Source organism: Cibotium barometz, chromosome 57, assembly GCF_041138505.1.
Source record: "Cibotium barometz isolate CiBa-2024 chromosome 57, ASM4113850v1, whole genome shotgun sequence".
NCBI lineage: Eukaryota > Viridiplantae > Streptophyta > Polypodiopsida > Cyatheales > Cibotiaceae > Cibotium > Cibotium barometz.
This window is the reverse complement of record NC_141102.1, coordinates 12,359,766-12,431,854: the sequence shown is the minus strand read 5'-3', so window position 1 is coordinate 12,431,854 and position 72,089 is coordinate 12,359,766. Positions and strand designations below refer to the sequence as shown.

The 72,089-nt window shown below is 40.2% G+C and overlaps 1 protein-coding gene across 1 annotated transcript; it reads left to right on the top strand.

Moving 5' to 3' along the window:
* The first annotated feature begins 45,154 nt into the window (after positions 1–45,154).
* Positions 45,155–54,437, top strand: LOC147606435 (uncharacterized). Its single transcript, XM_086791816.1, has 5 exons — positions 45,155–45,374; positions 45,711–45,900; positions 45,998–46,204; positions 46,310–46,504; positions 54,098–54,437. Exons 1-5 carry the CDS (start codon positions 45,292–45,294, stop codon positions 54,254–54,256), a joined length of 834 nt encoding a protein of 277 aa, XP_086647942.1. The 5' UTR covers positions 45,155–45,291; the 3' UTR covers positions 54,257–54,437.
* Positions 54,438–72,089: the final 17,652 nt, after the last annotated feature.

Sequence of the window (72,089 nt, the reverse complement as noted above, 5' to 3'; positions counted from 1 at the left end):
GTCTCTTTTAATATAGATTTCAATAAGGAAAGAGAGTGTAATTAGAGAAGGTGATGAGAATGAATGTGATGGATATGAATGAATGTGATGTGAATAAATGAGATATGATGTCATCATGTGAATTGAGATGTCAATGAATGTGATGTGATGAGATGTGGAGATGGGTAGATGCGAGTGGATGAGATCTAATGAGGATGAATGAGAAAAAATGTGATGAGATGAAAATGATGTGATTGGATGAGAATGAGAATATATATGAAATTGATGTGATTTAAATAATGTGGAACAATGTGGAAAGATGAGAGTTCGTTATAGAAACTGTATTTATGACGTGTTTTTAAATGACTGTTTTATGTCAAGAATGCTGAGGAAGTATTTTGATCGTCTTGTGAATGAGGTCGTGGAGACCTAAATCTGATAAAGTTGCAACAGCCTGCTGAACGAAAAGTCAATGGAGGATGTCTTGCGTAGCAAGGCTGACCAACCTCGGTTTGATTTAAATGGTGAGCTTTCGGTACGCTGGATGAGGGACCAAGGAAGTGGCCTATGAGTGAAGCGCTAGGTGACCTACGAAGGATCCTAGAGGGTGCTGACCATACAGTGCTCGGGCTCTAGGTCGCTGAAGATACCCACACGTGTGTCGAGGTAGATATTGGAACAAGGAGTAAGAGTTGTTTTCTAAATTCGGGCATGGATCTGGTTGATTGACCTTGCTGGTCCTCAACGGATGAGTCCATGGCTCTTTTATATAGATCTGTTGTGGTTGATCTTGAACGGAGATTCCATTTTGATTTTTATAAGTGAAAATATTGCCGGTTACCTATGAGCTAGGAACTATCGAAAAGGCCCCTGAGTGGATAGGTGGTGAGCGTTTTGGTTGCCAATGATGCCATAGGTACACCGATGAAGGAAAAATTGGAAATCAGGATTCAATCGGCGGGGAGTTTATGATTAGTGATACTATAGTTTCATTAAAAGATTGTTTTAAAGACAGCTGAATCTGTGAAGTGGTGTGACTAGTTCTAAGTTTGCATGAATATCCGGCTAGGGGGCCTGGGAACTCTTTTCCCTGGTACTCGGGACAGAACCTAACCAAATTCTTAATTGGATCCCATCACTACAGTGGTTGGGTGGTTGGCTAACCCACAGGACTGGATGGGGTTAGCCAACCACCCACAAGACTGGATGGGGTTAGGCTGGACTGATGGATCCCTAAAATGAGACTCAATTCTGTTATGTGTTATGGTACGATAGATGAAGTAAATCCCGGATAAAAATTGTTCTATGGAAAAGAATCAACGGTTGTGCCTCTCAATGAGGAAAAAAGCGTTGGTCTCTATGATCCAAGTGCAATCTTTTCCTTGATCTAACTATGGGACTTATGGGCTCCGTCAGATCAGTTCAGTTAGTTATGGCTTTTGACTACGTTAGAGTAAAAATATCCTGGAGAATCGTCCGTGCTTTTCGGGTGAGGAAAGTTTTTTCAGGTTCGGTTTTGGAAGAACCTAGGGCTTATTCTCTTGTCCGGATATCTGTGGGGGAGCGAGGCCCTGAGTGAGGGACCCTGCCTCGCACAAGAAGTGCTACTTCCAGTGCTAGTACCTCTGAATTCATTACACGGTGGGGACAGGGATCTTTCAGCTGGTATCAGAGCAAATTGGCTAAAGTGGATCAACTGAGAAGCCAAAAATGTCAAAAATTTATGAAGTAACAGTAAAAAGTTGGAAATGTGATGAAATTCATACAAATTGATATTCATACTGAAGTTCATAAATTAGTAATTGGGTCTTCAGATGGAAGTACCACAATTGCATGGAATCCCTGACTTGCTTGAGGCCTAGACATGATGGTATTTACCTTATAATTCCAAGGACCGTGACTACCCGTATATACCGAGGGTATAATTGCAACTCTTTACTGGCAATATATACGAGTAAATCTAAGACTTGAAATTATAAGCAAAAATGCTATCCAGATGATGAATTTGAATGTGTTTGATATGATTTTAAAAACTTTGGTTGAGAACTGATGAGTTGATTTGGATTCTAATTGAAAAACGATGATTCTTGAATTTTGGTTGAAAAGTGATAAGATGAGCGAAACCACAATGAGGATAAATGGGACAAGTCCCTGTGATGATGATGTTCATAACTGGAATGACGATAATGACTTTAGCAAATCACTATGAGATTAGTGGATTGTGCTGACAGATTGCTACTGTTAACACTTGACCCAGTGGATCAAGTTAAGGGATGTCAAATTAAAAATCTGTATAATTGAAAATTCCCATGGAGGACTGTTCAGATGGAAATTTTGATCTAATGGACCATTATTGTGCTAAAGATATGAATGATATGATATCTGAAAGAATTGTTATATCTGATGATGAGTTCCATATAAGGGATCTTTTTCCCAGGATTCTGTTGGGTTCACCAGACTATAAGGAACCCCAGAATCCGTTGGATCTTAAGGGAAAGAGTTGTCCTCTAAATTGCGAGATGAGGACATCTCGCGTTTTTTAAGTGGGTTAGGATGTAAGATTCCTCCCTCCAGCATTTGAGGTGTGCAGGTGTAAGAACCTCCCCTTCTGATCTTATAATTATTCCTCTCTCAGAAATAAAAGAAAGATCCTATTTTACCTTGTTTTGGCTTGGAGAGAGAAAATGTCTAGAGGGAGGTAATTCAAAATTGAGATATTTTTGGATATAAAAATCCTCCTAGTGTTTAAAATGGTTTCCCTTGAAACAGAAATTCAAAAAGAACTTTCCAATGTGCAATTGGAATTAATTGAAAATAGGTATAAAGGACCTTAGCCTAAGGGTCCAGATTTTCAGAAATTTTTGGATTATGGTCCAATTAAGGTTCCTATGGACCAATAAAATTAATCCAAATGTAGGGAGGAGATAAATTGAAGAATAAAAGAAAAACCCCCAAAAATGAGTAAATGCTCACATAAGATGAAGAGTTGATTGAGTACAAGGTTTATTAGTTAAAAATTAAGAGATATTTAGAGGAAATGATGCATTTTTGACACCTCAGTGTGGGGATCTCCCCTCATGAAGGAGTGCCTCATGTTAAAATGTCAAGCTCGTATACAGCTGGAGGATAGCACATGGGTGCTGACAGAGTGACAGTATGGTAGATAGATATCGTGTGGTGTGTTTATGACCGCGTCCAGCTGGTCATGTGGTGTGGACATTACATTAGGTTTACTTTGTAGTGTGGACATAACACTATGTTGTGTTCTCCTTTGTGTGTGAGAGAGAGATGGTGACTATGGCTTCTCTCCTTCTTTATGATTGATGGATATGGATTAGGGTTTGCTTCTCTTGTGTGTGTTTCATCCTGCTTCTGTTTTTTATCATGGTATCAGAGCCAAGAGCTCATTAGCTGTGTTGTGAGAGTGAGTGAGAGAAAAGGGAAGAAGAAGAAAAAGCTGTGAAGGGAGCCATTGGAGCTTGGAGCAAAGGAGAAGCTGTGGAGCACACATCGGCATCAGATCTGAGAGCTAAGGACCATTGGTGAGTGTAGCAAGACCCCCTCTGCGGATTGCAGGTATCAAAGAGCAAGTTCAGTGAAGATTGAAGTGCATAAAGCAAGCAGAAAATTTCTGGTTTTGAAGCTTTCATGGAAAGCTTGTGAAGGAATGTATTTTGTCAAATGTATTGGGGCAAATACAAAGGAAACACAGAGGCTCTCATGTATTATGAATGAACACATGTATTAGCAACTTTGGGGCAAATCATTGCATGGAAAATTGATGCTTTACAGTCAATTTGTGAAGAAAAAAACTCTGGTTTTTTGGACCCTACAAAAACAGAGAACGTATGCTCGGTGGAGGATCGAATACGGAAGATTGAAGCAAAATTGAGCCAAACCCTTCATACCCATGATGCATTAGGTCATTTCTAAGAAGTTTATCAACTCATTGGTGATTTCCCCTCTCTCCTAGAGCTCTAGGAGCAGGCGGCGTGTTTTCTAGCAGATTTTGGACAGTTTTCATCATCTACACTCATATTTGATCATTACAAGGTCTTTACAAGAGGTTGAAGTCACTTGGAGCTTAGCAAATACTTGTTTGGAGCTGAAATTAACATTTGGGAAGCTTACTTGAAGGATTTGGAGCTCATTCAACTCAATAACCAGTCATTAGCAAAAGTACAGAACTATGTTACAGAAACAGAGCTTCACTAATGCAAGCATTAATCTCTACCTGTTGAGAATTGGACTAATTCCTTTGGTACAAGCAAGGAGCAAGGTGTTGCTAAACTTTTGATTCAAAAAGTTTTGAATTTGGATGAGATTTGAAGGAGATAGAGCACTTTTAGTGAGAGGTGGTACCTGACAGATGCAGAAAAAAGCAAACCAGGGAGCTACAAAAATTGGTGGTTCTCATTCATCTTGAAGAATTTGATCAAACCCTTCTAGGATATGTTGGAGCAATGTGTTGGGAAGCCAATGAAAGTTGAATCATTGAATTTGGACAAGATTTGAAGGATTTAGAGCATAATCTTGACTGGTTACTGGCGAGAAATTACTGGCGAGAAAAAAACCAGAATTTTTTTTTGTGAAGGAGTATCATTTGGTTTCAACTTTGATCGAGTGTACATTGTTGGTGAATCATTGTGGGATGTTAATGCACACAATTTGAAAGCATTTGATGTGATTTGGAGAGATTTGAAGCTTTACAGGTCCGGCATACAACTTGTCAAAGGGGTACATCTACTATATTTTTGCAACAATGGGAGATGGTCCGATACAGATTGTTGGAGAGAAGCTTGATCGCACTAACTTTCAAGTGTGGAAGTTTCGAATGAAGAGTTTTTTGAAAGGCAAAGGTTTATGGAGTCTCGTCTCGGAGGAAGACCCTGAGCCATACCTACCTCCTCAACCAAATAATGCTCAGTTACTGGCTCACAAGCAATGGGTAGAGTGGTCTTCGAAAGTGTTACATTATTTTTCAATATGTGTAACAGATGCCTTGCTTATTCACATCCAAGATGCAGATACACCGAAAGAAGCATGGGGTATATTGTGCCGAATGTATGAGACAGACACTGGTGCAAGGAAGATACAACTAAAGCAACAGATTCACAGTGTAACACGAAGGAATCGGAGTATACATGAGTATGTTCAGGAAATCAAGGGTTATGCAGATTCCTTGTCATCAATCCATGCCCCAATGGATGATGATGATTTGGTTGCTCTCACATTGCGTGGTTTAGGCAAAGAATACAAATCTTTTGATACTTCCATCTCAGTAAGGTTGGGAGGAATGCCAGACTTTAATGAGCTTGTGTCATTGCTCATTGTGGAAGAATTGAAGCTTGGCCTTGGTGGTATGAGTGTTACAGGTGGTGCATCCTCGTCAAGCAATGATGAGCATGCAAGGAACCAGGCTTTTTACTCATCTAGAGGCTTTCGAGGCAGGGGGAGATTTACCCCTCGAGGCCGTGGAGGACGTGGTTGGAATGACAGGTCTACTCAATTGCAATCAACTCAGAATTTTCAAAATTCACAGTCATCATTTGGATCACGTGGAGGTCGTGGATTTCAATCCCATAGGGGGAGATTTGGAACAGGTGCTCGTGGTAGAGGACGATGGCAAGGTCCTCAACAAAATTTGAATGGGATTGAATGTCACTATTGTGGCAAACTTGGACATATGGCAAAAGATTGTTACAAAAAGCAGAATGATGTGAGGAATGGAAGACCACAACATGGAAATCATGCATCTACCAGTAACAATGATGGGAGTTCGAATCATCTTTTTGCAATGAAGCATGTTATGGGGACAATGGATTCTCAGAATGCTGGAGATGAGTCATGGTATATGGATTCAGGTGCCTCAAACCACATGACATGTCATGGTGAGTGGTTTGAGAAGATGCAACCATTGGATACAAATGGTTATGTGGTCACAAGAGATGATACTCAGCATCTTATAACACATGTTGGCAGTGTGCCTTTGAGGATGCATGATGGAAATGTGAAGAATATGTCAGAAGTGTTATATGTACCATCCATCACAAAGAATTTGGCATCAGTAGGCCAAATGGTTGAGCAGGGATTACAAGTAAGATTCAATGAGAATGGCTGTTTTGTGGAAGACTTTAAGCATGGCTGTAGATTGATTGCCAAGGGCAAGAAGGAAGGAAGGTTGTTCAAATTGGATGCAGGCATACCAGAATTGAGCTCAGCCATGTTTTCAAAGAGCAATGGGATTGTGCAGGACATTGACATGTGGCACAAGAGGATTGGACATGTCAATATACAGAGATTAAAGAACATGCAAACAAGAGGCATTGTCAGTGGATTGCCTCGATTCAAATATGATGGACATATGCATGTTTGTGAAGCCTGTCAGTTTGGAAAGCAGGCAAGGTTGAGGTTTCCTAGAGAAGGAAACATGAGTAATAGACCACTTGAGATAGTGCACAGCGATGTATGGGGCCCATCACAAAACCCATCTATCAAAGGAAGTCTATACTATGTGACATTTATAGATGACTTCAGCAGGATGACATGGATATATTTTTTGAGAGAGAAGAGTGAAGTGCTGGAAAAATTCATGGATTTCAAAGCTCTTGTAGAAAAACAATATGGCTGTTGGATTAAGTGTCTGAGAACAAATGGAGGTGGTGAATACACCTCAAAAGCTTTTGAGCATTTCTTGTGGAAGCATGAGATAAGGAGACAGTTGACATGCAGGTATACACCTCAGCAGAATGGTGTGGCTGAGAGAAAGAATCGAGTCATATGTGAAGTGGCAAGGGCAATGCTCAATGAAAAGAGCATGCCAGATTACTATTGGGCAGAAGCATGTGCTACTGCAGTGTATATCCTGAACAAAACACCTACAGCAGCCATTCATGGAAGCACGCCAGAGATGCGGCTTACAGGTTACAGGCCAGACATTGGACATCTCAAAGTCTTTGGATGTGTAGCTTATGTCCATGTGCCTGATGAAAGAAGACGGAAGTTGGATCCTAAGGCAGAGAAATGTGTATTTGTTGGATATGCACAGGATCAAAAGGCCTACAAATGCTATAACCCTCAAACTAGACAAGTAGTCATCTCACAAGATGTAGTGTTTGATGAGCTTGCTAGTTGGTACAAAGCAAAAGATGAGGGAGTCATTGACACACTTGAGGCTAATGTGCCTGTGAACTTGCCATCACAAGCAAGTTCTAGTTCTACTACTATGTCTGGGCCAGCAGCAGAAGCTGAGAGTAGCAGTGTACGTCCATGGTCAGGACGTTTGAGGCATGAGAGTGTGAGCACTGGGAGTAGTGCTATGGATAAAGGCAAGAAGAAAGTCGAAGGAATTAGGATCACAGGTTATGAGTCATCTAGTTCTGAGAGCTTGGATGAGGAGCTCGGCATACCTGTTTTACGCACACCTGGTGCTAGGCAGGACAGATATGTGCCACCACATGCTCGTGTTACAGGTGTACAGAGTGACCCGCATGCATTGCGGAGATCCCAGAGAGTCAGATATCCAGTGGAAAGATTGACATATAAAGATTTTGCTATGCACTATGCATACATGACATCTATGGTGAAGCATGTGGAACCTACATGCTATACAGAGGCTATTGGAGAGCATGTATGGGAGAAAGCCATGGATGAAGAGATGGATGCTTTGGACAAAAATGATACATGGGAATTGGCTGAGTTACCTCAAGGAAAGAATGCAATTGGTTGCAAATGGGTGTATAAGGTAAAGTGCCAGATGGCAGCCTAGAGAGACATAAGGCAAGGCTGGTCACTAAAGGATATGCACAAACTTATGGTCTTGATTATGATGAAACTTTCAGCCCAGTGGCTAAGATGGCTACAGTGAGGTCTATCATTGCACTAGCAGCACAAAAAGGTTGGTCTTTACATCAAATGGATGTAAAAAATGCTTTCTTGAATGGTGAACTACAAGAAGAGGTGTACATGGAACAGCCAGAAGGATATATACATCCAAAATATCCTACTCTTGTTTGCAGGTTAAAGAAAGCAATCTATGGTTTGAAGCAAGCACCTCGTGCTTGGAGTGACAAGATCAGCAGATATCTTGTCAGTATTGGATTTGTGGTTGGAAATGCAGACTCTTCACTTTATGTGAAGAAGACACATGATGGTATCGTGATGATAGTCATTTATGTTGATGATTTGATTATCACAGGTGATTGTGGGAAAGGCATTGATGAGGTTAAGGCCTCTTTATGCAAAGAGTTTGATATGAAAGACCTTGGTGATTTAAGGTTCTTTCTTGGCATTGAGGTGATTAGAACAAGCAAGGGTATATGGTTGGTGCAAAGGCAATATGCACTTGACATGCTGGCAAAGTATGGTATGACAGCATGCAAACCAATGTTGACACCATTAGAGCAAAACATGAAGTTTAGGACTGATTTGGGTGATGAGCTTGATGATATCACCATGTACAGGAAAATGGTTGGTAGCCTTATCTACATGACCATTACGAGGCCAGATCTCAGTTATGCAGTTGGTTTGGTAAGTCAGTTTATGCAGAGTCCTCGTAAACCTCACTTGGATGCTGTGAGACGTATTCTGAGATACGTCAAAACTACCGTGCATTATGGTCTTTTCTATGAGGCAGGAAAAGACATGCATGTCTATGGATATACAGATGCAGATTGGGCCGGTAGTGCATACGACAGGAGGTCTACCAGTGGCTATGTTTTCAGCCTTGGTAGTGGAGCTGTGAGTTGGAGCAGTAAAAAGCAACCTACAGTTGCTTTATCTACCACAGAGGCAGAGTATCGTGGAGCAGCCATAGGTGCATGTGAGGCTATGTGGTTGAAGAAGTTGCTAGATGATGTCAGGTTACCGAGTGATATGCGAGTTGTCATTCATTGTGACAACATGAGTAGTATTAAGCTTGCTAGCAACCCAGTTTATCATGCCAGGACCAAACATATTGAGGTCCACTATCACTTCATCAAAGAGAAAGTGCTAGATGGGCATGTTGATTTGACATATGTGCAGACAGATGAGCAGGTTGCAGATATCTTTACCAAAGCACTTGGTAAGGATAAGTTCGAGTATTTTCGTACTAGATTGGGAGTCCTAGAGATGGACATGTCGAGCTTGAGGGGGAGTGTTAAAATGTCAAGCTCGTATACAGCTGGAGGATAGCACATGGGTGCTGACAGAGTGACAGTATGGTAGATAGATATCGTGTGGTGTGTTTATGACCGCGTCCAGCTGGTCATGTGTGGTGTGGACATTACATTAGTTTTACTTTGTAGTGTGGACATAACACTATGTTGTGTTCTCCTTTGTGTGTGTGAGAGAGATGGTGACTATGGCTTCTCTCCTTCTTTATGATTGATGGATATGGATTAGGGTTTGCTTCTCTTGTGTGTGTTTCATCCTGCTTCTGTTTTTTATCATTTCACATGTGTGGAGGAGTTTTAAACGAAAAAATAATGAGATATTTTCATCTCTCCTCTCTCGTGTTTCAACTAGATCCAAAAAGTAAGCTAAACTGACCCAAAAATGGTCAAAAATTGACCAAACTGATTTGGAGAATACTAGAATCAGTTTGCTTGGTTAGAGGCTCACTTTTTCCTATAAATATAAGCCTCCCCCTTTGTAAAAGCTTAATGGTGTTTATGCACTGTTACTCTGCTCCTGTCCTGAGCCATTTACATTGATTTTTTTAATAATTCAATTGTTTTTGGCCTAATCCTCTCCAAAGTGAATTGGTGGCCACTCTTGCTTTAAACAAGAGTAGAACCCTCAATCCCTCAAGCCAAAGGAGAGCTTACAAGCTCTATGTAAGTTAATCTTCTTACTTGTTTAATTTTAAATCTATGGTTTTCTTGATTTTTATGTTTTGCAGTAAATTGAATTAAATTCAAATGCTATGCCTTGATGAAAAGGCCACCCCTTCTCTTCTTTACATTCCAGCCTTTTCTTAAAAGGAATTATATTTATTTCAAAAGTGTTATTCTCATTAAAATTGATTTTTATGCATAGGAAGATGCATAAAGGAATTATTTTTATTTCAAAAGTATTATTCTCATTAAAATTGATTTTTATGCATAGAAAGATGCATAAAGGAATTATTTTTATTTCAAAGGTATTATTCTCATTAAAATTAATTTTTTAGAAAGATGCATAAAGGAATTATTTTTATTTCAAAAGTGTTATTCTCATTAAAATTGATTTTTATGTGCATAAAGGAATTATTTTTATTTCAAAAGTGTTAGTCTCATTAAAAATAATTTTTAAGCATAGGAAGATGCATAAAGGAATTATTTTTATTTCAAAAGTGTTATTCTCATTAAAATTGATTTTTATGCATAGGAAGATGCATAAAGGAATTATTTTCATTTCAAAAGTGTTATTCTCATTAAATTTGATTTTTATGCATAAGAAGATGCATAAAGGAATTATTTTTATTTCAAAAGTGTTATTCTCATTAAAATTAATTTTTATGCATAGAAAGATGCATAAAGGAATTATTTTTATTTCAAAAGTGTTATTCTCATTTAAATTGATTTTTATGCATAAATAGATGCATAAAGAATTTTTACATCAAAATTAGAATTCTCTTAAATTCTACATCTTAATTCTATTAATAGAGGTGATGAGATGTGAGGTGAATAGATGTGATGAGATGTGATGTGAATCAGATAGAAGTGAATGAATGGATGGATGGATGTGATGTGAATAGAGGTGATGAGATGTGAGGTGAATAGATGTGATGAGATGTGATGTGAAGTAGATAGATGTGAATGAATGGATGGATGGATGTGATGTTAATAGAGGTGATGAGATGTGAGGTGAATAGATGTGATGAGATGTGATGTGAATCACAGATAGATGTGAATGAATGGATGAGATGTGATGTCATCATGTGAATCAGGATGTAAATGAATGATATGGGATGTGAGTGGATGATATGTGATGAAAATGGATGTGAATGTGTATGTGAAGAATGGAAGTGGATGTGTATGTGAAGAATGGATGTGAATGTGTATGTGAAAGAATGGATGTGGATGTATGTGAAAGAATGGATGTGGATGTGTATGTGAAAGAATGGATGTGTATGTGAAAGAATGTATGTGAAAGAATGGATGTGGATATGTATGTGAAAGAATGGATTTGGATGTATGTGAAAGAATGGACGTGGATGTGTATGTGAAGAATGGATGTGAATGTGTATGTGAAGAATGGAAGTGAATGTGTATGTGAAGAATGGATGTGGATGTATGTGAAAGAATGGATGTGGGGATGTGTATGTGAAAGAATGGATGTGGATATGTATGTGAAAGAATGGATGTGGATGTGTATGTGAAAGAATGTGATATGATGTAAAGACATATGATGTGACATGAATATATGTGGATGTGAAGTGATAGATATGAATGTATGGATAGATGTGGGTAGTCGTACATGTGAACGATTGGATGGATGTGGATGAATGGGATATGTGTATGAATGAGATATGATGTGGATAGATGTGATGTGATGTTATGTGGATAGAATGTATGTGATGGGATAGTGATGAGATATGATGTGGATAGATGTGATGTGATGTTATGTGGATAGAATGTATGTGATGGGATGGTGATGAGAATGAATGTGATGGATATGAATGAATGTGATGTGAATAAATGAGATGTGATGTCATCATGTGAATTGAGATGTGAATGAATGTGATGTGATGAGATGTGGAGATGGGTAGATGCGAGTGGATGAGATGTGGAGATGGGTAGATGCGAGTGGATGAGATCTGATGAGGATAAATGAGGAAAAATGTGATGAGATGAAAATGATGTGATTGGATGAGAATGAGAATACATATGAAATGTATGTGATTTAAATAATGTGGAACAATGTGGAAAGACAAGAGTTCGTTTATAGAAACTGTATTTATGACCTGTATTTAAATGACTGCTTTATGTCAAGAATGTTGACCGTCTTGTGAATGAGGTCGTGGAGACCTAATCTGATAAAGTTGCAACAGCTGACGGAGAGTCAATGGAGGACGTCTCGCACGTAGCAAGGTCGACCGAGATCTTGACCTCGGTTCGATTTAAATGGTGAGCTTCCGGTATGGTGGTTGAGGGACCAAGGAAGTGGCCTATGAGTGAAGCGCTAGGTGACCTGGCGAAGGATCCTAGAGGGTGCTGACCATACGGTGCTCAGGCTCTAGGTCGCCGAAGATACCCACACGTGCGTCGGGGAAGATGTTAGAACAAGGAGTAAGAGTTGTTTTTTGAATTCGGGCATGGATCTGATTGATTGACCTTGCTGGTCCTCAACGGATGAGTCCATGGCTCTTTTATATGGATCTGTTGGTTGATCTTGCTGATCTTCACAACAGAGATTCCATTTTGATTTTTATAAGTGAAAACATTGCCGGTTACTACTATGAGCTAGGAACTATCGAAAAGGCCCCTGAGTGGACAGGTGGTGAGTGTTGCCAATGATGCCATAGGTACACCGATGAAGGAAAAATTGGAAATTAGGATCCAACCGGATATTTTGAAAGTTTATGATCAATGATACTATAGTTTCATTAAAAGATTGTTTTAAAGATAGCTAAATCTATGAAAAAGGCAATTTCATATTGGGTGTGTAAGTGGTGTGACTAGTTCTAAGTTTGCATGAATATCTAGCTACGGGGCTTGGGAACTCTTTTCCCTAGTACCCGGGACAAAACCTAACCAAATTCTTAATTGGATCCCATCACTACAGTGGTTGGGTGGTTGGCTAACCCACGGGACTAAGGCTGGACTGATGGATTCCTAAAATGAGACTCAATTGTGTTATGGTACGATAGATGAAGTAAATCCCGGATAAAAATTGTTCTATGGAAAAGAATCAACGGCGGCTGTGCCTCTCAACAATGAGGAAAAAAGCGTTGGTCTCTATGATCCAAATGCAATCTTTTCCTTGATCTGACTATGGGACTTACGGGTTCAGTCAGATTAGTTCACTTAGCTAAGGCTTTTGACTACGTTAGAGTAAAAATATCTTGGAAGAATCGCCCGTGCTTTTCGGGCAAGGGAAGTTTTTCCGGGTTTGATTTTGGAAGAACCGAGGGATTAGTCTCTTGTCTGGATATCCGTGGGCGAGGCCCCGAGTGAGGGACCCTGTCCCGCGCAAGAAGTGCTACTTCCGTTGCTAGTACCCCTAAATTCGTTGTACGATGGGGACAGGGATCTTTCATAAGTACTTGTATAATAACCTTTAATCAAGATTAGGGCCATTAATCACATCTCATCAAGTCCAAAAATCACAAAAACCCTAAAAAATTAGACCAAACCAGCTCTCAGGTAGGAAATGTGAGCCCACGGTCTTGTGTAAAAAGACGTGAATCTAGACATGTGAGTTGTGAGTGTGGACACGTGAGCCTACAGATGTGAGTCTAGAGGTATGTATACCTAATGTTCATTGTACACACCATTTATTACTAGTATACAGACTCGTGTTGTAGACATACCTACTTATGTTCTTGGAATTCTATCACATAATCTATACCAGCTACAAATTCCAAGGAAAATTCTTGTCCCTCGTTATTATTGGGAAATTAAAGTATAATTATTACCTGATAAGTGCACACAATCATGTCATAATCTTAGTTCCTAGATCAATAAATGGTTGAAATAAAAATGCTACAAAGCTAGTAGATGTAATGATACCCTTTATAGAAAACCAACCGACGCTGCTCTATGGGGTTGAGATACATCAAAGCCATGAAATTACATGAGGAATTCGTGGATAAATGGGGAGAAGAATTGATCATTTCAAGTCTACTGCACTTATCTTGAGACAATCCAACTGGGACTTTATCTTTCATGTACACATTTATGCTTCCAATTTTATGATCCAATTGGATGTGTGTTAGCAAGCATGAGAATACAAATTGGACTACCCTATTTGTTTTGCCACAGCATACAACTCAACGATGTTGAAATGAACTATATCACCACAGGATTGGCCATGGTATATGCTCTGAAGAAATATCATCATTATCTTTTAGCTAATAAGTTTATTTTCTTTATGGATTATTAAGTTCTATTGTATCTTGTAAACAAGCCTTGGACAACGCATCACACAGTGGTTGCATTTACTCTTGGAATTTAACTTTATGGTCACTTTAGAAAAGGATCCCAACATGTTTTAGTAGCTAACCATTTGTCTCAAAGAGGTCTTGAATTACCAATGGACCATCAATGTTGATGGTCTTCTAGATGCTTGTTTATTCAAGTTAGATTTTCCACAAGATTATACCGGGTCCTCTTCTCCCTCTCCCTCTCCCTCTCCCTCTCCCTCTCTCTATGTTTCTGCACATCTACATTCAATTTTCTGTGTTAGTTTTGTCGCGACAAGTGTGCTGATTTTTGAGCATTAAAGTTACTGATCTCCTTCGAAGCTTCCAAACCCTCAAACCATCAAGCCAAAGGAAAGCTCCCAAAAATTATGTAAGTAGAGATCTTGTAATTTTCTTTATTGATTTTTATGCTTTTCTAATTTTTATGATTGTTTGAAGTGATAAATGGGCGCTATGCCTTGATCGAAAGGCTTTTCCCCTCTCTCTTCTTAGAATCAACCCTTCTTTATCCTAGTTAAGTGATAATTGTTGGAATTAAACTTTTTTGAAAAATGGTCAGCCATACAAAGGAGATTATGGCGAAATTTTTGGAAATAAGTATTATCTTTTATTATGCTAAAAGAGTAATCCCTATCATTTCTATACTCTAAAAGTGTCATTTTCATGCATAGAAGATGCATATTGATTATTATTATTTTTTAAGCATAAAAGAATAATTTTTTTATTATGAAAGTGTTACTTTCATCAAAATGGATTTTTATGCATAAAAGAATAATTTTTTTATTATGAAAGTGTTACTTTCATCAAAATGGATTTTTATGCATAAAAGAACAATTTTTTTATTATGAAAGTGTTACTTTCATCAAAATGGATTTTTATGCATAAAAGAACAATTTTTTTATTATGAAAGTGTTACTTTCATCAAAATGGATTTTTATGCATAAAAGAATAATTTTTTTATTATGAAAGTGTTACTTTCATCAAAATGGATTTTTATGCATAAAAGAATTTTTTTTAATTATGAAAGTGTTACTTTCATCAAAATGGATTTTTATGCATAAAAGAATAATTTTCTTATTATGAAAGTGTTACTTTCATCAAAATGGATTTTTATGCATAAAAGAATAATTTTTTTAATATGAAAGTGTTACTTTCATCAAAATGGACTTTTATGCATAAAAGAATAATTTTTTTATTATGAAAGTGTTACTTTCATCAAAATGCATTTTTATGCATAAAAGAATAATTTTTTTATCATGAAAGTGTTACTTTCATGAAAATGGATTTTTATGCATAAAAGAATTTTTTTTATTATAAAGTGTTACTTTTATCATTATTGATTTTTATGCATAAAAGGATGCATAAAAGAAAATTTTTATTATAAAAGTGTTACTTTTATCATTATTGATTTTTATGCATAAAATAATGCATAAAAGAATTTTTTTATTATAAAAGCGTTACTTTTATTATTATTGATTTTTATGCATAAAAGAATGCATAAAAGAAATTTTTTTTATTGTGAAAGTGTTACTTTCACTAATATCGATTTTTATGCCAAAAAAACGATGCATAAAATAATTTTTATATCAAGATAAGAGTTCTCTTAATCTTATGACTAATTCCCATGAATATGGGTAAATGATTAGTTTTAAATTTAGTAAAGTAGTAATTGAAATATTACCATTTGATAAAGATAGTTCAAGAAGAACCGTTCCAGACTCAAAACCTGAATCAGACTTTGACCACCAAGACGTAATTCCTTCGTCAGTTTCAAGAAATGACGATGTGACCAGTTCCTGAATCTATACTCAAATCACCCATCGAATCTGAAACTAAGTTGAGACCTTTGATTTTGATCTAAGGACTAAGAATTCAGAATTCGAGGAATTCTGATTGGAAATCCAGACTATGATCTAGAAGTCTTGGGATACGGAATTAAGATATACTCATTGTATTCAAAAGAAAATCAAAACTGAAAACTTGCATAGAAACCCTGTTTTCTTAAAAGACTGTCTTACGCCAGAATGCTGGAATGCTGGAGGGAGCATTTGGTATATGTGTTTTCTAAGGGAAGTTCGGTTGCAAACAGCTGGCGGGGAGTGTTCAAGGGATAGCTCACACGGCAAAGCCTGCCCAGGTCTTGACCACCCTCGGTATGGTTAAAATGGTGCGCTTTTGGTACGATGGACGAGGGCCGACGAAGCGGTCCCTGAGTGAAGTGCCAGGACACCTAAGAAGGATCTTGGAGGGTTCTGACCAGGAGATGCATGGGCTCGCACTGCCGAGGACACCCAGCGTATGTCGAGGAAGATATTATATGATGGACTAATGTTTATTGTAATCTATTACTGGATCTCGTTGTTGACCCGCTGGTCTCAACGGAGAGTCCAGAGTGATACTGTTTTGTGAGAAACAAAGACTCAATGGAAATTTTGAGTTATGACATGTGTAACCTGTAATTGTTTGTCAATGGATTGTTTTATAAGTTAAAATTTAAAGAGAGGAGTGTGTGCGTATCTGTTTTCTAAAGCAAAATAGCAATCTAAGCTTCTTTTCTAAGATATTAGATAAGAATGAAGGGATATATACATCTCAAACTCTAGGATTACCTTGAGGCTACTTGCTGCCTTCTCACAGTTTTCTCTGTGTAGAGACCCTGACAGAAACAGCAAATTGTTTCGGCCATAACTCTCTGACAAAAACTCAGAATACAGTCATATAACCAGTCAAAAGAACGGGAAGGCACCTGGTCTACAAGCCATCATGGGCAGAATAGGCAAAAACGTCTGTATATAGCCACAAACGCACAATCTTTAGAAACGCATTGTTTTTCCACATTTTTAGTATGCATGGACTCTAAATGTGTAAAAGTACTCTAAATATGACCTCTTATCATCTAAATTCGAATTTCTATTTTTGGAGATACTTATCTCTTAATAGAACTATTCTTATCTTCTTATTTCTTTTAGGATTTTTGGAGCTAATATTTTTATTCTAACACTTTCCTAATGTTTCTAGCCTTGTTGTCCCATCACATACATTCTATCCACATAACATCACATCACATCTATCCACATCATATCTCATTCATACATATCTCATCTCATTCATCCACATCCATCCAATCGTCCACATGTACGACTACCCACATCTATCCATACATTCATATCTATCACTTCACATCCACATATATTCATGTCACATCACATCTCTTTACATCACATCACATTCTTTCACATACACATCCACATCCATTCTTTCACATACATATCCACATCCATTCTTTCATATACACATCTACATCCATTCTTTCACATACATCCACATCCATTCTTTCACATACACATTCAGATCCATTCTTCACATACACATCCACTTCCATTCTTCACATACACATCCACTTCCATTCTTTCACATACACAACATCCACATCCATTCTTTCACATACATCCACATCCATTCTTTCACATATATATCTGTTAAAATTACAGCAATGTGATGAGCTATGGTGGATCAAATGCTAGAATCAACATTATTAAAACAAACAAAGACTAGATGATAACTAAGATGCTGTGGAGTGGAAAAAGAATAAGGAAACAGGCCTCTATAGCTTCCCACTCCCCCAACCTTGGAATCACTAGCACAAAACAGGGGCACCATAGTCAAAGTAAACACCCAGCAAACACATATGCTCTCATTGTGTGCATGACGAGGTAATCGAAGGCTGGCACAAGGTGCGCTGTGAGAGTGTAAACCTATGGACTACACCACCAAACACGTCAATCACGCCTTCTCCTTCAAATCAACACACACAAGATACAAACACACCAACTATAGCCAGATACATCACCAGTATCATTCATCTTTGAATTCCCAGTCAACACTTTCATTCAGCTTCAATTAACACACAGAAGCTTTTGCTTCACACCATCTCACATACATGACACCTTCAAATCAGCACACAAGATGTATACTCATGAGGCTGTTCCCCATTCATCTTGGCAACATATACCTGGGCCATGGCTGAGAGCAGCAGCCCAACAAAACAACACAACTCTGCTCGCCATGAGCAGCAGCAATACTAGTAAAAGACAATACACCCTTTGGCTACTAGCTGTCCAAAAACATGACGACTGATCCCTCTCTTACCTCCTCTCAGAACATCACCACCTCAGCCCATGAGCTAGCGTCAGACACTAGCGACAATTAGACAAACAAAATCAACACACAGGAAAAGCTCTGCAGTTGCGGTAGCTATACACTCACTCTCCTTGCAGTTGCGGTAGCTATACCTTACAATGCTTATAGTATTGCACCGTTTCTAACAAGCATATCTACATCAAACACATCATCACATGCTAAAAAGGCTTCATTGTTGCCACTTCAGTGGGTGGAGTATTGGGCATCCCAGTGCTATACGAACATGCATCTATATGTACATATGTCCAAAACACTTTTACAAAATTTTGCTTGACATACTTTGCCCAACCCCTAGCCTGCTAGAGCATTTATGCTCAACAGCAAAAGATAAAGTGCAATAGCTATCCACCATGATCAAAAGGAAACTGCTGTAACTCACCATCCCATTTCCCAACATCTGTGAAAAACAATGGCTGCATCACTACATACCAAACATCAACCATATGTGCCACAAAATCATTTTCGTCCAGCATTCACAGACTCTGACCACGCAGCATCACCCTCAAGCCTTCGCTCTTCAAATAAACCATGAAAGAACACTTCACCCCCACAACAAACGTCCTTGTCTTCAAAACCTGTGGCATTGCAACATCTAGCATCCAATTCATCAATACCAGTGAAGGACAAGTTCCAACATTTTGACCTTTATGCACACAAAAATCCACATCCTTTCCAACAGCGGTGTCCACAAGCACTTCCAACTCTTGTAAAATAGGCATCTGTACACAACCATACAACTCAACTGGTTCAAAATCCTGTCATCCATGGACTTTGTCTTTAGCATTTCGGCAATATGCAAAGAAGCCTTAGTTACATTCTCAACCATATTTGTATCCATGTCCATCTCTGGCTCCTGTTCATCAAGGCTAGCAACTACCCACATATCATCCTCAAACACAATACTCACATCACAATGCTCTTCATCAGCCCAATCTACATGCATATCTTCTTGAGTGTTGCCAACCCCCCTGGTATCATTGTCCAAAGACTCCCCAGTACATAATGCATCAAATGGAAAAACATCCATATCATTCATCGCAGGTACCATACCACCATCAAGTTGTCCAAGAAAATCCATAACAATAGGATCTTCCTCCATGCTCTCCACATCCGCATTGCAACCCGTCTTCACTTCATCACAAGTCTCTACCCCATCCTCCTCCCTTGTAGAATCTGGCAAAGAATCATCCTCAAAGCATTCTGTATCCAACTCCTCTTCCTTCTTATCATCAGCCAATCCCAAGGCATCATCCTCTTTGCTTCCATGTGTATGCATGTCATCCAGATCCGAATGCAAATGATCTTCAATAGAGCATTCCAAATCACTGTCATGCATATCCATGACATCCCAATCCAAAGAAGAATCCATTGGCAACTCCTCATCTGCAAAAGTCTCAAACCTTGACCCAGATTCCTCATCCTGCTTTTCAACATGCACATCCTTAGTTTCAATCGCAACATCAATAGGGAAAACCTTAGCTACATCCACATCATTCATCAAACACACATCTTCACTTTGCTCCTTCACCTGCTTTTCATCCACCTTCACATGCTTTAAAGACTTTGGAAAAAAATCAAAAGGCACATAGAACATCCCCCTTTTCACCTGTATAGGCCTTTGAGGCTCCTGTCTAATCAAACTTTGCATAGGACTCTTATCCACCTCAACCAAATTTACATGCATATCCCTTGCAGACACAACACCTTCATGCGGATAAATACCCATCTCCATCTGCTTCAAAATCTTGCCTTCCTTTTCCCTAGCAACCCTAACTGCATCATCAAATGACTTGGGATTCTTCAACTCAACCCTGATCTTCAAATGGGGTAGCAAACTATCAATAAACAAACTCTTCTTCAGAAACATAGGAGGAACTTCCTGCTTCAATGTCGTACACCACTTACCCCATAGACATGTAAATACCTTCACAAAATCATCCAATGATTGCCCATGGACCTGCTTCAAGATGCTCAACTCCTGCCAAGGCACACTAGGCTCCTCTGCTCCAAAAGGCCTTCTTTCAACCTGTCTAAGGTCAAAACACCATGTAGCTCTTATGCCGCATCCTGTGCTTCAAAATCTTTAAGCCAGCTTCGGGCATCTTCCTTCAAGAAAATCTTTAAGCCAGCTTCGGGCATCTTCCTTCAAGAAAATCTTTACTAGCCTCAAAACTTGCTCTTCATCTGTAACATGATTGCTAATGCATGCCAACTCCATTTGCTCTAAAAAATCAAACACATCTTCACCCTTCCTGCCATGAAATTCTGGATAAGACCACATCATGAAAATCTGCAACAATCCCTACCAAAAGAAACGGTATGAGTCTCTTTCCTATGGGGCATACACCCTTGTAGGCGAAGAAAAACACGGCTCTCCTCAGTGGGGGCACCAAAAAGTTGTGGAGTGGAAAAAGAACAAGGAAACAGGCCTCTATAGCTTCCCATTCCCCCAACCTTGGAATCACTAGCACAAAACAGGGGCACCATAGTCAAAGTAAACACCCAGCAAACACATATGCTCTCACTATGTGCATGACGAGGTAATCGAAGGTGGCACAAGGTGCACTGTGAGAATGCAAACCCGTGGACTATACCACCAAACACGTCAATCACGCCTTCTCCTTCAAATCAACACACACAGGATACAAACACACCAACCATAGCCAGATACATCACCAGTATCATTCATCTTTGAATTCCCAGTCAACACTTCCATTCAGCTTCAATTAATACACAAAAGCTTTTGCTTCACACCATCTCACATACATGACACCTTCAAATCAACACACAAGATGTATACTCATGAGGCTGTCCCCCATTCATCTTGGCAACATATACCTGGGCCATGGCTGAGAGCAGTAGCCCAACAAAACAACACAACTCTGCTCGCCATTAGTAGTAGCAATACTAGTAAAAGACAATACACCCTTTGGCTACTACCCTTTGGCTACTAGGCTGCCCACAAGCATGACGACTGATCCCTCTCTTACCTCCTCTCAGAACATCATCACCTCAGCCCATGAGCTGGCCTCAGACACCAGCGACAATTAGACAAACAAAATCAACACACAAGAAAAGCGCTACAGTTGCCGTAGCTATACACTCACTCTCCTTGCTACGAGCTCTGCTGCTGCTACCGGAGCGACAAAGCAAAACAAAGAAACACCTAAAAAACTCCCCGCTACCACAGGTGGCAAACTCAATGAAAAAAACTCCCCCTCATGTCACCACCAGTGCGCCATTCTTTATACTTCTCAGAGTTTTTTGAATTCCACTCGCAGAATCGGGCAAATCCTGAAATTGTGCTCCTCGTTTGGCATTCATCACACCCGCCGTCTTCTCACCCGCCATCTAAACCTTTCTTTTCTTGCTATTTTAATTCCGCCGCCCTTTTTACAGAATATTACATGGTATTGCATTATTTCCCTTATGTATTAAGGCCTTTATATATTAAGGCCCTAAGTATTATGCACACCTTTGGCTTGATATTGGTGATGAAGATCTCCGATTGCATACGTGCCATCTACAAAGATTTGATCTGCTCCTGCTCTTCGAGATCCCAGATTTAAGGAAGCCAAACCTTGATCATAACTCTGGTGGTGTTCCACAATGTGCTCCCCATATCGTTGCCAAACATCATGCCATTGATGTAACCTTACAATGCTTATAGTATTGCACCGTTTCTAACAAGCATATCTGCATCAAACACATCACCACATGCTAAAAAGGCTTCATTGCCACTTCAGTGGGTGGAGTATTGGGCATCCCAGTGCTATATGAACATGCATCTATATGTGCATATGCCCAAAACACTTTTACAAAATTTTGCCCGACAACGTGATTAGTGAGCAATTAACTGTGATAGCTTAATGTAGGCATGGGGATAATCAAAAACCAGCAAATTCTCATTAGGCCAATGCCTCAATTTATAGAGTTTACATCCAAGCATCTAATCCCACTGATGATTTCTCCTTGATTCACTCCACCTCTTTTGCTTGTTTCTCTCCACCTCTCCCAGAATATATCCACACCTCCTAAATCTCCTCATGCTACCCTTTATTCTCTCCCAGTAGATTCTTCTCACCTTTTCACAGGTTCTCTCACATTTACAGATTCTCTTTTACAGCCTCTAGCCAAGGGCTTGTTCCCGCACACACCCTATTCACTTGTATATTTCAACACCTCCCCTCACGTGAATACTCCTAGCACACCTGGACCCTATACCAAGTTTCCCTCTTACTTGATAGTCCGCGACCAGTGCCTCAAGTCTCTAAACTCATAGTCCTTGACACTCTCTCTCTCGATGTGTCCAAGGCTACTACAAGTGACCTTGACTAAAGTGCTCATACATACATCTACCACACATGGCCTACATCATCGGTGGCTCAGAGGTGGTCTTACTCTCTATTGGGGCAGGTTACATTGGGTTGTGGGGTTTCTCTCTCTCTCTCTCTCTCTCTCTCTCTCTCTCTCTCTCTCTCTCTCTCTGAGATTTTCACATGGCTCCTCACTTCTTGGAGCCTCACATCTTCTCTTGTCTTAAGTCTTCTTGTCCTGGTAGCTTCTCTTCACGCGTCCATGTCTTTCTCTTCTTTCAGTCTTCTTGTTGTGGTGGCAGCTTCTTTTCACGTGTCCCAGTGTCTTCCTTCAATGCTTCATCTAGCTCTTCTTCTTGGTGTGGATCCTCCTCTTGGAAAGAGACGTTCTTCTTCTTTCATGAGACTGGGGCCATGAGCTTGTCCGTCAGTTCTTGCTCCATGTGAGCAACATGTTTTAATGTTTTGTTGATAGTTCTTTTGGGCTTTTGATGTTTATCTTGTGTCATTATGCAATGCAAACCCAAATCTATGCGGAAGGTCTTACCTCTTACCTTATTCTGGACAAGGGCAGTGTCTGATCCCATTTTTACACTGATGTAATGTGCCCAATACATAATGCGTATAGCATTCATTCTTATGCACATTCCCAAATGCAACTCTGGCTGTGAATAACTCGAATTTGAGTGTAATTTACAGGCATTAAAAAAAGGGGTAAATGCAAAATGATGATTACCATAAATTTATCAGCATAATTTTACCAGAAATTACATTAAATCAAGGATAACCAATTTGTACAAGATGGTTGGAGTATTAAACCATCTCCGAATTGCAATCTAAAGCTATAGGGATCTGTATCAGATACTAATGGTTATGTTGAACCCTCAATTGCACCAAAAAATAGTAATTAGCATTGATTAATCATTAATTAGCAAATTAATCCTCTGTTTTGTGTGCAAAAAATAGAGTATGCAGGGAGCTCATATCTGAGACCTTAGAGTTCAAATGAGCTCAAATCCTTTCAAGGCCATCAATAGCAATTAGTCTAGTAGAGGATTAAGCCACGAAACACAAGATTTGACCAAACATTGAATGCTTAATCTCTATTTTACCAAAGTCACCTGCAGATTTGATGAAGAGCTTGGATCTCACTGTAGACTTGATCAAATCAATTTCTCACTTCACTAGCTTGTAGAGCACCCTTAAAAACCTCTAGGGGCAAGAGGAATTAGAACAATTTGATCTAGAGCAGCAGAAATAGAAAATTTTCTTCAAAAATAATGTGCCTGCAGAATCGCGTAGAATGTGAGCTGTAGAGGGCGGTTTGCTGCGCCGATTTGCTTGGCTAGATAGTGGGGAGGCTAGCTATGCATGCCTAGAAGGGGTTGAGCTAATGTTGCTCCTGGAGGGAGATCAAGCCCCTCCCTTGGCTGGGGGTACAGTGGGCTACTTGAAAATAACTAAAAAAGTGATTATTTCTTAATCATCTACTAATCCTAATTAGTTAGATAATGGGCTCATAAACTTGATGGATTCTAGGCTAGGCTCTGATACCATGTTAAAATTACAGCAATGTGATGAACTGTGGTGGTGGATCAAATGCTAGAATCAACATCATTAACAAAGAGATTAGATGACATGATTAGTGACTGATAGCTTAATGTAGGCATGGATAATCAAAAACCAGCAAATTCTCATTAGGCCAATGCCTCAATTTATAGAGTTTACATCCAAGCATCTAATCCCACTGATTTCTCCTTGATTCACTCCACATCTTTTGCATGATTCTCTCCACCTCTCCCAGAATATCTCCACACCTCCTAAATCTCCTCATGCTACCCTTTATTCTCTCCCAGTAGATTCTTCTCACCTTTTCACAAGTTCACATTTACAGATTCTCTTTTACAGCCTCTAGCCAAGGGCTTGTTCTCGCACACACCCTATTCACTTGTATATTTCAACATATCCACATCCGTTCTTTCACATACATATCCACATCCATTCTTTCACATACATATCCACATCCATTCTTTCACATACACATACACATCCACATCCATTCTTTCACATACACATCCACATCCATTCTTTCACATACATCCACATTCATTCTTTCACATACATCCACATCCATTCTTTCACATATATTCACATCCATTCTTTCACATACACATTCACATCCATTCTTCACATACACATCCACTTCCATTCTTCACATACACATTCACATCCATTTTTATCACATATCATTCACTCACATCCCATATCATTCATTTACATCCTGATTGACATGACATCACATCTCATCCATTCATTCACATCTATCTGATTCACATCACATCTCATCACATCTATTCACCTCACATCTCATCACCTCTATTCACATCAAATCCATCCATCCATTCATTCACATCTATATGCTTCACATCACATCTATTCACCTCACATCTCATCACCTCTATTCACATCACATCCATCTATCCATTCATTCACTTCTATCTGATTCACATCACATCTATTCACCTCACATCTCATCACCTCTATTCATAGAATTTAAACATAGAATTTAAGAGAATTCTAATTTTGATATAAAAATTCTTATGCATCTTCCTATACATAAAAATCAATTTTAATGAGAATAACACTTTTGAAATAAAAATAATTCCTTTATCCATCTTCCTATGCATAAAAATCAATTTTAATGAGAATAACACTTTTGAAATAAAAATAATTCCTTTATGCATCTTCCTATGCATAAAAATCAATTTTAATGAGAATAACACTTTTGAAATTAAAAAAAATCCTTTATGCATGTTCCTATGCATAAAAATCAATTTTAATGAGAATAACACTTTTGAAATAAAAATAATTCCTTTATGCATCTTTCTAAAAAAATAATTTTAATGAGAATAACACTTTTTAAATAAAAATAATTCCTTTATGCATCTTTCTATGCATAAAAATCAATTTTAATGAGTAACACTTTTGAAATAAAAATAATTCCTTTATGCATCTTCCTATGCATAAAAATAAATTTTAATGAGAATAACACTTTCGAAATAAAAATAATTCCTTTATGCATCTTTCTATGCATAAAAATAAAATTTAATGAGAATAATACTTTTGAAATAAAAATAATTCCTTTATGCATCTTCCTATGCATAAAAATCAATTTTAATGAGAATTACACTTTTGAAATAAAAATAATTCCTTTATGCATCTTCCTATGCATAAAAATTAATTTTAATGAGAATAACACTTTTGAAATAAAAATAATTCCTTTATGCATCTTCTTATGCATAAAAATCAGTTTTAATGAGAATAACACTTTTGAAATAAAAAGAATTCCTTTATGCATCTTCCTATGCATAAAAATCAATTTTAATGAGAATAACACTTTTGAAATAAAAATAATTCCTTTATGCATCTTCCTATGCATAAAAACAATTTTAATAATTAATATCAATGATATTTATGCATATTCATAGGTGAATATGCATATTCATAGGTGAATATGTACATGAATCATCAGAATATTTCTTTTAGATGCAAAAATGGCGGGAATTACTCTTTTGGAATAACATAAAAACAAACTTTCTTTCCATAAAATTCTAAATTTTTTTGCCATAACCTCCTTTGTATGGTTGACCATTTCTCATTTTTTATCATTCTTTAATTGACTTAAATTAACCCAAATTAGATTCATAGAACTCTAATCTACATAATTTTCTAAATTCAAGAGAGTAAACTATAAGAAGAGTTTAATTAATCCTTTAGTTAATCTTTCTAGGATTAAGAAAGGCTGGAATGTAAAGAAGAGAAGGGGCTGGCCTTTCACCAAGGCATAGCATAATCAATTTACTGCAAAACATAAAAATCAAGAAAACCATAGATTTAAAATTAAACAAGTAAGAAGATTAACTTACATAGAGCTTGTAAGCTCTCCTTTGGCTTGAGGGATTGAGGGTTCTACTCTTGTTTGAAGCAAGAGTGGCCACCAATTCACTTTGGAGAGGATTAGGCCAAAAACAATTGAATTATTAAAAAATTCAATGTAAATGGCTCAGGACGACAAGAGCAGAGTAACAGTGCATAAACACCATTAAGATTTTACAAAGGAGGAGGCTTCTATTTATAGGAAAAAGTGAGCCTCTAACCAAGCAAACTGATTCTAGAATTTTCCAGACTAGTTTGGTTAATTTTTGACCATTTTTGGGTCACTTTAGCTTACTTTTTGAATCTAGTTAAAACAGGAGAGAGGAGAGATGAAAATATCTCATTATTTTTTAGTTTAAAACTCTTCCACACATGTGAAATAGGCACCTCCTTCATGAGGGGAGATCCCCACACTGAGGTGTCAAAAATGCATCATTTCCTCTAAATATCTCCTAATTTTTAACTAATAAACCTTTTACTCAGTCAACTCTTCATCTTATGTGAGCATTTACTCATTTTTGGGGGTTTTTCTTTTATTCTTCAATTTATCTCCTCCCTACATTTGGATTAATGTTATTGGTCCATAGGAACCTTAATTGGACCATAATCTAAAAATTTCTGAAAATCTGGACCCTTAGGCTAAGGTACTTTATACCTATTTTCAATTAATTCCAATTGCACATTGGAAAGTTCTTTTTGAATTTCTATTTCAGGGGAAACCATTTTAGACACTAGAGGATTTTTATATCCAAAAATATCTCAATTTTGAATTACCTCCCTCTAGACATTTTCTCTCTCCAGGCCAAAACAAGGTAAAACAGGATCTTTCTTTTATTTCTGAGAGGGGAATAATTATAAGATCAGAAGGGGAGGTTCTTACACCTGCACACCTCAAAAGCTAGAGGGAGGAATCTTACAACTTATAAAGTTTTTTGATTGTTTTTTTGATGGATTTGTATGCTTCTAAGCTACTAATTCAATAATGCATGAAAAAATTATGAAAGATTATGAAACGCATGAAAAAATTTAACTATCCCACTCTAATTCAACGTAATGGAGCTCAATGCTCATGTTTTCAAATAGGATTCCACTCCTAATTATAATTGCTAAGATAATCCTTGGCTTAAAGAAATGAAATCTAAGTCTTTTGGGATTCAATTTCATGCAAATCACGAAAGAACAAGGATTTTGCCCTAACAATAGATAAAAATAGAATTCCCTAATGTAAGTAAACTTTAAATCAAAATAAAAAACACAACTAAACACATCAAATGGCTCCAAAACCATATGTTTTTTGGAGTGTGACCTAATCAACACATCAGGTAATATATTATCTCCCAATAGCTTAGAATAGACTGATAGGTGGAGCTAAGCCCTATTCTAGTCCATAACAATGCTAGATATGTTCAAGTCAAGATCTTACCTTAGCCTTGCCAAAGCATGTGTCATTAGGTATTGCCTTAGAGCCACAATCTATAAATTCCCTATGTAGGTGCGCTAGCTCATCTATTGTGTCCTCACACTTTGCTTCCCACATTGGTAGAGCTCTCTATGCCTAGATGGAGGAAAGAAAAAGATGGTCCTTCGTGATGGTTCTCTCTCACAAAAAGTGAGGAATGCAAGGGAGACTAATGCAAGAAGACAACCTACAATTTAACCTATTTAGCATGAATCTATCAAGCATGCAAGATTCAATGGCATTTTTAAATAAGCAAGTAAGAAGAGGGAAGAGGAGAGCTCACAAGTAAACTATTACAAGGGAATGATTGTCCCTTGCTTATTGTTAAAAATGACTTATTTACAAGTGACTAGTTTTCACACTAGGCTAGACAAACTTAAAAATGGTCCGACCTCTATTACTATTCTTAAGCAAGTATATACACTAAGTCCTTATACTTTCCCTATTTGACATTATGCACAAGGTAAGGCCACTTTTATATGTCTAGCATTGTCTTACAAAAAAAAAAACCGTTCGAATAGATAAGATAGTAAAGTACCTTATAGTAGGTTGGGTGGGTGAAACCATATTAACCTACAAAGTGGTTAACATAGCCCCTTTTTGCAAGTCTAAGGGACTCTCTCTCTCTTTGTAAAAAACTAAATATCAAACTTCTGTTCAGTTAGGTTTACACAGGTAATAAAATGAATGGTGTCACATTTACTTTAAATATATGGTTTGCACATTTAAAAAATGATGTTTACCTTTGCTCTTTAAGTACGGTTGGGTTGAGATGGGTCAAGGTGAGGTGTTTCTTTTGCATATATGAATAGGTTGGGCAAAACACATTAACTCACTTAGGTTAATGAAAAGAAATTACATGCATAGTCTTAGGCTCTAAAAAATCTCGTAAAAAAACCATCAAGCTCCTCCAATTGAGGACATTAACAAGTGTCATGTAAAGGCACTATAAAAGTTATACATTTTGAGATACAGGCTACCCAAGGCCTTAGTTAGTAGGTTTTGGGCACCCAAGTGTGAATAAGGGCCAGTTGTATAAAAGGCGAATTCTCATACTGAAATGACACAATCCCCCTTTGTGCTATGAGAGCTCTTGCTTTGTCTTGTGTTTGAGAGAGAGTGTACTATAGTGCATGTTCCTTTTCTATGCATGTGTGTGTGGAAGAGAGAGGTAGATTGCCTCGCGCGTTGTGGTGTGAGAGACTTTGTGGATGACAGTGTGGAGGTGGAGATTGGAGGAGTGGAGCTTCCAAAAGCAAGCTTGGGGAGCCTCAAGGGACGTGAACTTGAAGCACTGGTAGGTACCTAACGATGGTTGTTGTCTATTGCTTCCTCCGATTGTGAATGGGTAGAGTTCTCTCTTGGGAGGTGCGGTAGCCCATAACATTTTTAGTGTCGCTGTCGAGGAAACACCATTGTTTCTTCCATATGCTTATAGCTCTAGCTCCCATTATGCAAGATTCACTATTGCCTTTCAATTGTCACTCTGCCTCAACCCTCCTCAAGTTTGTTTTCATTTTTTTCGATGTGGGGAAGAAGACTTGACCTGTCTTGGTGGCACTTTCCTTATTCCTTTTAACCCTGGGGGTCATTCCATTGATCCTCATTCAATTTGTGTTAGCATTCAGGCTAGGGCCAGAAGGTTGGGTTGGTAAATCCGGTCTCTTAGATGGTCTTGTGCTTGTTGATGGGCCCATGCCCACAGATTGCGCTTCATCTTTCGTACCTTGCTGGAGACCGAAAAATCCCCTGGCCATATCAAATATTCCACTAGACCTCGCAAGAGAAGAGGGTTTTTCTTCCTCTCCAAGGCCAAAGAATCTTAGCCCCTCTTCCATGGATTCCTTACTACTTGTTTCTATGGTGGTTAGATTCCTCCAAGCTAAAACACTCAATTGAGTGCTCACCAAGTAGCCTAAATCAACACTTTTTTGGTAGGAAGAAATTGGGTGATTTGATGCACTATCATCGAGGGGTGTAAGGTCATCTCCAATGAGTTTCCCGGGACTCAAGTGCATGAGAATGTTTTTTAATAGGCAAACTCTAACCGTTTCACCTAGTTTTCTACCAAACTATCTTTTTTGGTCATGAAATAGCAAACAATGGTTCATGTCATGAAGTAGCAGTAGTTCACGTCATGAAATAGAATGTTGTTCACATCTTGAACTGTTTTTCACGCTGCATAGCAATTGGTGTTTCAATTAGTTTAATCTGAGTTGCATAGACTCCAATGGTGCCACGGCACCCTAATTTTAGTAAGGTAATCCCAAGATTCTCGGCGCTCATTTACGACGGAAAGTGTTTCATACCGTGAAGTAGTAGGTTATGTTTCATGCCGTGAACGGTTTCTTGGACTCTCACGTTGTCGTGTCATGGCACGTCTATGGTATGAAACCATGCATGTGAGGCCATCAAATGCAAATCCAGATGCATGGGGTTAAGTGTCATGACGAGTCATTATATGATGCCATGTATATATGTTCATATTGTAAATGAGGTTCAATAAGACAAGCTGAGACTGAGCTAGGTCTCGAAGCCTCTGACAGTGTGGTGTGAATCGTGGAGTTTTTTATGCTTATGGAGAATTTTGGAGATAGCAGAAACCCTGTGCCTTGATAGGACTGGATTATGCTTGTGGGTTTGACTGCTTTTACTGATTCCATGAGATGGTGAAATGCTCATAAGCCGTGACTATGGTTGAGTTGATATTAACACTGAGACAGAAAACTTTATGGTATATAATGGTCGTGGTTATGATCATATGCTTCGGATGGCAAGGTCATATGTGTAATAAGGATGCCAAATGAAGCCTCTTTCGATGTGGCGTGGGAAACACCCTTAGTAAGGTTGTGGTGTGAAGGAGTTTGATTTTTTTTAATGGTTATCACTCAAAAATACATGCGTGGAATGGTAGGCGCAGCGTGGAAAATTTGAAATGGGAAAAACGCGTTTTTAGCTGCAAAAGGTGGTGTGGGGCGCCGATTCCCTTGCGGGAAAAAGGAGAAAAAACCAGAATGTGAGGCGGCGCTTATCAGAGAGAGTCATCTGCAGAAAAAACCAGGGACCAGAAGCACGTTCGACCAGAGAGCTTGATTTCAGGCTAACGGCGACTGTCCATGGCATGTAGGGGTTTGAATTGAAGAGCAAAGTGATTTCTACCCAGTGATATGCTTTCATCATAATCATGAATTCAACTATGCGCCGTCTGCAGCGAAGCGTTGTTTGTAAATTTACAAAAAAAATTCGTGTGAAATCCGCTTCCCCCGCTTTCAGATAAGTGATAATTTGATTTAATTTCGTTTTACTATCCTACCTACCACATTTGAAAAATCGTGGTGTCTATAAACCTTTAAAGGTTTTGCAAATAAAAAGTGACTTGATATGAAGAGTTGTGATGTTATTGCATCAAGAAACGTGGAATCAAAGTATCAGAAAATGCAGCAAGGATTCTGGTAAAAATTGATTTTGTTTCTATCCTAGTGGATCTAGAATGCAGGCCATGGAATTTCTTAAAATCATGTGAATATGTTATAGTTATGCCAAATATCGTTTTGTGTTTGTGAGTTGTTAGAATTTTAAGGCAGATTTTCAGGTGAAAAAGAACATTATGAGATGATGGGAATGGTGACACTAGATGTATGGAATGAAAAAGGTCACATGTATGTTGGAAATACTTAAAGGTTATGTTATGCCTACATGTGATTGGCTGGAAGGTTTTGGAAAAAGGAGCCAGTGAATCTATGCTTGGAAAGGGACAAGCACTTGGTACACGAATTCAAGGATGTATTGAGATGAATTGACACATGTATATGTCATTAAAAATGGACTTGTCCTAAGCTTCTTGGAGAATTTTGTGTGTGAGTTTCCTTGTGAAATTTGGTACCTACTCTCACAGCTAGAAGTCTCGTACTTTCCCAGCGACACGGTCCACGTCACGACAACGTGTTCACAAGCCGCTCGACCAAATGATGGTTTAGAAGGTGATTTCCCTATCCTATTGATCTAGAAAGGTTGTGCATTGCCAAGGATTAGGAATGCAATGCAAGACATGAACACAACCAATGGCTCCTTTTTTTTAATAGTGTTTTGTGATTTTTAGAAAAAATAATACACATTGTGTCACTAATTGCTAGCTCACATAGTAGGAATTGATGACAAAAAATAGTGAAATTAAATGTAAAACTAAGTGTAGCTTTCCTCTAGGTTCTCCCAAGTACTCACCCACACTTTCAACACACCATTTTCCAAAACTAATGTAATGATTTCTCTACCACTCAAACCTTGTCTACACGATTTCTTCACAATGTAACTTTTAAAAGGCATAGGACATGGTCTAGGACCAGATTTACCAACCCAACCTTGTGGCCCCAGGAATGCTAACATAGTGAAGATCAGTGGAATGACCCCTAGGGTTAAAAGGGATAAGGAAAGTGCTGCCAGGGTAGGTCAAGTCTTCTTCCCTGCATATCAGAAGAAATGGAAATAGACTTCAAGAGGGTTGAGGTAGAGCGACAATTGCGGCTATTGAGCTTAGCTCGATTATGCAAAGAACAAGGGTGGAACACTGAAAGGGAAATGGAGGATTTGAATCGGTTTTGACCACATGGAAAAGAACCAGAAACATCTAGAAATGCCATTGATAGCATGTGGATGAGAATAATAGAAGGAGTGATACCAACTCTAGAACCCATCAATGAGGAACCAAGGGCTGACGAAAGCCTTGAAACACAAGAAGAGGAGGACAATCTACCTAGGGCACATATAGGAGGTGAGGATCGTCTCTATACACAAGAGAAGATATACAATAAATGATCCATGATCCCACGCTCTTGCAGAGCATGGAGCTCCTGATTGAGCAAAGGTGGGCTGGGGCTGCTAAAACAATGAGCTAGGCAATGAGGAATTGCATGGACCCAGCCATAGACCCGAATTGAATAGAAGAACCTATCCAAGAAGTGGACATGGTCTGGGTAGGGGGAGTAGCTTCTTGGAGGCCAAATGTGGATCCTAACGTAGACCTAAACATAGTCACAAGGGTGGATATGCTAAATATGTCCACGAAAATGGGCCAAGGTATGGTTAGGGAGCTAGGCACTGCCCTAGAATTTAGACCATCCCAGATGAAGCCACATATTATTTCAAAGCTTGTGCGAAAATTCTTGGGAGGAGATGGGGACCCGATCCAACATTTAGAGGTCTTTGAGTCTACCCTGTGAAACATGTGGGCCAGTGAAGCGACATAACCATGATACATGATTTTTCTCTGACCCTAGAAGGGAAGGCTCAAAAATGGTATCCAACACTAAAACCTGAGGATAAAGTCAATTTCACTTGACTTAAAATGTGTTCATACCAAGCTTTGCTCAAAGTGGTGATAGATGGAGTCCTATGGTGGCGGCTCAGCTCCATAGTATCAAAGCAAAAGGAAAATGAGTCCATGTAGGATTATGTTTCTCAGCTCAAGCACTTAAATTCAAGATGCAAGTTGAGGGAAAGGTTAACTGATTTGATCAGTTATTGCCTTGCTTCCCTGGAGAGGAGTCCGCCGAGATCATAAGATGCATGATTATCTAGTGTTAGCCCGACCAACTACTCTAGATACTTGTTTGTAAGCTGGAAATTAAATATAAAGACAATATGCTTGAGTTGCCCTCGCAGCCAGAAGACGCCAAGGTAGCTTCAATAGTGGCAACATCACGAGTCTGCAGTCATCAAGAAACAGGTACCAAAAGTAATCAAGTTGGCAATATGACAATGGAAGAACTCAATAATACCGTCTTGGAGAAATTGAAAGTTATGGATAGGAGAGAAGCATCAGAAATGCTCATACCCCAGAGAGAACTGATTTGGTGCTCAATTTATAGACATAATCACACAAGCACCGAATGCCCTAACTTAAGACCAAGGCAATTCCTCTATTGTGCTTACTGTGAGAGATTGGGAAACCATGACACTGCCATGTGTAGATATCCGAGGGTCCAACCCTTAGCACAACTGCTAGCACACCCAGAGTGTTGCTAGCCTTGCCGGCACCACTAGTGCAAACCAATGTGTGACTTTAGGGTAGCCAAATACCTACCTACCAAGAGGGATGTTCCGAATGCAGGACATGTCACCTTTGCCGCCACTTGTTTTACTCCCACAACCACCACAGGCCAAAATCAGCTAGGTGTTGATTAAGGAGCCCTTGGATGAGGGAGAAATCATGCGCGAGGTAGAAGTGAATAATGACTACTACGAGGAGCCCATGGAGATCACACCAAAGTATTATGTCTTATAGAACAGCACGCCAGTACCAGTGTTTCAAACCGTGGTACAATGGAAGGGAAAAGACATTAACTCAACTATGAGAAGGGGACCCATACAATGTTTTCATTGTAATGGACCTCATCGAGTAGTAGCGGAGTGTCCCCTTACATTAGAAGAAATTTGGACTCATTTTTGGGCCCTCTTAGAAGTGCCAAGTCATCATTCTATTGAAAAAAGGGAGCTTATGGATAACTCTACTCTTCGTACCTCAAAACTATATCATGTAACCTATCATTGGAAAGATCTCAATGAGAGGATTCTAACGCACTGACCTCCGACAAATTTGGACTTCATATGCTCAAGTTATGGCCATCCCACCAAAAAGTAATCTCAAAAGTTGTGTAACGGAAGCCTCATCCTCATTGGTCCTCATGGAATATTCCCTAGAATCCCCAAGGGCTTAAAAGGCCCAAAATTGAGTCCAAGTTCCCCCTAATGAGAATGTGGATAATGTTGAGAAAAACGTGGTTGAACAAGATATGTGGAGGAGAGAGACTCACAAAATACAAGAAAATATCTTGCTTAGTAAGTTGCTCAAAATACAACTAGGCTTCTTGCTCAATACAATGCCTTCTAGCTCCACCTTTAAATAGGTGAGCTAGTGGACCATAAGTCCATTCACACACACACCCTTCTTCTCCCCTTTACAAAACCTTAGTCACTTAATACCCCCCCTTCAACTAGATGCAAATGGCTTAACCACTTCTTGGGTTCCCTATCAGAGCATGATTGAAGGATATTTTCTATTACCTTTCTCAGTGGAGTTAGAGGCTGATACAAAGTTAGCCTCTGACTCTTTGTTAGGACATTTAGAAGTGATATGTCCCGTTTGTTTATATTTGTTACATTTCATTTTGTTGGGATATTTGATCCAACAATTATTTACCAAATGACCCACCTTTTTGCAATGGACACATCTTACTTTAATCACTTGATGTGACAAAGCTTGTTCGATATTCGATGAAGTTGTTGCATTTGAAGATTCAGCTCCTCCCTTTGGCCTTTTATAACAAAGTTTGGAGTGTTTGCCTTTCGAGTCATGGCTTTTGGCTTAACCAATGCACCTGCAACATTCCAACGATTGATAAACACAGCCTTTAAGGAATTGTGAAGCTTTCTTAGATGGTCTTTGTGTTCATTCCTCTTGGGACGAGCACTTGATGTGTGTACGAAAAATATTTGAAAGGTGTAGATTATATCGCATCTCATTGAATCCTTTCAAATGCCAATTTTGGGTTAAACATAGAGTTATTCTAGGGCATATAGTGTCCAAAAATGGGATTTCCACCGAGAAAAGTAAAATCAAGGTCATTCTGGAATTTCCCCCACCCACCAACTATAAGGGAGTCCAACGCTTTATGGGCCATGTTGGTTATTATCGAAGGTTTATTTTATTCTTCGCTGAGATAGCTCGACCATTGTACAAGTTTCTCATCGAGTTTATTTGGACCGAAGATTGTGACCGTGCATATGAGCTATTAAAGAAGGCCTTGGCGAGTGCTCCAATCTTGCAAATGCCTAACTGGGATTTAATCTTCGATGTGCATATTGATGCATCAAACTTTGCTATTGGGTGTGTACTAACTCAACTTGGAGAACATAAACTAGACTATTCCATTAGCTTTGCCAGTCGCCAGTTGAACGACGCTGAAATGAACTACACCACTACGAAGCGAGAAGGGTTGGCAATGATATATGCAGTAAAGAAATTTCGTTATTACCTTCTTGCCACCAAGTTTGTTTTCTATGTGGATCATCAAGCATTGTTGTATCTGGTAAACAAACCATGCTCCACGGGAAGAATCACACGATGGTTATTGATTCTTCTTGAGTTTGATTTCACTGTTGTTGTGAGACCTAGCAAAAAAACATGTCATGGCTGATCATTTTTCTCGCATACCTAATGGTGAAGCTCCTACGGGAGTTGAGGATGACTTACCTGACACTGCCTTGTTCATGGTGGAGGCAATGCCTGAATGGAGTGAGAAGATTGTTAACTTTTTGGTTAATGGCTTTCCACCCAAAGAGCTTTGTAAAGATCTAGCTCAAAAGATGATCAAGGAATGCGAACCCTATTGCCTGATGGCCGGGACTCTTTATAAAAGAGGAAAGGATGATGTTCTTAGGTGTTGTGCCCAAGAGGATGAGTATCTATATATTTTACAAGAGGCACATATGGGCGTAGCCGGTGGTCACTTCTCAGGAGTCTTAACTGCGCGAAAGATCTTACAATCAAGGTATTGGTGGCCCACTATGTTCCAAGATGCATCACTTTTTGTGAAGGGTTGCGATGAATGCCAATGCTACAAGAAACCCCAGCGGAAAGATTATATGCCCCTACATCCAATTAAAGTAAACCAACCAATTGAAAAGTGGGGTTTAGGCTTTGTAGGTCCAATTAGCCCGACGGCCCGCAACACACAATCTCGCTATATTATTGTGGCCACTGACTATGTGACCAAATGGGCTGAAGCGAAAGCGACACGTAAGGCAGATGCGAGGACAACAGCCAAGTTCCTCTTTGAAAATATTATCACACGCTTCGGTTGTCCTTTTGAACTTGTGGGCGACAATGGTACGCATTTTATAAATGAAGTGGTTAAGGAGCTCACAACAAATTTCATGATATCCCATTATAAATCTACTCCTTATTATCCGCAAGCGAAGCCGAGATTACCAACAAGACCTTAATCTCTATTCTGACAAAGACTGTTGAGGCTCATCGAATGGATTGGGATCTAAAGCTTACGTTAGCTTTATGGGCCTATCATACTGCGTACAAAGTGGCTATTAATTGCACACCATTCAAGATGGTATATTGCCCAAGAAGCAGTCATGCCGTGGGAATTTGTCATTCCTAGTCTTCGTGTTGCTACTCAAGAGGGTTGGGATGGTAATCCCTTAGTAGAGCGTTTGTATATCCTTGAGCGGCTAAACGAAGAAAGACAATTGGCTGTGTGTACAATGCCCTTGTGGAGAAGGATAGAAGGAAAAAATGGTTTGATCGCCAGCTGAAAGACAAGGACATCAAATTTGGGGATAAAGTCCTGATGTATAGAGTGCGTAACAAAAAGGAGAAGCTCAAATATGCTGGTAAGGGACCGTATAGAGTATGTGAAATTATCCCGCAAAAGGTACCATCCAAGTGGAGACTCTCGACGGAGTTGAAACCATTGGATTCCTCAATGGGAGTAAATTCAAAAGATACTATGACCCCCTAAGCCAAGAGGAGTTACATCAATCCATAAGAAGAAGGCAGCTAAAGAACAAGCTGAGCTTAAGAAGATACAAGCGAGAGTTGAAGCCAAAGAACATCAACAGCGTGTTAGGCGCCAAACGAGAAGCCAACTTGGGGATTATGCAAGCATTCTTTGAGGAGGCAAAGGAGGATTCACTGGAATCTGACCTGCCTCTAAGATACCTAATTGAGCTACAGAGTCCTTACGGGGAGGTGCTATATAATGCATTATTGGATACGGGAGCTCAACACAATTTGCTATCATATAAAGTGTGGTGTCAACTTGGAAAACCACCTTTATCCAAGAGTGCTATCCAAGTTAAAGGTATCAATAAGAAGAAAACCACTGTCTCAGGAATTTTGCACACTCCTATTGCATATGACAAGGGGACTGTAATTCAAAGCTTTTTGGTTATGCCTGCTGGTACCATGGAGGGGACTGTAAACTTAGGGCACAAATGGATGTTAGCCACCAAGTGCAATATTGATTGGGCAACCAGGCGAGTTACAACGTAAGAACCACCTCTCAGTCTGACCGCTCAAAATCCCTCACCTAAGCCATCAACTCTGGACAAAACACTAGATAATGAAAAATCACAAAGTCAAGTGACAACACCATCTTTGATTGTTTGCCACCCCTCTAACGCTTCAATGCCAAGAGTGGAAACAGGCAGTGTGGTCTCCAAGGCTCCGCTTACTATACCAAAGAGTACATACAAATGGGTCCCAAAAGCTTCGTTAAAACGGCTACCTCCACCGCTCAATCTCGTTCAGACAAGAAGCCTCGTAGTAGGAAAGTAGCTACCCGCCCGAGAAACGGCAAAGTAACATCACGTTGGATTCCTAAAATATTATTAGTAGCCCAAGGGTACTACGAAGGGAATGACCAGATTTGGGTCCCTAAACATAAGCTGAATCCCTCTACATCGCCTGTAAAACCTTGTAAACCAAATGTTGCCACCCCAACAACAATTCAAGACCGTGGTAAGGGAAAGGTAACGGAGTGCTCCACACCACTTCTTCCAGAGCTAGTTTGGATTCCCAAACGATATCGATCGATACCACCTAGCTCAGGAAGGAGGAAGCCACATGAAGCTTCTAGCTCCTCATGCCAGGCACACATTGATATAGAAGTTTCTGCATGCTCTACACCTATCCTTGTCAATACCCACCAAGAAACCAATGAGTCTACCTCTCCACTTGTAAAAGTATCGTCGGAAGCCATTTCCTCCGTTCGTTCATGGGAGCGTACACTACCATCTCTGCAATTTGATGTGGCCACAAGGGTCATAAAAAGCTATCTGACCACATCACCACCTATAACCCACTGGACAAATTGGTTCCAAGGGGCTGCAACATCGTTGCAAAAAATATGACCTACCCAAGGAAGGGGGGAGCATGTACTCACGTTCGACATTCTATTGCTTCCTCCCTAACCTTCTCCCCTGACCATGGAACTCCCAAAATCGAGGGGATGTATATATATAGCTTCATACACAAAAAAGAAAAGAAAAGAAAAACAAAAAATAGTAAAAAGAGTAAGAGCACATTAAGAGGAGAAATATCCGCATATAATTAGGAACTAGATTGACATGTCTTCATAAACCTACTGATGCTATATCTGTGTTTGCAGATATGGCAGATGCACGAGCATCACACACTTCCACTCCCACCTTCGGTGAGAGGTATCATCTGTACCTTTCTCAGATATTTCACATGTGCTATCCTATAATTAAAACCGAATTGGATCATACAGATGTACTAGCCAGAGAGGAAAATGTTTAGGAATTAGAATGGCTAATTCGCCTATTGACCACGATTGACCCCTACTCCGTAATAGAGGATGTATCCCCGATAGCCCAACACTTTCCTATTCCACAGGATGACTATCCTCGCATAGTTACATTCTTGACGAGTTTATGTGGATGGAAAAACGAAGAAGATATATCTGACGACTGATGGATGAAACTCATGGCACTACCGAGGCTGATTTTATTTATTTGGATGATGCGGATAGAGGCTTAGCCTTAGGGCTAGAGCCAGAACTCTACAACATCCTCTTACCTTGATTCTCAGTATTAGTGCGGTGAGACTGGTTAGGAAGGTTAGTGTTTTCAAGTTGTTTCTAATTTTGTGTCCTTAAACGAGTGCTTATTTTTTCCCCACTGATGTGCCTCTCGAGGTATAGTGTTTGTTAGTTAATTGTACAGGTTGAAAAGTTTGAGGTGGGTTCGCTTTCAAGTCCTAAGACTGCCGCAATGTTCATACATAAATATCTACATCAAATTGCAGGCATTTCTCATCGAATCAAGGAGATATTCAAAATACAGGTGTAATTCTTCCATGCCCACTCTCTTTAATTTTTACTGTTCAATTAATTGCATGAACTCTAATGCATGACCACATGGAATTTGTCAAAGTACTACTTAGTTTTTGAAGTTGCCTAATGTGTTAGTGTAAATCATTAATGAGTTTAACCTTATTTGAGAAATTCTTGGGAATGCATGAAGTCTTTAGTTAACCTTGGAATATGGTTGTCTTAGGTCTAGGGTTAAAATCATCTTAATGTTTAAACAACCTGGCTCTGTGTGTGTTGACCTCTGAGACATAGCTTTTACCCCTTTGTCGAAAGGATGTAAGAACACATTATAGTTCAGGAACGAAAATCCAAAGAGATAAATAAAATAAAAAGAAAAGCCTACAAAAAATGGCAATGTAAGTCTATTATGTGCTTTAATGTCGGCCTATCACCCTATTGACACTTGGTAGGCGAGGAGTATTCTACTCCAGACCGATGCCCTGGGTTGGTAGGGGGTAGCCTTGCCTAAGGTGAGCTAATAGATTCCTGGAGAATGCCTTGTGTTAAACATGGCACCAGGATCGATGCTAGTTTTGCCTTAGGGAGGTCACCATTGTGTGTAAAAATTATCACGTGCATAAAAGAAATAAAAGGCAAAAGGCTCCTATGACTCTGATGTTTCTTGTGTCCCTAGGCTCTTGGGATTAGCTTGTTCTTAGAGTAGACACATTGTGGTCATCTGTTTATTTATTAAGCTTGGTAATTTTCCTTGACTTAGGCCAGTTATAGACCTTGATTAACCTTCGACACCTTGCTAACTCTTGAATTACTTTTAATAATTTTAAACTCCTGTTAATTTGCTACGCTAGCTCATTCATGTGACCCCTTAAACTAAGTTCTCATGGCAAACTTCCATTGTGGTCTAACATGCTTGAATTTTTTACACTCTATATCTTTTGAATTCCAGCATACTTTCACTCTACTTCCCTGTTATGCAGATACAGTCTACCACAGCAAACCCTGTCGAGCTTACCATACCATAGCTTCCGAGGATGGAATCTACATCAGGAAAGGGGGCGTGTTAACCTATGGCGAACATTGAGACGTATTACTTTTTATGTCATATAATTAATTTAAGTATTCTGAGTCATGGGCCGGGCTTGTCGGCACCACATGTAAAGGATAAAGGGATTGGGTGATCGCCGATGAGAGGCGCACCTCGAATCAGGATAAGGGTTAGGATCGGCCGGCCATGTGTGGGCGCCCATGTGTGAACGGCTAGGTCACATATAAGAGTCAAATGTAACCTTAAAACCTCTTATTCTCAATGTGTTGAATACAAGGAGTGCTCTTGCCTTATCTTCTCCATCCCCTTCTCCTGCGTGAGAGAGAGAGAGAGAGAGAGAGAGAGAGAGAGAGAGAGGGTAGTGATCGAGCATTGGGTGGCGGCACAGCCGACGGCGAGGCAATAGAGCAGCGGCGGCAGTGACTCCTTCTTCATCTTGGCACGAGAATCCTTCACGACAGCGGTCTGAGCAGTGAGTGACACACCTTTGCTCCCTGCTTGAGCTTGCTGATTTCTGGTTGTGTGTTTGCAGCCATTCGTGGCTCGCATACGGTGCCTGGCAAGTCCCCAGCTCCAACACGTGCGGTAAGAGCGCACACACACCAAGAAGAAAAGCTAAAGGAAGCATTGAAGGAAGACATGGACGCGTGAAGAAAACAGGAACCATTAGCTTTATGTTTTCTTTTGGTACTGCTGTTATGAGTTCGTGTAGCAAGAAACACTTGACATTTGCCTTGTTGAGTACAGAGGCAAAGTATAGGGGCGCTGCTATGGCAACTTGTGAGATAGCTTAGATTTCAGAAGCTACTTGGTGATATAGGTGAGCCATGGATAGGCTTGTTGTCATTTATTGTGACAACATTAGTAGCATATAGTTGGCGATAACCCAATTGTCATGAAATATTTCTCACATGGGAAATGGAGCTATACCTAGACAAGAAACACCTAACAAAGGAGAGATACACACACAACATCATACCAAAGCTATAAGAAGGAACCAAAGGCTAGAGTGTGTGACTAATATTTCCCCTAGGAGTATGCAATGCAGTCAAACTCAACCCCCCACTCCTTTCCACAAATGCTATGTGATTAATATTCTTGCAATGTTTATAATGTATCATGCAATCACTGAAAATGAATCAAGTTTTGAGTAAAAATATTATGCATTGAATTCACAATGATGTTGTTGACAAGTGTACAAAGGTATGAACCATAAGAGTTCGGAAAAATATTTAAAATGTGTGATGATAGAATTTTGAATATTGTGGTTTATCAATGTTTATCACAAATGTACTGTGGCTCAAATGAAGATGGAACAAGAAAAGAGCTTATCTAAAACCAAATCATCTAAGTGGCTTAGGGTAGGTGAAAAATGTTCAATAAAAACTCCTCTCAATCCCTCCCAAGTAGAAATATTTTGAAGTTATGTTTTTCCATAGAATAAAACCACTCTAATGCTTCCCCACTTAGGGTAAATGGAAACCATGCCTTCAACTCGTCTAGCTGCATATAGCCCGCAAACAATGCATTATAAAATGAATTGGTTCACATGTCTGTTTGCCTCATCCTCCCTGAATTCATTGTAGGGTTTGATGACTACTTCTCTAGGTCTAGGAGTTTTGGTATGAGCACTAATATCCCCTGCACAACCCTTCTTTTCCTTACCACAATTTGAGCCCAACTGATTCTTTATATGCACATCTTCTTTGAGATTACCCAAAAATTCCTCCCAGATTCCTTCAAAATCCTCATCACCTTTCTCACTAGGAGTTCTAACATTATGTCTCTTTTGCTTAGGGCTAAAAATAATGCAATTGTCCCATAGTGTCAAAGCAAAAGCTATCAGCCTAAAGCAAAAACCATATTTGATATTATAAGCTCCATTTTAGGGAAAATAGAATCTTTTACCTTGACATATCAGTGCTCGAGTCCCACCTAGCGTGCCAGTGTCTTAAAATATTTCTTACCTAGCTATACAAGAAACACCTAGCAAAGGAGAGATACACACACAACACTATACCAAAGCTATAAGAAGGAACCAAAAGGAGTCTAGCCTTCTTTTACAAGGGGAGCACTCTACGGAGTGTACTAGTCATTTCACTAGGATGAAAGGCTTGGCGGGTTTGAAGAAGTGTATAGTTTATTGTATTATTGTTTCCAATACTAAGTCTAGATTAGGTCACATCCAAGGTCCCTGATGTTTCTGGTGTAGGTTTAAAAATTATTTCAAATACTTTTTTATTTGTTGCTAGGTTCACATATGTAGGTTTACATCTGTAGGCTCATGTGGCTAGGTTTACACCTCTAAACTCAGGTCTACAAGTTCATGTATGCAGGTTCACATCTACAAGCTCATGTATATAAGTTCACACCTCTAGACTCATGTCTGTATGCTCACATATGCAAGTTCATGCCTCTAAACTTATTTCTCTACTCACATGTATAGGCTCACATTTGTAAGCTCACATCCTTTTTGTATAAACTCGACTCATGTACTTCCCTAATGTTTCTGGTGTGGGTTTAAAAATGATTTCAAATACTTTTTTATTTGCTGCTAGGTTCACATATGTAGGTTCACATCTATAGGCTCACGTGTCCAGGTTTACGTCAGTAAACTCAGGTCTGCAGGTTCATGTATGTAGGTTCACATCTACAAGCTCACGTATATAAATAAGTTCACACCTCTAGACTCATGTCTGTAAGCTCACATATACAAGTTCATGCCTCTACTCACATGTATAGGCTCACATCTGTGAGCTCACATCCTTTTTGCATAAACTCGACTCATGTACTTCCCTTGTATGAAATAAACCAAACCTTTTGGTTTTTCCTCCTTATCGAGCTATTTTTGGTTTTTCCTCCTTATCGAGCTATTTTTGCTTAATACTCCCAAAATCATTACCAAAAGTTTCGACATCTAGCATGAATACCGAGGTTGAGGGGGCTAATTCTGTTATGTCCCTCTCAGTATATTTATTTCCTTGTGTTGGCATCACATCAATGGTGGGGATGCATACATCCTATTCTCTTATGAATCAGTCTCTCTAATTTAGCTTCTATTGGTGCCATACTCGCATTAAGATGGTTTGATATATCGTGTCCAATTCATTACCAAATAAGTTATCGTCCATTGGATTCTTGGGTATCTTTTGTCAAGTAAATGTGGTATGATGCCCAATCATGCACCAACGAGCTTCCCTTATGAAAGGTCTACCCAAAATGACATTATATGAATCTAGTTAGCGAACAAGAAGTTCATGACCATAAATGTATAATTGTAATGGAACTTAAAGACTTTTATCTTTATGTTTTGCAATACTTCCATCGATCTTGCTTCGACCCTATTGGCATGTTAACTAATCTGTGATGAATGGAATGAAGGAGTTTACCTTCTCGTAGTGTAGGGGTGCTTCGACCCTATTGGCATGTTAACTAATCTGTGATGAATGGAATGCCATAAGAGTGGGCATATCCCATGTTCTCTTTTTAGTGATTTGTTGTTCCATGTTGGAGTTTTCTATGTAATAAGAGTGGAGAAATCAACCTCCCGGCACAACGGTGCCAAAAATGTTATGGCAACTCACTCATTCACAGGCAAAGAGCACAAAATAAGAACAACTGTCATGGTGGGGAACTTACTTTGCCTCCAAGGTTGGGTCTCTTAAAGCCATCCAAGCTTGTTGCCAACTCCTCTCCTTTAAGCTCTCTTCTTTAATGTCACCAAGGAAGCTGCTTCACCTCCTACATAGACTCACTCTCATCTCATTATCTACTCTCTCACATATGAACATGTACTAAGAAGAAATCTAATCTCTAAGCTCTACTCTCAACTCTCTCTCTCTCTCTCTCTCTCTCTCTCACACACACACACACACACACACACACAATCCATTGGTTGTGGAGCAGGTCAAGGCAAGGACATAAAGGATAAGCCACAAAGATTTCATTGAAGGGTTCCTTGTAACCCCAAGGCAAAAGTGACTCCATAAATTCAGTGCACATCTCCAAGCGAAGCCATCTATTTTTTTTTAGAGAGGAGGGTGCATTTGTGCGTGCCGTGTGTGCTACCATCCGTTGTATACCCCCTAGGCATCAAACCCAGGTCCTCATCGTGGAACCCAACAGTTCGCTACACGCCCCCGTGGGGGGCGAAGCATCTAGATTGTACACGTGCCAATTTTTGGGCGTGCTATGTCGTGTACCAAGTGAACAAAAAAAGAGAGTATTCCGACAATTATACTATTTCATATTTAAATGCCCCAGGTTATCAGAAGCAGCCTCTTGATCGCAACAACCACAAGGACGACGACCACCAAAACAACCACCACCACCACAGCGACATCAGCAGTAATTTTGAGAGATTTTTTGGGGGGAGAAGCATGTGCATAGCTTTCATCCTGTGGCAGTGCCACCCTCACCATCGTCTCTACCTTGCTCTCAACAGAGATGAGAACTTTTCCAGGTACGACCATTAACTTATCATCAATGTTTGAGGTATGGCATGTAGTCTGCACATGCAAAAAATGTATTTTCAGTCACTCAGATCTGATGGATCGCTAAGCAGAAGGGCGATCAGTGTGTATGCTATGGGCGTATAATGTTGTGTATGTCTGTATAATGTTATGTATGTGTACGTGTACATGTACATGTACATATGGACTGTGATGTAAGTATAACATCATGTGTGTGTGTGTGTGTGTATGTACACTTCTTCACATAAATACATACATACACACTATGTTTATATGTATTGAAGAATTCTATAGTAGATCAATTTGTTTTGTGGCAACAAATGCAGGCCAACTCTCCCTATACATTGGTGGTCAGAGCAGGATGATGACATATTGGCAGGGAAGGATCTCTCTAAAGGGGGCACTTGGTTTGGCTGCACCAAAAATGGGCGAATTGCAGTGGTTACAAGTGTCCGGGAGTTAGGGCACCTCCTTGACCCAGTTAGCAGGGGAGAGTTGATAAAATTGTTCTTAAAGGTGAGGAAAGCATAGCTGCAATAAAGTAGAAGTTATCTATACGACAGCCACTGCATTGTTGACATCTAACCTTGCATTTTTTTCATTGTGAATTTAGAGCTCAAAGACTCCCTTGGAGTATGCACAAGAGGTGTCTGAAGCAGGAGACAAGTACAACGGGTTTAATCTCGTGGTAGCAGACCTTTGCATAGGAAAGATGGCGTATGTTTCAAATCGGCCAAGAAAGAATCCCATCCAAGCACAAAACGTCCTTCCTGGATTCCATGTGCTATGCAATGCTTCCCTAAATACGCCATGGCCAAAGGCTAGTTCCTCACCCTCTGCACTTGTAGGCAGCTTTGTTGGCTTCTTTTTTCCCCTTTCCGAGCAGGAATCATGCTTAAGATACTTTTCTACTTTGCTTTTGAAGGTGTTAAGAGGCCGTGCTAAAATGGAAAGTATAATAGAAGATACAGGGCCTTGTGAAATACCAAAAGAACGAGTACTTAGGGAACTACTCATGGATGATGTCAAGGCAGACGAGGCATCTTTGCCTCCAACAGGCTGTACCTTGGACTGGGAGCACAAGCTAAGCTCTATTTGTGTGGACTGTGTTGGCAGCCAGGTATGAGTCATGCTGGACATTTTTTCCTTGCAAAGACTGTTGATGTGGAAGATATATATATATATTTTGTGTTTTTAGAGAAGAACGCAATTCTTCATGTTGAATTGAAATGAGAAGCAGAATGCCAGGATGACTGCTGGTTGTTCAGGCTATGGAGCTATAGAGCTGCATGAGGAAAGGCTGAATCCTGCACCGTAAAGTGCTGCGGTTGTTGCTCATGTTGCTTGCGTTTGGATACAAAAGTTTAAAGTATGCACGTGCACATAGACCTAGTGTCGAGAAACAGCCAGAGAGGAGACAATAAAAGAGTTCTTGCCCCCTCCTCTCCCCAACAACTCTTATCACATTCATCAACTTCATCTTTCATATCCATGTGTCCTGCGAGGCCACCAATTAGGGGCAAGGTTAAGTTTTAGCGAAAGAATTCGCCCATATTACGAGTTCGAATCCCAAAAGGGACGAAAGAGGATGAATGTGAAATGCAATTAGCGCAGAAGGCAAATCAATGCAATGAACGCAAATTAACTCAAAGCTACTTGGCTAGTTGGCCGGACTTAGTTGCCCTACTTTTTCTATAAATAAGGCCCCTATCTCCCTTTTCTAAACATCTTCTACAAATTATTTGGGGCAAGCAGCTGAGGGAGAGAAGATCAAGTCATGAAGAGTAGTAGATTTAGCCCAGACATCAGCCATTAACATAAGCTAGTTGAGGCTTCCTGCTGTAGCAGATTAGGAGAGGACTACATGAGGGTTTATTGCTCTGTTCGTAGAGAGCTTAGTAAGCAGTTTGGTTTTCAGCAAATCTAGTAGAGTTCTTTGTTATTATATCATGTTTATTTGAGTTGTGTGATTTACAATAGGTTTGGGTATCTTTCCACTTCCAATTTCTCACAATTGTACACAAAGCTTGAGTGAGTCCAGCTTTTTGAGCCATTTGCAAACAAGACCCATAGCTTTATTTCGAAGGTTGTGGATGTCAAGAACGCCATCCTCGTTTTGGCTGCAAATCTGGATTTTATCTTGTGTCTGATGTATACATTTTAATTTTGTATGGTCCTCACGACCTTATCTTTTGTGCTTCTAAGGCTGTTTAATAGCTCCCATGTGTCTTGAGTGTTTCTATCCACAACTCCCGGTGTTTCTGCCCGTTTGCTGGCCGCAGTAGTGCAGCGAGCACCACTGAATGGCGGCCACTGTCTGTCTTGCCTCACTGCCGCTCAATCGGCCATTTGTGCTCCACCTTGTGCGGCTTTGGGCACTTTCACCTCCGCCAGCAAGGCTGACCTCTGCTTGTCCAGAGCCACTGGTTCCAGTAGTAGTCCATCTACACAGCTCCAAGCACACTACTTTGGGCGGCACAACCACCTCCAACAACAGCAAGATTTTTTTGGGGCGGACAGACTTTGCATCAGACATGGAGAATTTGGGTAAATATTAACATTGAGTTCATTCACTCACCTCTGGATATCTTTTGATTGAGAGAGTTTTAATTTAAAAGGGATTTTACATTCTGTTGCACCATTCCGGAGTTTCTTAACTCATTCAGTAACTCAGCCTCCAAGTACATTGTGGAGATCTCAGTGTACTTTCCTGGATTCTAGCAATTCATCTTCGAGCACTTCAGTTTCTAGGTGCTCTTAGCCTGCTTCAGCAACTTTTGGTACCCTCAGTTTTCTCGGCCTTCCTCAGCACTTGGAATTCCCTCCACAAGGGGATTCTTCCACAATCAAGGGAGTTTGCATACTTTGTGTGGGCGATTATGGCATCCGAGATTCTTAGATTCCTTATAGCTAAGGGACCGGTTGGATGGCACCAACTTTAGCCTGTGGAGTTTTATGCCCCATAATATCCTCGTCGCCCAATGTCTTTGGGGGATTGTTTCTAGCAGTGACCCTCGACCGTCCCGTCCAGTTCTCAACCAGCCAACTACTCCACAGAGATCATTAGCAGAGGTAGTGGCAGGTGCAACGTGAGCTCCCTCTCAAGAATCCCCTCAAATCGAAGACCAATGGCAGTGGGATGCTTGAGATGCACAGGCTCTTGCCATCATTTCCCTCTCAGTCAAATGCACCATCATTCTGCACATCTGGTCTTGCAGGACATCTTAGCTTGCATGGCAAGTTTTGGAGTCTATGTACCAGGCTCGCAAAAGGCTTGGGTTATGTATCTCGAGCATGAGATAGATAACACTCGTATGGTCATATGAAGGTATCAATCATTTGACCAAGATCAAAGACCTCAAAGAACAGCTGCTCAACATCAACGAAGTGGTTTCAGATTGAGAGTTGGTCAACACTGCTCTTAGTTCACTCGTGCCATCCTACCAAAGTTTTCGTACCTCTCTGAATCTCTCAATGAGAAGAAGTGTTGTCATGTGCATCCGTTAATCTCGTTGCTCATGGACATGCTTATCCTCATCAGTAGATATATGGGCAAGATAAGAGGCATAATATGGTTTGATTTGAGTAGTCTTGGCAGCCCAAACAATGCCCAAAAGTACCTAGGACATAGCCCAATGGTTGGGGCACAAGTTGGACACATTATGAACACAATATATGACTTTTGGACAAAGTTTTGTGTGCTCAAAAGGCAAAACTGACTCAATAAATAGGATCATTAGAATCATCATTCAAAGATCAAGAAGATCCATTTGTCAGAGTCTGCAAGACAGCAAGGACACAGTGGTGGATCAGCAAGAGCTTCTCTTGTCCGATTGCAAGTAGAGGGCTACAAGGATCTTTTGTATGCATCATGAAGCTGTGAATCAGCAAGATCATTTGCAGGAACTTATGAATGAACAAGATCATTGTATATATAGCATGTTGGCATTTTGGCAATATATGTCTATCTTTTCTTCTCTTCTGTGTCTTCGCTAGATAGCCCTTAGCTTATGTTTTGTGCTTGCTGAATTAGGGTTTACAAGCCAAAATCAGGGTTTTCGTATTTTGCACGAGTTCAATTCTAGCAATAGTGTTTTCAGCCCTAGATTCAATGTGGAAGTGGAAAAACCATATTAGGGTTTCCGTTTTAGGGTTTAGCCCATTTTTGCATGTAGCATAAGTTGCATGCAGGGTAGAATCTACAAAAGACTTAGCCTAGGTCTAACCTAGGTAGGAAAAGGCTTCTTTTGGACACTCTCCGTGATATCAGCGTAAGTCTTTGTATTGGAAGATCCTGTCACACAAATGCTCACACCGTCTTCTGTATCCTGAGTTTCGTGAGTTTAGCAATCCACTTTAATACTTCAAATTTTAAAGAGATGAGAGAGAGATATATGAGAACTGTACACCAAATTGGGTCCCGAATTACCCACTGAAGGGCCCCCTATCCTGATAATGAGATAGTATTTGCTTTATTACTTTAGAGAGAATGATTGTGGACTGTAGATAAGCCAAACGCAAGATCTCGGAGGATCTGAAGCCTGGCTGAAGTGTACACGGCTGTAGAAACATCTCAATGAACTGATCTTGAACCTATGCACTCTTCCCAAGGGCATGAGGAAGGGTTGCACACCTGAGGCTGAGAAAAGAAGGCGGTGGACTGTTCTAAGCTATGTTAGAATGCTGTAAATGCTTATGAATGATAGAATACCTTTACCAGATGACTGGTGTATGCCTGGATGATGCACTGAATGCTGGATACTGATGTAGACTGATGAATCAAGGCTGAAACTGCTGGGAATCTGCAAACGCAGGTCTGTAGGGCTGAATACTATTGTAGGACTAATGCTAGACTGAAACGCAGACTGTATGGCTGCTGTAGAAGTGTAAACGCAGACTGTAGGGGACTGAACTGCAGGCGGCTGGTTTATATGCAGAAAATGCAGGTGTGTTTGCTGATTTAGGCCTGTAGATGTACTGTATGGCTGCGCTTATGGCTGTAGGGACTGCCGAACTGCATGCGTTGGAGAACCAGGGCTGGCTGAAGCAAAACTCAAGTACTCCAAGGGCTGGATGAGACTAGTCTAGTGCTGAAGGCAAGGGTACTCCTAGGGTTGAGGAGGAAAGCTCTTAGCACACTGAAGACTGAATGAGAAACTAAGCCCTATGCAAGCCTATTTATACTAGATAGGGGTTGGTCAAGTTGGCTGGTCATTTATTTAATAAAGTTTATATTTATAAATGACATTAAATGCTAAATAAATACCATAAAATATGGAAAAAATACCAGATAAATCCTAGTAAATTCCCTAAGGCTTCTGGGATGTTCTAAATGATGCACAGGTATATGAATGCATATTATGCAGGATGCAGAGTGCTTTTTGATGCAAACCCTAAGGCTTCTACTGACTCTACATGCATGAATGATTCTCTCCAAGTGGGTTAAGGGACTTGACTAACTGATTGACTGACTGACTGACCGACCCGCTAAGGGTGAGGAATAAACTACATAGCTCGTGCCTGACTTATCCTGGACTGAGGATGTACAATGGGGTCACGGTGTACAACAAATATCATCCTACTGGGTTCTAATAATGTACAAATGTTGCACTGCTGATGATGAGCCAGTTTGTCACCATGCACTGAGTGCAGAGTGCATGTGACACTCTCACTTCGATCCACAATGGAAAACCTTGGAGACATGAAGGAAAGACATCGGCAAGGAGGAGAGGCTTTGTTGGAGAAGATTCAACACGAAGAATCAACATGGCTTCTTGCAAGGCTTAAAGAAAAACAGCTTCAATTAGAAGCACGGCAAGCACAGATTCAAAGAGTGTTTTTAAAGCTCTTCAAAGTGATGGAACTGTCCATGCAAAGGCCAAGGTAGAATCACCTAGGATTGTGAAGCAACCCAATATCAAGCTGTCTCTTGAGATATGGAACCCATGCTTCATTCCTTGTTTGATACATGTTATCCAAAGTGTTCCACACTTGTTTAGCAGATCTACATGATGGTATGTGTGATATGATAGACCTCTTGATAGATAATGCTATCGAGGACATCGCCTGTGCATCACGGGAATCCCATCTCCTTTGATCTTGCGTAGTCGGAGGAGGGACTTCAACCTGTGCATCAACACCTGCAACCCTTGGTGCCACATTTCTAGGAGGTGTAGTTGGTTGAATCGTTTGTGCACCAAACACGATATCCCCCAGCCCTTTGGCTACCAACACATTCTGAATCATAAAACTCCATAACGAGTAGTTGGTTCCATCCACGGTGTGCCTGAGCCATCGTTGTTGAACAATGCAAAAACTACACTGCTTAACTACAAACACAGGTACTGTAGCGCGTATCCCAAGGTTGTGCTGTGTGCTTGCAAGTATGTAGACTTGTAACAAGAATGTTGAACTGCACTAAATCAAAATGGTATACCTAATGACTTTCTTTGATGGTACTTGAGTATTTGTTGCAGAGTAGATCCCTTCAGTGTCAGAACCACCTATGCAAAAGCACGTCCTGCCCGTAGCTTCCCTTCACCACCACTTGCTGTAGCATTACTTACTTCCATGCGTGGCAACTCCTGCCTATACAGCACCCTATGCCGCTAGCTTAGCCTGTGCTTTGCTCAAATCTGCCACTGCTGTTGGTTGTGCCACCCCCACTGCCGCCTGTGGATTGCCCTATTCACCCGTTGCCGCCCACTGGTGCCACAGCAACGCCCACTTCCGTCTATTTCAACTGGTTGCGCGGCCTTCAACCGCTAGTGCAGCGCTCCCTATAGTCACCGCCACCTATAGCAACTTGTGCAACGTCCTAAGCCGATTGCTACCGTTGCCACTGCTTGCTGCCAGCCCTATGTGTGCAGCACTGCCACCTGCCAGAGCTGTCTGTGCAATGCCGCTTGTTGCATTGCCTTGTGTGGTGTTAAGCCACCTGCCTATAGCTGCAGCTAGTTGCTACCTGCCATACAGCCTAGCACAAACGAGACTTTTGAGAGTGATTGTCCCACCATTTGCAGCAGTGAACCTAACCTTACTAACTCCTTTCATTGGATATGAGGAGTTGCACATGTGAACGTGCCTCCTTGAGGAGCAGACTCAAGGGAGAGAAACAACTCAAGTTGAGAAGTAATGTGCTTGCTAGCACCACTATCAAAATACCAGACATGCTGATTTGTCACTAACGTGTATACATCATGATGCAAGGATGCAAAAGTCGATGACAATGATGACGATGCTGATAAAGCTGTTGATGATGAGCTCGAAGATGCGATGTAGAAGCGGTGATGACAGCCCTATAACACTTGTGGTATATACACACAATGTCTGCATGCCAAATTTATGTTGTTTGCACTGTATAAAACCTAAAATCAAACAAAGACAGTTCGAATTGACACTCCCTCTGAAGGTCACTTATATATGAATGCCCAGATGCTGGTCGGTTTCCATAATTGTTGTCGGCTTGTTTTAATGTACTCACGATTGTTGAATTTAGTATTTAATGCTAGTGATTTTTCACACGTGTGAGGGGGCTGGATCTGAAACTGGCCGACAGGCTTGTATGCTAGCCGATTGGGTCTATTAGAGCTGGCCGACTAGGGTCTAAGGCCATGGCTGGGTCCTTTTTGTAGCCCATGGGCTTCCCATGTGCAAGGCTTCCCATGGCTGGTCCTTGGGCTGGCCTAGAGCCTTGAATGCCCATGTTCTCCAATGCTTCTACATGCTTGCTATTGACTCCTATGCTAGGATGTCCTACATGGATTGATTGTTCTCCAAATGGTGGGTTAAGTGACAGACTTTGACACCTAAGGCTTTGAAAGACCTATGTAACTCGTGCTTGACATGTCCCTGGACTAGGGCCACAATGGGGTCACGGCGTACGACAAATAATCCCTTAAAAGTTACTAATTCTATACAAATATAGCACTGATGATGAGCCCCGTGTGTCACATGACGCCTCAGTGCATGGGTGCATGTGAGATTCCCTCTTGTTTGGCTTGGCGGCTGCTGCGTGGGTTTCCAAGTAGTTTGGCAATATCTATGGGTACATTTGAAGAACACTGCGTCAGTCCAAACAGCTTCGTGAGTGCCTCAGGCCTTGAACTTGGTGTAGAACTATCTGAGTCTACGACCAGAACCATGCTTCCACTTGTTGTGGAGAATCTTCTTTGGCTTGATAACTTTTGCTTCGTCAATCATTCGCCTGTGGTCCTCTTTGCAGGATCCCTCTCCCCCTAATTCTGATTCTTCTTCGTTATCCCCGACTGTGGTCGTGACGATCATGGGATCCATGCCAGATGTTGCAGCTCACATGCTTGACACCCTTTCTATTTGCAAGAGTTGCAGCTGATTACAGACAACCACTTTTTGCAAAGACCTGGATGTGACTGGCTTATCCCTGCTGGCCATTCCTTGTAATTCATTTCACATCAATTCCCCACTTTAAATGGTACAACCAGAGCTGCACTTCAGCACATTTGAGCTAGGTTAGGCCTAGGTGCAACAGGTGTTACAGGGATCTTATACATGTGTCTGCCTTCAATGAATAACAAACAGATCATGGTATCCTTTATCATTGCATGTGCTCTTGGTGCATCATGTTAAGGGCTCTAAAGCGGGGGAGAGAGAGAGAGAGAGAGAGAGCGTGGTGGAAATATTTGATTGCGAGAATACCGCACTTTCCCTTGAAATGTGTTGTGATTGATTGCAGGGTCCTTATGGCACAAGAAGCATGATGGTATTTTCTGCCGACAACGATGGTCAAGTAACCCTTTTAGAGAGGTTCTTGGAAGATGGGTGTTGGAAGGAACATGATTTCTGCTTTAATATCCCACAAGAAGTTTGGAAGGCTGACAAAAGCCTGTCTTGATGTGTGAGTTTTTTGAACCTTACATAGGGTTCTCACTCCATTCAGTTGCTACATTTGCATGTTTGTGTGGGTTTATAAAACCCTTTGATGATGGTATAAGTGAATCTGCAAGACATATTGGGGACGTATTATAAACAAGAGGATTGATCGTAGTGTATAATTTAAGTGTATAATTCTATCAGCTACCAATGTATGACGTAAGTGTCCTTTACTTGCTTAGGTTTCATGTTTTTGACATTTCTGTTAATTACCTTTTGACTGGGCCATATTGTTTTGTGTTGTTGAACTTCCATTGCAAGTTTTTTTACCACAATAACCAATCATACCTTATTCTGAGGCTTACAGAAATCAAATAAGTTTTTCTGAAGGCAACATATTTCACCAACTTATACAACTAACCATAAAACGGATCCTACAACTTGTGAGTGATTGTGTGCACAACACCAAGTCTTCTGACCTAATATTGCTTGAATCATATGATTGGAGGTTGTATGGAGAGATGGTACAATCTGCCTTAAGCAGTACACGCACGCGCGTGCACATGCACATGCACATGCACACAAACAAGATCTTTGTTCATGTCTCTTAGTGATTTCTCTAATATCTTCTACCTACCTTCATATGACTTTTCTTTCTTGCTTGATTTCTTATAATTCGTAGTTTTTTGAGAGAAGCCGTGAAGTTTATAAAGAAACAGAGCATGGCTTTTCAAAGAAAGCTGTGAATTATGAGAAATCAAGCACCATGGAGTGAAAATAAAAATTGTATAGAGGCAGATAAAGGCTGTTGGAGAGAGCACCAAGAGACAAGGAGAGAGTAAGAAAGATGTCAAATGTCTACTAAAGACCCAATGGGCCTATGAGACCAAAGTGAACAAAAAATAAAACAGAAACAAAACAAAACTATCTCATTGGAGTGATACAAAATTGTCCATGGAAATCTCATCATGAGACCAAAGTGATACAATAAATTCCATGGCATCTCTCATCATGGAACAAAAAATAAAATAGAAACAAAACAAAACTATCTCATTGGAGTGATACAAAACTATCAATGGAACGTCTCATGATGTAATACCAAGAACATGAAACATGAGAGGAGCATCGGCCCCCGATAGGTGGTATACCACTCTCCAAAATATCAAGCATGGGGCTAATGAGGATGGTCGAGATGTTTCCCTCAACCATGCCATGTGAAAAGGTAGCTTGATGGTGGTGGAGGATGTCTCGGATATGGGGATCGTGGTTGACATCCAGGGGGCCATGGGCGTTGGGCACATTGGAATGTGGAGGCTTGGTCCGAGGTAACTCCTCTCGTGCAAGGTGTGTTCGGAGCAGCGTGAGGTGGGTCCACGGGATCCATTGTATGGGTGTCCTCCTCTTGGGTCCAAAAAAAGATGGTGATGATTGTCTAAGGAGGGAGCGATCGGCGTGGTTGGGGCTAATGCTCTCTCCAGAAAGTTTCCTTGTGTCTATGCGCTCGAGCAAGAAGAGCCTTAGGCAAAGCTAGTCTAGGAAGTCAATGATCGTGGAGGGGGGGGGGGTGAAACCTTTGTGCATCTCGTAGTATACTTGACAGTGGCAATGCTCCTCTATCTCAACCTCTGTGTGGTGTAATTGGCATATCCTCTCTTCCCTCGGTCTCTATATGAGCTCCCCGGCTCGGAAGACATGCCTTTCCTATCTCCACTCTGAGGTGGTAGCAAATGTATGGAGAAGGGCAGGTAGGGGGATAGTAGGATGCACATCCTAGAGTTGGCGATAGATGTGGTCAGAGTAAATAGGGCCAAGCTCATGATCAAAATGGACCTAGGTGTAATGTGAGATGGGTGGGTCGTGGGGGAGGATGGGTGGTGTGCAAGTAAGAGTGAAAGAGAGGCAAGCATGGTCAGCTTCAAAGGGGGGTGATAGGATGGAGAAGTCTGGGAGAAGGTGTGCCAAAACCAGAGATCCCATCAAGTAATCCACAGTCGTGGTACCTCCTAAGCAAGGGAAGGAGGTGAGAGAATCGGTGGAGAACATCCTATTATAGATAACAACACCATGTGCAGCTCCCAACTTTAAGAAATGTCTCCTATACACCATGACCTCCTCATGGTCCTATGATGATCTTTGTAATCCTGTGTCAGTGATGTCCAGCTCCCAATCTGATAGGGTCATCTAGATCAAGTAGTGGGATCTGTTGCCTGGCATTGAAGTACCTGAGTAAGAGGACTTCCCCTAGCTATGAGAACTCCATAATATCCCCATATAATGGTAAGTACATTTACTAGCCATGCTATGCAGCGTAAGGGAAGTGGCTCGGTGCAAAATAACACACAACAATATGGATGACTCTATCCCTAGTAATAAGTTATAGCCGCACCCAAAGATACCATCATGTATATCCATCCTTCCAAACGATGTTGAGAATTTGTTAGAGGTGGGGTCTAAACTACCTTGCTCAAGCCACATACTCCTCTTCATGTGTGGATCTCACCTCGAAAAGCTGGCTCCCACTCATACCCGACTATGTATGGTAAACCCCTCTCAGGGCTGTGATGAGTCTTTGTATAGAAAATGACATCCCTGTCTGTGAGAATCTTGCTCAAACCTCTTGGATTTGACCACAACGTGCCATTGTAGTTCCATACTTCTAACCTTAGGTGTTTGCTTCATAGACACGAGAGAGAGAGAGAGAGAGAGAGAGAGAGAGAGAGAGAGAGAGAGACTGATTTGAAAACGAAGGTTCAAAACTCCCTTTGATTAATGTTTGAAGCTTTTTTCAAAGCAAAAAATTGTTTATGTTTGCTATTTGTTGAACCTTGGTTGTGTTATTTGTAGGGGACTTGTGCTGTGAATAATCTTTGAAATAAGAGAAAATATATATTATCTTATTTTCCTTTTGATTAGACATTAAGCTCAAATGGTGCCACCCACTTGTGATCCTCAATTGCCTTTTTTGTAGGGGACTTGTGTTGTGCTAAAGCTAGAGAATGTTCAAAATAATAAAATATTGTCTTAATTTTCTTTTGATTAGACATTAAATCCAAAATGTAAAATGTGCTACCTGCTCACCTCTTTTTTTGGTTTGTTTGTTGACATAAGACTCTTTTTGTGACTAATTGGGGATTGATGTCCCTTTGGACCGCTTTCCTTTTTTTGTGACTAATTGGGGATTGATGTCCCTTTGGACCATAATGATACCGCTTTCCTTTTTTCTAGTAACTCTCCTCGGCTTCTTTGCTCAATTTATTCAAAAGCTTCTTTTCGTGCCATTCTCTTTTTCTTTTGAGAAGCCTCCTTTGTTTTTGAAGGATCATTTCTTTGGCCTACTTTTTATTCTTCCCATAATTGTGCTTTCTTTTCTATCCTTGAGCTAACTTTTTATCAATCTTCAAGGCTATATAGATTGTTGTCTTCAAGTTGTGAGGTGTGTGAATGCCTAGCATATGTACATCCTCATCAATTGAAATATGCATCTAAATCTTATATCCAAAAAAGAAGATCATGCGGCTTTGGAGTCCCATCATATTTGTGGAAATTGACAAGATTTTCACTAACCTTGTCTTTTTTGTTGGACTAATGATACCTCTTTCTTCCATGTGAAAAAGCATCTAATTAAATAATGGTGCATGAAGATGAGTTTCTAGTAGAGATCTTCTACAATGACTTTTTGAAAACATTCTGTTTCCATTTCTCCTTCATTGATGAAACCTCAAACCAAAGAAGTGAGTTGATCGAAACCCCCACATAGAAGAGCCTCCAAGGGTGGTTTGAGTCCTCTCAACTATACTAGAGAAGTTGGATGGATTAACTATGGTTGATGATGATAAACTGAAATTTAATTTGGGTTTTGGGCTAAGCAATATCATGTGTAATTAGTAACTCAAAAACTACAAAGATTCTCTGACGCTCTAATACCACTATCAGATGAGCAAAACTTTAGGGACATGTATACATCATAAACTTGGATAACATGAAACACCAAAACATGAACTTGCAAACTTTAATTCATAGGACTAGCAAAAAGGTGTATTGAAGAAGAATGAGAGTGAAAAAAGAACCTTTGGCAAGGGGTAAAGATGGGTTGCCCCACCTGAAGGTGAATTTTATCAAAGTGGAATGATAAATCTCTACCTTCAAAGCCACTAGAACTCATCCCTAGACTTTTTTTTTGCTTACACCGTATAAGCTAGTGTTTACAATAGCTTTTTATACATCTTTTAAAGGTGATATTTGGATTGATTGATTTTGAACCCTTTTCTTGTAGTTTCTTTTATAGAATGCTTCCTTGTTTTTGAGCAACACGAAACACCAAATCTAGTCCAAGACGCATGCCAAATCCTCAAATTATGAGTTGTAATAAGTTAGATGATGTTAGATTCATATTTGTAACCACAATGGCTAATGTAGTCACAATATTCTCTAAAGCATATGTGCTACTTTGTAAAGAGCTCTTAAATGGTTCTTACATGATGGTGTTTCTAATAAGGAAGACATATTTATAAGGCTAAAGCTGTGTTAGAGCCTAGGAAACAATGTTGGGCACCCTTGTGTTACTTTGACTCAAGGGTGCTGAAATGTTGGCTAAGGCCAAAAGGATCCGTGTATAAAAGACACATTTTCCCATAATTCCATAATGTGAATCTACATACCCTTAAGGTCTTGCACTTCCTTCTCCCTTGCACTCTCTTTGACCTTATATGGAATTATAAACAAGGGACGTCGGGGATTCATTGACTCAAGCTTGCACGGATCTCTTCTTCTTCACTTCTTTTGTCTTCACTCCTTCTCTTCTTGGGAGAGCTATAGTAGTATACGACACCGATGCTTTGTGGGGATCTACCACAGTAGTTTGTTGGAATATATAGGTATATATATTAAAAGGAAAGAAAAGAACACATTAGATATCAAAAGATGCTACCATCCACCATCACACAAACATCTAACTTTATTGTGTAGCCATCATTACAAAAACCCATATACAAGCTTTGATATATTTTTTGTGAGCCTGTGCAAGCTTTGGCTTGTAGTTAACTGTTGGTGTACGTGCTGAAGCACCTGTTAATGGCTAACAAGCATCTGATACATCATTGAGGGCCTTCAGTTTCTCAGCATGTGCTTTGTTTATCTACTCTCTTTCTATCTAAATTCTTACCACTCTATTTTCTGCTTGAGTGATTGCTTTAGTCACTGTTTGGATTTATCATGTGTATCCATCTTCATTTTCTTGGAATGTGGCATGTTCTTCCTCTAGTTTCCTTGTATATTGTGCTTCCTTCTCCTTGAAATATGCCACTTCCTTTTGCAGCTGAATCTTGCCTTGAGCTCCTTGTTTTCTTTGGTGGCATGGACTATGGTCTTGCTGATGAATCTGTTATTACCTTCCAAGGTCTGAAATCTACCTTTAAGCTCTTTAGGATCACTTCCCTGTATGTGGCATTCGCCGCTGCTATCTGCTCTTTAAGTGCTTTCACTTGGTCCGTGGACTCTTGGACCTGTTTCCATAGTGTAGCATTCCTTTCATGTAGCATGTGAGTGGTAAGCAAGTGACTTCTCCATACTCTTTGCTCTTGGGTCCAAAGATCTGCACTTGTGGAGGCCGAGCCTACTGTTTGGTGCACTAGCAATGTATCAAGGCCTTCCATGGTTTCTTTGAGAAATCAATGAGCGTTGAGATTTTTCAAGAATGAACCTTCTTTAATTATGCCCTCAGCTTCCAAGCGCCTTCTTTTATTGGGACTTGTGGTTTCGTTGGGTCTCTTCCTCTTCTCATCTTCTTGATCTCTGGGTGTGCTGAGGTGGCCTCTTCAATCCTTTTGCTCTCATCCTTTTGTGGCACTTGTTTTGCTGGAGCTTGTGTTGCACCAACTTCCACTAAGGTGGACTGATCTGAGATTACAGAGTCACGGAGTGGTGAAAGGTTTGTGAATACCATTTGATCAGGCTAGAAGGTGGTGTTTGATTTGTGGACTCTGGAATTGCTCCTGATGTCAAGCTAACGTTCTCTTTATCTTTAGCCTTCTTTTTCTCCAAAACCTGTTGAAAATATGCAATATCTTGTGCCATCTCTTCTTCCATATGTCGAGTTTCGGATTCCAATTGTTTTGTAAGCTGCCTCGCATCTTTTTACCTTTCTTTGATTTCTTACAAATTGATGCGTGAGTAGGGTGGAAAGTGGGAGGATGGAATGCCCTGATGGCACCATCCTACGGATGGGTGGACCCGATTAGTCGGGTAGCTTTCCAACAGATTAAGTGAAAGCCCTACACTAGATAATTAGGTTCTTGGGCAACTCTATTCTAGAAGACTAGGTCAGCGGGGCTGTGAGGTTGCTTTCCGGCTTGCATTGCTTGATGGATTGACAATGCCTTTCATGTGAGTCTATTGTAGTAGTATGTGGGGCCAGAGCCAAAAGAGCCTGTCTTACAGAAGAACCGCCAGAGGTTGATGAGCTAGAGGAAGTTCTATAGCCTGAGCAGATTGTGTTTCACAAGGAGAGAAAGCTACCTGGTGGTAAGCTTTCCAAATGATACCTTTTAAAGTTCAAGGTCATAAGATCTCTTGAGATGGCTTAAGTATAGATTTGGATCGATCCAAAAGGTTTTGAAATGGCCAGTTCCACATACGATCGAGTAGTTAAGATCTTTCTTAGGTTTCGTGGTATTTCTTCAAGACTTTATCAAGGATTATTCAAAGTTGACAATGCCTTTTACCAACCTTCTTGAGGGTAAAAATAAGAAGTCTTATTCTTCGATTGAGTGGAATGAGAAGCTACAGGAAACTTTTGATACTTTGAAATATAGAGTTCGAGATGCTCCTATGTTTGCCTTACCAGATTATAGCAAGCCTTACATTGTTTTGAGACTGATGCTAGTGATTTTGTGGTAGGCACAGCTTTGTTCCAAGATGGGACACCTGTGACCTTCGAGAGTAAGAAACTCAACAATGCATAGACTAGGTACCTAGTTCAGGAGAAAAAGTTGTATGCGATCATTTATGCTTTAAAGGCATGGAGACAGTATCTCTACTCGTCTCAGTTTATGGTCTTGACAAATCAGCAATCTTTGTAGTTCATTCGTGAGATGGACTTAAAAGATAGAAAGACCAGATGGGCTGAGTTGATGCAGGACTTCGATTTCATGATTAAATATAGAAAAGGTAGCTTGAATAGCATTGCTGATGCGTTGAGTCAAATTGGTGAAGTTAATAAACTTAGCTTCACAAAAATTACTTCTAACGTATATACGATTCACTCATGGGAAAATGCAGTACAAATATTTTCTTTGAAAAATATTAGAATTTAGCAAAATCAGGGTCCAAATCTGGGGTAGATCAAAACCTGGTGACTCCAAAGATCCTTCATGCTGTGATACCCCTGCCTCTCCTGAGTGCCTTGGTGGGGGATGGGAAGAATTGCTGCATGACTAAGGACTTTGGTGAGGAGATATGGATTACACACCTTGGATTGGTGTGACTTTAGGTAATTCTCCATCTCACAGTGGATGTACCAAGCCCAGCCCTCTTGCTTTTCCTCATGGACTTTTGCTATTTGGTTGAGGGGGAGGACCCTGTTATACCTGTCCACTGTCTTGACTTGCATGAGCATTGACATTGCTCTACAAGCTTTTTTATCCACTTCATCCCTGATGTTCTCGTATTCTTATCCATTTGAGTTGAAAGAGACACTCTTTAGCATATCCTCCATGGGCATTTGATTATGGACATGTGTTGGTATGGGTTGGGGTAGCCAGAGAGATTCTCGGCGAATCATTTCGTGTGATGAGAACCTACTCAGTGGACCCATCTGGCTTTGACAATACCCCTCTTGGTGATTTTGTCATAAGTCTTTAGGAACTTCGCACATAGTGTGTTGGGTTGATGGTGCGGGGGAGAATCTTTGCCATCCTGCCAAGGCCTACTTTCTCAAGCTTGTTCTTGACATCTGTATCCTCTAATATCTTCAAACACTTTGGGCTGTGGTACTGGAACATAATTTTTCCATGAGCTGTTTGAATGTCTTTTTAGATTAAGTTGAATGGTTGACAACTCAAGAAAGAGAGGGAAGCAAGTGGAAAACCCGAGAGTCAAGTGTTTCAAATGAGCAAATGCAAGTTGAAACTCTGTAATTTTTTGTTGATGCAAGTATTACTCTAATAAACCAAAATGGCTTTCACATAGAGCTTGTAAACCAATGTGATATATCACCCATAATCTCACTAACTATAACCATAATATTAAATGATTTTATGTGTGAGAGTATATGCATACTTGTGTGTGAACAGTTGTGTTATTTTTAAAGTTGACTAAAGTTAACTAAAGTATTACTTATAAGTGCTTATAAGTGGTGAGACATTTACATTTTATAGTCTTCTAGCTTTCAAGGCATGGCACGCACCAAGAAAAGTGCTAAGAGGAACCCTACTAAGCCTCGTCCAACATAGCCCTAGGTCAATATACCAATGGAGACTGATAATGAGCACACTCAATCTGAAAATCCACGAGACACTATGATAGGTACAATGCATCCACATCCGCCACGTCACAAGAAGCGTAGATGGAGACCAGGCAGTGCTGCTCTTTGAGAAATAAGAAAGTATCAGAAAAGTACAAACTTAATCATACCAAGGGCACCATTTGCAAGACTAGTGAGAGAGATATTGCAAGATCTCCAGTGAATGTCTCGTAATAATAGGTTCTATGCAAGACTTAGTTCTACAGTCAACAATGTGCAATGATGGTCAGCCCAAGCATTGCTAGCTCTTCAAGAAGCAGCTGAGGCATATTCGGTGGACCTCATGCATGATGGTCAGTTTTGGCAGCTATTCATGCAAAGCGCATCACTCTTATGGACAAGGATTTGAGAATTATGCGAACGATTCGTAATAATGGGCGATGCCTTTAGTTTGAAGTACCTTCTTGGACACTGTCTGTGCATACGACCCAAGGTAGGTTAACTTGGTGCCGCGTGGGGCTCTCTTCCACTTTTCAGTGACCATGTGGTACTAGCTTGAGTTATAGGGCTAGGTTCCCCTCTACCTCTGGTTCGGACGTGGTAGAGGACTCCATCTGTAACATGTGAAAATACATCAATCATTGTGATTGGTAGGAACTCGCAGACCTCCTTATTCTCTTTCTTTTTTTTAGTTGCATGGGTGTATGATGGGAAGAGTGTTAGTTTTTGACATTGGGTTCAATATTCTCTCTACCCAGTCCTTGACATTTGCCCACAATGCCGGCGTGTTGCATAGCAATGGTCCTAGCAGTATTTTGAGAGTTATGGAGACAGTATGGCAGCGAGATTGCCTATGTCTCTAGGTTCCCTGGCAAGTGAGGGATCCTTACACATGTTTGTCACGTGTATTCAATCCTAGGGAATGAATGGATTAACAAATCTTGATCTGCTTCCTCAAACATTCTTAGGCCATGAGGCCACTTTGAGTCTCTTCCTCGGACTCTTTTGGGATTGGAGTAGGCACGTCCAATCTCCTTTTTTTTAACAACTCAGTTCTTGGATACATTGTATCCCTAGCCCGGTTAGATCTTAGCTTTGTGATTGCGTTGACACTCCTCAACGAAGGCCTTAGCTTCTTCAAGCTTTCTTATTTCTTCTTCAGTATTTGGATATTCTCCAATCCCCTTAGGGGTTGTTGGTCTCTCTCTTGCAGATTCTTGGGCATGCCCATCCTGTTTTGACACTTAGTCACCTTCTTCCTTTGATTGGGTGGATCTGGTGTCATGGTATCTTCTTTGGATCCATCCTGAATTATGACCATGGTATATCCCTTACCCACTTTTTTCACTCTTCTTCTTCTCCCAGTCTTAGAGGTTGTAACACCTCCTGGGTTTTTCCCTTTGTCCACTTGTTTTGCTTGTGCTCGTGTCAGGACATTCAGTGACATGATATTCCTAGGTTGCACACTTATAGTCCTGATAATGGTGTGGTTAGAAGTAGAAGTGGAACTACTGGTGTGCGATATGGGCAATCTTTGATCAAATGCTCGACACCACACTTCACACATGAAAGTGTAGGCATCACGTTGGTATGTGTTGTGTGACTAGCTGAGTTTGGCTAGCATTATCTATTAAGAGACTAAGGTTTTGTAAAAGGGGAGAAGAAGGGTGTGTGTGTGTGAATGGACTTATGGTCCACTAGCTCACCTATTTAAAGGTGGAGCTAGAAGGCATTGTATTGAGCAAGAGGCCTAGTTGTATTTTGAGCAACTTAATAAGCAAGATATTTTCTTGTATTTTGTGAGTCGTCTCTCTCCTCCACATATCTTGTTCAACCACGTTTTTCTCAACATGGTATCTTGAGCTTGGTTGTGTGGTGGAAGTTCTCAATTTTGAAGCTTTATCTTCTCAACCTCCATAGCTATTCTGCACCAGCCGTCAGCAGTGGAGGACGTGGGGAGGACTGTAGAAGGCATTTCAGCCTCTGATTTCTTCTAGAGATATCATCCCTAGCCCAAGGCGCATCAGCCTAGCTACTCATAGCCGCGACATTCGTGCTGTACAGCCTGGCATTGCGCTATTAGCAGGCAAGCACATTTTTCATCAAGTCTGGATGTCGTACACACATACGCCGTCTGCACTGCATGTGTAAGCTACATTAGCTTAGGGTTTTTGAAGCCCTAAGCCTCATGACTTTACAGCCAGAATCTTAGCTGCAATGGATGCATGTAAAACGCTCGTGGGAGGCAAAAGACCAGGGCTACAATTTTTTTTCTCTATGGAAGCTTGCTCAAGCTTGTGTGATAATAGTGTTGATTAACACTAATAATGCTACTAATCTAGCAAAGGGGAGCTACTTAAGAGTGTTTCTAAACACTAAATGTGTTCTTGAACACTAATGGTGAATCTAATCACCAACACAAGTATCATTAGATGTTAAAAATGTGCTCTTGAGCACTAATAGTGTTGCTAAACACTAATGGTGATCTTAATCACCAAAGAAAGTGTTGCTTGACTGAAGCTCTCTCCATCAGTATTTGTGGTTGGGCACAAACCCTAAGTGCTAAACCATAAACTGCACCATTTTAATCTCCTTTTTATGCAACATCCTTGGCTTGATTAAGGGTTGTTGCACTCTCATAAGCCTTTCTCTTTCTACTTAAGCCAAAACATCACAAATTTTTTGTTTTCTTCTTCATAAATCAGCCAATTACTCTCTTGTAATCTTCCTTCAATACCCAATGTCAAAGGAAAACACCCAAATTAAGAAGTTCTCGGGAGAGGGCTTCCACACTTGGCAAGTCCTTGTCAAGTACAAGATGATGTCCAAAGGTTTTTGGCCATTCATCTCCGGCACTAAGGTTATTAATTGAACTAAGGCTGAAGATATTGAAGACGATGAGAGGGCACAAGCCATCATCATGCTCCATCTTGATGAGGCTCTTATTCACCATGTGGACCAGCTTTTGACTGCAAAGGAGAAATGGGATGAGCTTGACAAGCTCTATGGAGCTCGTGGTAAGAATTCCAAGATCTTACTTAAAATTGAATTTTTCAGCTTGGAGCTCAAAGAGGGAGATGAAATTGGAGCCTTCATCTCTCACTTGAAGGGCCTTATGGCTCAACTTGCATCAGTAAATGCGAGAATGGATAAAGATGATGTAGTGGCTGTTTTGCTAAAAGCAGTCAAGAAGGTGTACCCCACCTTAGTCACCACCTTGAAGAACATACCTAATCCCACCCTTGAAGGAGTCATTCAATCTTGTCTTGATGATGAAGAGTCAAGCTCAACATGAGCTGACACTCACGAGGCGCCTGCATGACCGCTTGTATATACTCTATTATGTGTGTTAGTAACTTTATCTTCTTTGTAGACCTCTTTTGTTGTGTGAAGAAGAAGAAGAATTTTCAGCCTCTCACCTTGTGTGTTCTCTTCTAGGGTTTGTGTGAGTGTGTGTGTGATTACAAGAGCTCAATCTCTCTTCTCCCCTGCATCTTTTCAGCCATGAGGTCCAAAAATGATGTCCCCTAATTTTGCAATTGTCTTGATACGAGAGGGTCTACAACATATGTACTATTTTGTATCTCTTCTAGTAGAAGTGAGAGACAATACCTACAGGTAATAATGAATAGAAAATAGAACTAGGATTTGTGAGAAAATAGAATTAGGATTTGTGAAAAATAGAATACAGCACAATGATGCCAACATACCATAGTTATACATTCACGACTGTGTCTGTGACTTCCATTATTCCACCACATCGCAAAACATGTAAATCAACTGCATCTATGCTGGTAACAAGCCTTGTGTCCCAAATTATAAATTCCATATTGACGTGTGCAATACTCTCCAAATCGCTTAATTCTCTGATATTTTCTACTTAAATGACGTTAATTTCTCTACAAATTCTGTTGGCTTCTTGGCCTACATCACTATCTGCTAGATCATTAGCAAAATTATCACAATCACTGCAGAACTAGAGGGTTGTGGCTATGCGACAGTAGCCTTTGGTTATGCTTGTGGTTGTGCCTTTGGTTCTGGTTATGCGTGAGGTTCTGGTTGTGCGGCTGGTCTTGTGCCTTGCTCTTCTTTGAGTCTGAGAGTGGGTGTCCCTATCATGACCAGCATGGGTGTTCTCAACTAGCCTTGCATGAGGATGAAGGGGCAAGACTGTCAGGATCTCCAGCATGTGACTAACAGAAACATGTGCTAATAAATAGTCATATATGTACCTCAATCTATGGAGTGTATCAAAATCCCTAGGCATTATTGTAAGCCTATGGGCATGGGCAGCAAAGAAATATGCATCTTCAAAAATCTCAATCAGCCAGTCTTCTTCAGTAATTTCCTGGAGACACAAAATTGCAAATGCTTGCCATCGCATGCCAATACTCCAATGTTCACAAATATCATACACAAGCCTCTGAAATGGTAGCTTGGCCATTGTAGGTTACATATGTCACTCAATATCTGTTGAAGCTTTTGTAGAACTGGCATGTGGGCTTGATAGCTTCTCCTCCTATCTTGCACCACGTGCAGTGACTCCATAGGCCTTTCACTTGTTTCTAGCCTTCGAGCAGTTAGCTTAGTACACGCACCATCTAATAAATAAAATCAATAAGATGACAAAACTGAAAATTTATTCGAAGTCACTACCAACAACAAGAGATAACGGACTAGCAAGATGCCCGCGAGCAACTAATTGCTTGGTATTGACCCTCACTTAACAAGATCTTATTGTATATTGACCCTCACTTAACAAGATCTTATTGTATATTGACCCTCACTTAACAAGATCTTATTGTATATTTTGTGAGCAACATGACCCAAAGGGGAGTCAGTACTAAGTGATATGGGGCCAGTACGATGCCAATGAGCCTCTTTTCACTTGGTACCGACCTCGTGAGAAAAATGACGCAAGGGGTCAGTGCCAAGTGAAATAGGGCCTGGAGGATACCACAAGACTTCTATCGCTTGGTACTGACCCCATGAGCAAAAAAATCATACAACAGGTCGTCAATACCAAGCGATATGGGGCCAGTAGGATGCCAATGAATCTTTTATCGATTGGTACTGACCCCATGAGCAAAATGAATGGAAGGGGTCAATACCAAGCAAAATGGAACCTGCAAGATGCCAATGAGACTTGTGTTGCGCTTAGTATTGACCCCTAAGAAAAATGACCACAAAAGATGGCCAATACCAAGCAATATAGGGCCTCCAAGATGCCAATGAGACTGGTCGCTTGGTATTGACCCCATTGAGCAATGTGTCCCAAAGGAAGTCAATACCAAGTGATATGGCGCCATCATGATGCTCACGAGCCTCCTATTACTTGGTACTGACCCTGTGAGCAAAGTGACCGCAAGGGGGTGAGTACTAAGCAAAATGGGGTCTGCCAACGAAACTTGCATCACTTGGTATTGACCTCATGAGAAAAATGATCACAAAAGGGGGTCAGTACCAACAATGATATGGGGCATGCACGATGGCAACAAGACTTGTGTTGCTTGGTACTGACCTCGTGAGTAACAAGGGGAGTCAATACCAAGCGATATGGGGCTAACACGATGCCCACGAGCCTCCTATCCCTTGTAATTCTTTATTCAAATTAAATCATATTTCATCTCAGCACTATGAATTTTTGTCTCTCTATAATGATTACTTCTTTCTTAATTCTAAGGTAGGGTTAATTCTCCTAATCCATTGGATTAATCTAGATAGATATAAATTTATATAGTCAATAATAAAAAATTCTAAGGTTCACATGCTAAAGGGTAATCAATTAGTCTTTTGATTTTTTAGATAAGGTGCATAATCTTTGTTTATTTTAAAAAATTAAATAAATACCCAAACTTAGTCTACCTCAATTTATTATATACTTTCATGAGTATAATGGCCAATTTAGGCTATTTATCCCAAGGTGAAAATAGACCTTCCTAGGGTACAATGAATTAAATTAAACAAAGAAATATTAAATTATTTATTCAATTGAAATCAAGATGACTAATTCAATTTAATTGCAAGAATTGACAAATAAATGTCAGGTTTTTATATGAAAGCTAACTATATCTCTTTGGCCTCCACTATAATAGAATGAGGGTCTACTAGTGAAAATAGTAGCCCTTTTAATAACTATAAGGGCATGGAGATGTCGGGCCTATTTAGTTGCTAGATACGCTGCTATTTTTGCTACAACTAGATCGCTACAAAAAAGTGAAATTTGGCTGCTCGGATCACTACTCAAGCAAATTGATCCCATTGTATGAAAAAAAAACTAGTGTAGACTGGGGAGTCATCACAGGACTCCCCAGTTTGCCTCAGCTCTTTTTTTTAATATAAATAATAAAACTTGAAAAATAAATTAAAACTAGGAAGAATGTAAGTGAACAAAATATATTTTATATTGCTTGATTGGTATGGCCTTTGGCCATATACAAAAAAAACCAAGGAAGTTATGGCTAATTAGAATCTTCATCAAATTCCTCTACCTCGTATTTTTCTTCATCTTCACTTGCTTTGCCCACTTCACATTCATCGTCCGGATCTTCCTCTTCATCCTACATACATGCAAACAAGAGTAAGGTAAGTATAAAATAATGAAAGACAACATATAGATAAGAGAAGGGCTTATGTGTTACTTCCCTCGTCAACTTGAGTCCCCAAAATAGACTCGTTCAAACGCATACCTCGTGTAAGCATATAAGCCCACAATTATGGAAAGGGGGCTCTATACCCATAACCATACTCTTCTTTTGTTGGGTCTCGCACAACAACCTCCCTCTACAAAAAAAAATTAAAAAAAGATACAATTAGTTAAAGGGAACAATATAGTTTAAAATCAAATCAGATTAAATAAAGGAGAATAGTAAAATAGACACTTACAAAGCGAGCAATAAAGGAGGATTTTCCTCTCAAGACAAAGTGTGATGCTCCTCGCTTCTTCCGTAGTCTTGAAGCACTTGCCGCCACTTGTTGTTCAAAAGCACTTGGATGCTTCCTCACAAAGCTCCATGCTTTCCTCCACTCCTCTTTTGCGAGCAAACGCTTGGCTTCTCCATGTTGTTCTTGGCCACTCTCTTAATGTTTGCTCTCCCAGTAGAGAGGAGAAGCTTTATCCTCCTCTTCATCCAATTGTCCAAGAAGGCAAGGCTCGGATATGGAACAACAAACTTAGTCTTGAGCACATCAATAACATATTGTTTTAATAGCTCATTTTATGCTTTCTGCTTCTTAAAGGATTTTGTGAACTCCAAGTTCGCAACAAGTACATGCATCCAGTTGATGAATTACTTCCCTCTACCATCCATCACAAGTGCCCCATTGGCATCTATGTTATATGTTATGGTTCATGGATCTCCTTGGGGGTGGCTCAAAATGAGCAGATGACGACCCCCCCCCCGGTTGGGGAGATGTCTCGGGACACTTAGTGCTGCTTTTTCCAAAGCCAAAGCAACCTGCTCCCCCCTAGCTACTACATCTACTAGACCCCCCATACTCTCTAGGTGAAGCTAGACGTGAGGGAGCAGGGGTGGGTCTAGTCGACGTTGGCAGTGTAGGCTCATTATAACAACCATAGTATGATGAGCCTACACCAATTGGACCTACGTTTATCAATGGAGTGGACTATCCCCATGGAGACGACTGGCCATATGGAGTAGATTTCCCATATTGAGTAGATTGGCCTGATGGTATGTTGGCCTGTATATAAGAATGCATGAATTGTCCTAATGGTATGTTGGCCTACATATAAGAATTGGCCTGATGGTATGAAGATGACTAGCCATATGGAGTAGATTGGCTTGATGGTATGTTGGCTTGCATATAAGAATGCATGAATTGACTTCAAAATGCATAAAGGGGACATAAAATATACAAAGGGTAAATATTGTGTATGTGAAAAGGGATGTCAAAACATACTTGTATCTGTGAGAACTGTGTCCATGCCTGCTACCCATAATTTTTGTTTTTGATATTGAGTAGGTTCATGACATCTGGATCTTGACTAGGGTCGCTCAACATTGCCTATACATATAACCCAAACCAAATACATGCCATTAGGTAGCCCTTGGACATCTTTTGGGCCTTGTAAAGATTCCTAAGTTTTAGGGATTAAGGCTAATTTTGAGCATTCTTAAGGAGACAAGGGCAATAAAAAGGCCTACTTGGGGCCTATAGTTTGCTCTTTCTAGCCAATAATTCAACCAAAAGTTTAGGGTCTAAAGTAGTCATTTTCTCTCTCTTGTAGTAAGCACTTTCCACATCATCAACTAAGGGGGGGCCCAAAATAGTGATTTATTTTTCATTTAGCAAGTTTTTTGGCTTTGAAACTTATCCCAGACACTTATATATATCAAAAGTTCAATTTTCAACCTCCATTTCCCCACAAAACATCTTCTATCCCCTTAAATGTGACATATTTTTTCTCCCTCATTTATTGCCTCTACTTCCCCACCAAATCACCCTCATTTAATGCCTCCAAATTATTATATCACTTTCCACATCATCATTCTCACAACTAGGTGGGGGCCAAAAACAGTGTTTTTTTCCATCTTTTTTGAATTCTCCTACTTTAAAACTTAACTCAAACCTATATACATATATAAAATTCATTTTTTAGACTCAATGTTGACCTAAAACCATCTACCCTACCTTTTTCCCTCCAAATCAGTCTCCCCCCCCCCTCTCTCTCTCTCTCTCTCTCTCTCTCTCTCTCTCTCTATATATATATATATATATATATATATATATATATATATATATATATATATATATATATAGTGAGCTAATAGCCTACATACACACAGTCCTTCTCTCTACTATCAAATCCCTCTCTCTCTCTCTGTGTGTGTGTGTGTGTGTGTGTGTGTGTGTGTGTCTCTCTCTCTCTCTCTCTCTCTCTCTCTCTCTCTCTCTCTCTATTTGTGAGCTTATGGCCCTGCATACTCACACTTTCTCTCTCTCTCTCTCTCTCTCTCTCTCTCTCTCTCTCTCTCTCTCTCTACTATGCTTTCATGCTATTGTCACTCTCTCTCTACTGTGCTTTCATGGCTTGACATCAACATAGAGCTGTTAATCCAACATTACTTGGCCTATTAATTATTTTCTCCACTTGGAGCTCATCCGGTTGTGCGACTTGTCACCTAAGTAGAATCACGGCCTTGCGCGAAATCACTAATGCAAATGTGCCATTGCCAAACGACACAAGGTGGATTTGCATGTTCAAGTGTTGGAAGAGTATGCATCTTTGGGCAAGGATCATCTCACAGAACAAGAGAAGATTGCATGGAGACAAATGTGGATTTGTGGGTTGATGGAAATCTATACCCAGTAGACTTTTCCCTGCAACCAACTTTCAGAGACTTTCCCTCATTTATTCAGTATGTGGGAGATGGTA

What these genes read in the sequence shown, in the direction of transcription:
- LOC147606435 (XM_086791816.1), top strand. Translation starts at nt 45,292, where the DNA reads ATGTGCATAGCTTTCATCCTGTGGCAGTGCCACCCTCACCATCGTCTC. An exon ending in TGATAAAATTGTTCTTAAAG is followed by an intron (nt 45,901 to 45,997) that starts GTGAGGAAAGCA and finishes TTGTGAATTTAG; the next exon opens with AGCTCAAAGACTCCCTTGGA. An exon ending in TAAATACGCCATGGCCAAAG is followed by an intron (nt 46,205 to 46,309) that starts GCTAGTTCCTCA and finishes TTGCTTTTGAAG; the next exon opens with GTGTTAAGAGGCCGTGCTAA.